Here is a 60,000-nt window from a genome sequence, read left to right as displayed (position 1 = left end):
CCTGCGACGTGATCTGTGATATCATCAAACATCCACATCTGCCTATCCCAGGTCCTTGGGAAGGACACGATAGGTAGACAAAAATGCCAAATTCAGTCTGAACATCTGGCTGACTGTGCCATGATCATTAATAACAACAACAACAACAATTGGAAGGGACCTTGGAGGTCATCTAGTCCAAGCCCCTGCTCAGGCAGGAAACCCTAGACCACTTCTGACAAATGGCTGTCCGGTCTCTTCTTAAAAACTTCCGGTGTTGGAGCATTCAGAGCTTCTGGAGGCAGGTTGTTCCACTGGTTAATTGTTCTAGCTGTCAGGAAGCTTCTGCTAGGTTGCTTCTCTCCTTTGTGTCTATCCCTTGCTTCTTGTCCAGGCTTCTGGTGCTTTGGAGAAGAGCTTGACTGCCTCTTCTTTGGGGCAGCCCCTGAGAGATTGGAAGACTGCTATCATGTCCCCCTCGTCCTTCTCTAATGGAAACTTTAAACAATACCAAGGTGGTTTCCCATTCTCACGGTGTCCTTGGCAAATGTGGAGGTTTGCAGAACAAAAGCTATAAGGCACGGGTGTCAAACTCGCTGCGTCATATACTGCGACATATTGTGACTTTTTTTGCATTGCCGGAGCTGGGGTGGGTGCGTCCTTCGTATGATGGAACCAGCCCGTGGGCCGGCAGTTTGACACCCCTGCTGTAAGGGAAAGGTCTCTTGGCTTCAAGCATTTTATAGTCTAAACCAGTGTTTTTCAACTTTAGCAACTCTAAGATGGGTGGACTACAGTTCCCAGAATTCCCTAGTCAGTCATACTTTTTAAGATTTGTGGACTGCAACTTCAACCATGCTGGCTGGGGAATTCTGGGAGTTGAAGTCCACCCATCTTAAGAGTTACCAAGGTTGAGAAACACCAGCCTTGACTATTCTTTATGAATGGACTTCAACTCCCAGTATCCTTTGCAATCACCATGCTGGGTGGGGAATTCTGGGAGTTGAAGTCCACCCATCTTAAGAGTTACCAAGGTTGAGAAACACCAGCCTTGACTATTCTTTATGAATGGACTTCAACTCCCAGTATCCTTTGCAATCACCATGCTGGGTGGGGAATTCTGGGAGTTGAAGTCCACCCATCTTAAGAGTTACCAAGGTTGAGAAACACCAGCCTTGACTATTCTTTATGAATGGACTTCAACTCCCAGTATCCTTTGCAATCACCATGCTGGGTGGGGAATTCTGGGAGTTGAAGTCCACCCATCTTAAGAGTTACCAAGGTTGAGAAACACCAGCCTTGACTATTCTTTATGAATGGACTTCAACTCCCAGTATCCTTTGCAATCACCATGCTGGGTGGGGAATTCTGGGAGTTGAAGTCCACCCATCTTAAGAGTTACCAAGGTTGAGAAACACCAGCCTTGACTATTCTTTATGAATGGACTTCAACTCCCAGTATCCTTTGCAATCACCATGCTGGGTGGGGAATTCTGGGAGTTGAAGTCCACCCATCTTAAGAGTTACCAAGGTTGAGAAACACCAGCCTTGACTATTCTTTATGAATGGACTTCAACTCCCAGTATCCTTTGCAATGACCATGCTGGGTGGGGAATTCTGGGAGTTGAAGTCCACCCATCCTCAGGTTGGCAAAGTTTGGAAACACTGAACTAAAGCAATTCTAATAGTCAGAGGTTTTCAAGAAATCAAACTTAAGTATTGTCTGCAATGTGATTTGTTTTTTTAAAAAAATATCAGAAAAGGCAAAAATGTTTCCTCTTTCTTGGGCTTCCTCACTGAACGCTCTCAGGCAGATCCTTCGGCCTGATATCCTCTGCAAAAAAAATAATAATTAAAATCTAAAAATGAGTGGTTTCTTTCGCTGTTCTGCTCTGCAGCAAGAAAAATCGACACTGGGTTTTTAAAATTCTCACAAAGTCACTTCTCCAATTAGCTTAACCCTTCGCCTTCTTTTAATTGGCCCTTTTTTAATTCTCACTTTTTTTTAATCTGCTACACATTGCAGCACCTCTGTAGACACCACAGGCTAAATGAAAAATAAATAAATACACAAATTAAATTTTCTACACTTTTCTTGCCCTTTAAGACCCGTGGTCATTTTCTTGGATTATGAGAGCAGGCAGAAACAGCTAGTCCTCAAACTATGACAATTCGTTTAGCGGCCATTTGAAGTGACAGCAACCCTGGAAAAAGTCACTCATAGCTGGTCCTCACACTTACGGCCGTTGCAGCATCCCCATGTGGCCACATGATCAAAATTCAGACCCTTGGCAACAGCCTCACATTTACAACAATCGCACTCTCCTGGAGTCACGGGGTCACCGTTTGTAACCTTCCCAGCCTGCTTCAGACAAACAAAGTCAGTGGGGGGAGGTGAGCTGGATTCGCTTAACGACCATGTGATTTATTTAGCGACTGCAGTGATTCACTTAACAACCGTAGCAAATAAAAGCTGTAAAATCAGGCGTGACTTACTTAGCAATCGCCTTGCTTGGCAATGAAAATTCTGGTCCCCGCTGTGGTCCAAAGTTGAGGACCTGTAATTGAAAATATTCATCCTATTTGAATAGAACAGAGCTGGAAGGGACCTTGGAGGTCTTCTAGTCCAGCCCCCTGCTTGAGCAGGAGAGCCTATGCCATCCCAGACAAGTGACTGTCTAGCCTCTTTTAAAAAATCTCCAATGATGGAGGATGGAGTGCCCACGATTTCTGGTGGCAGGCTGTTCCACTGGTTAATTGTCCTCCCTGTCAGGAAGTTTCTCCTTAATATCTTCTTCTTCTTCTTCTTCTTCTTCTTCTTCTTCTTCTTCTTCTTCTCCTTCTCCTTCTCCTTCTCCTTCTCCTCCTCCTCCTCCTCCTCCTCCTCCTCCTCCTCCTATTTATGCCACTGGGATCCAAAACCAAGTTTCCGCATGCCAAGCATAATATCATGGTCCTTCAAAATTCACACCTTGTTACTTGTATCTTACGATTAATATTGTTTTATTTAGTATCATAGTATGATTTATTTTGATTGCTTATTTAGTATCCTATGAACTATCCCTGAATGTTGTAACTTATGATTTATGTTGATTGGATTTTATGATTATAACCCTGATCGATCACTTGTTGCTCGTATGTACAATGACAGCTTATGCACCGGAGACAAATTCCTGGGGTGTCTAATCACGTTTGGCCAATAAAAGAATTCCATTCTTATTCCATTCCATTCTATTCCTATTCCTATTCCTAATTCTATTCCTATTCCATATTCTATTCTATTCTATTCTATTCTATTCTATTCTATTCTATTCTATTCTATTCTATTCTATTCTATTTTAATTCTATTCTATTCTATTTTAATTCTATTCTATTCTATTCTGTATTCTGTATTCTGTATTCTGTATTCTGTATTCTCTATTCTACTCTATTCTGTTCTGTTCCGTTCCATTCCATTCTGTATTCTACTCTATTCTGTATTGTATTGTATTGTATTGTATTGTATTCTAATTCTGTATTCTCTATTCTATTCTATTCTATTCTATTCTATTCTATTCTATTCTATTCTATTCTATTCTATTCTATTCTATTCTATTCTATTCTATTCTATTCTCTATTCTGTTCTGTTCTGTTTTGTTCCATTCTGTATTCTACTCTATTCTGTATTGTATTGTATTGCATTGCATTGCATTGCATTGCATTGCATTGCATTGCATTGCATTGCATTGCATTGCATTGTATTGCATTGCATTGTATTGTATTGTATTGTATTGTATTGTATTGTATTCCATTCCATTCCATTCCATTCCATTCCATTCCATTCCATTCCATTCTATTCTATTCTATTCTTCTACCCTGACTGTTCTTTAGAAGGCCAGATCCTGAAGTGGAAACTCAAATCCTTTGGCCACCTAATGAGAAGGAAGGACTCACTGGAGAAGAGCCTCATGCTGGGAAAGGTGGAGGGCAAGAGAAGAAGGGGACGACAGAGAAGGAGGTGGCTGGATGGAGTCACTGAAGCAGTAGGCGTGAGCTTAAATGGACTCCAGAAGATGGTGGAGGACAGGAAGGCCTGGAGGAACGTTGTCCATGGGGTCGCGATGGGTCGGACATGACTTCACAGCTAACAACAACATCCTATTTGCAATAAAGTTTCTATTCTATTCTATTCATTCTGTTCTGTTCCATTCCATTCCATCCCATTCCGTTCTAATTCTTATTCTAAATTTTCTATTCATTCTATCTTCTCTCTATCCATCCACCCATATCTATCCATATCTATCTATCTATCTATCTATCTATCTATCTATCTATCTATCTATCTATCTATCTATCTATCATCTATTTTTATCCATCCATCCATCCATGTCTGTTTGTCTATCTATCATCTATTTTTATCCATCCATCCATATCTATCCATGTCTGTCTGTCTGTCTGTCTATCTATCTATCTATCTATCTATCTATCTATCTATCTATCATCTATTTTTATCCATCCATCCATATCTATCCATGTCTCTCTGTCTATCTATCTATCTATCTGTTTATCATCTATTTTTATCCATCCATCCATATCTATCCATGTCTGTCTGTCTATCTATTTTTATCCATCCATCCATGTCTATCTATCATCTATTTTTATCCATCCATCCATATCTAGCCATATCTAGCCATGTCTAGCCATGTCTGTCTGTCTGTCTGTCTATCTATCTATCTATCTATCTATCTATCTATCTATCTATCTATCTATCTATCTATCTATCTATCTATCTATCTATCTAATCCATCCATCCATATCTATCCATGTCTGTCTGTCTGTCTGTCTATCTATCATCTATTTTTATCCATCCATCCATATCTATCCATGTCTGTCTGTCTGTCTGTCTGTCTGTCTAACTATCTATCTATCTATCTATCTATCTATCTATCTATCTATCTATCTATCTATCTATCTATCTATCTATCTATCTATCTATCTATAGGTTTCATCTCTTCCTGGGAGTGTCTTCTCCCATTGAAAAGCAACTGGGAGAGGTTTTGAGGGAGATGGGCAGTTTAGAACTAGGAAGTAAAAATAAAAATAAACAGCTAGCTCGCCATTCCGAATTGCCCACTCCACCTCTGCACCAGGGAACAGTTATTTCCCTAGATAGGAGGAGCTTGGCCAATGGTGCTGAACCGGTCTGGATCTCGTGAAACTGATCTCTGGGGGGGTGGGGTGTCCCTTTGATGGGGTGACGTTCCCCAACAGAGCCTCAACAGGGTTCCCACTTGTGGGGGGGGGGAAGGAGGTGGACTGGAGTTTTCAACCCCCTCCCTCCTTTTTTCCCCCTTGGTGATTGGAATCGCTGCTGTGCTGTTGTTTAAATTAAAGCAAAATAGCTCATTCATTTATTTCTGGAGACTTCAAACAGATGTGTGGCTGCATTATTAACACCCAAAGAGATGGAAAATGCTAGTGTCATTTCAGGTCACTGTTTAATTTTGCTATATATATATATAGCAGATAAAGGTTATGACTGACTGATGAGAACATAAAGAGTTCGAAATGATCATCTCAGCCTCCCAAAATTCTTTATTAGCAATTTGAATAATTTGCACAAATAATGAGCTGTCATAGTTGACTATATCCTGTGGATAAGCCTTGAGACAGGCCAAAGCAGGAATGAAAGAGTTAATTAGCAAGGTACATTCAAAAAGCCTTGACAAATACTTAACACACATTTGCCTTGCCTCCTAGCTAATAAAAAGAGAGAAAGATATATATATTATATATATATATATATATATATATATATATATATATATATATATAGTGTGTGTGTGTGTGTGTGTGTGTGTGTGTGTGTGTGTAAATTACTAACAAAGAATTAAAGGGAAACTGAGATGCATTTCTGACTCCTTAGTCGTCATCAGTCAGCTATACCCTTCTGAGATTCGAACCTGGGCAGAATGGTATAGCTGACTGATGACGACTAAGGAGTCAGAAATGCATCTCAGTTTCCCTTTAATTCTTTGTTAGTAATTTACACAAATATATGAATTGTCCGGTGTGACTACTGCCTGTTTGATAGCCTTCAAGATAGGCTGAAAACAGGAAATAAAGATTTGCCCCATGTTTGGGGCCTAGCAAGGTAATCTAAATAGTTAACATTTGAAACATATATATATATATATATATATATATATATATATATATATATATATATATATATATATATATATATATATATATATATATATATATATATATATATATATATATATATATATATATATATATATATATATATATATATATATATATATATATATATATATATATATATATATATATATATATATATATATATATATATATATATATATAATTGTGGTAAGCCAGAATCTGTCTTACTTTCATTGCCTGGGTTTGCAGCACACATACCTGTGGTTAATTAAACCTGGTTTACTCAACCTAATTTTCTGGGTTTGGATGACATGTTCTTTTTTTTTTCTTCTCACATTTCCTTGGAATGAAAAAGAAAATCAGCGAAGAACCAAAAATGACTTTAATGCTGCAATTTACCTTCAATTTTAAAAGAAGCAAATAAATAAAGCCAAGATAAAGTTATCTTGCTTAAAATTCAATCAGAACAGAGCAGGAAGGGACCTTGGAGGTCTTCTAGTCCAACCCCCACGCTCAAGCAGGAGACCCTATCCCAGGGGTAGGCAACCTCGGCTCTTTTATGACTCGTGGACTTCAACTCCCAGAATTCCTGAGCCAGCATGGCTCAGCTTGGAAACCTCTCCCTTTCTCCTCAGCAATGCTGGCTCAGGAATTCTGGGAGTTGAAGTCCACGAATCATCAAAGAGCCAAGGTTACCTACCCCTGCCCTATCCCATTTCAGACAAGTAACTGTCCAATCTCTGGTGGCAAGCTGTTCCGCTGGTTAATTGTCCTCACTGTTAGGAAGTTTTTCCTTAATTCCAGGTTGCTTCTCTCTTGGATCAGTTTCCCACCGTCGTTTCTTGTCCTGGTGTTTTGGAGAATAAGTTGATCGCTCTCTTCTTTGTGGCAGCCTCTCAAATATTGGAATGCTGCTATCATGTCCCCCCATTTCTGCTTTTCTCTTTTCTAACTCCTAAAGTTTATGTAAATCCTCTTCCTTCCCCCCTTGTACTTTTTAATAATGGCTGTCATTTTTATTGACTTAGGTGTTGACAACTTGCATATTGATTGATTGATTGATTATATTTATATGCCGCCCTTCCCCCTAAGGACTCAGGGTGGCTCACAACAATAAAAACTAAAAAAGAACATGAAAATGCAAAATTTTAAAAAGAATTAATCAATGGTAGTTTAACAGAAGCTTGTAAAATTGAAAAGGTTGTCCGCTGTTGCCATTATTGTTTGTTTTAACATTGGAAATATTGTGGATCAAGATACATGAATCAAAGAAAATAAAGGGAATTAAAATTAAAGATCAAGATTATAGATTGAAAGCGTTTGCGGATGACTTGGTTATTACATTAAGTCAACCAACTCAATCGGTTATAGATTTAATGGAAATAATTTAATAGTACAAACCAAGCACAGATTTGTCCTTCTCTTATATATACAGGGAGACTTTGACTTAAAACAATTCATTTAGTGACTGTTCAGAGTTACGATGACACTGGAAAAAGTGACTTACGACCATTTTTCACACTTAACGACTGTTGCAGCATCCCCCCCCGGTCACGTGATCAAAATTCAGACTTTGGAAACGGACTCATATTTATGACGGTTGGGGTGTCCCGCGGTCACGTGATCTCCTTTGGCGACCTTTTTTTTCTATCTGCCGTGCACAATTCTTGACATTTTTTCCCCAATACTTTTATTAAGGATTATTATTCCCTGCGGCTGGCTGGGGAATTCTGGGAGTTGAAGTCCACACATTTTAAAGCTGTAATTTACCTCAGGATGAGTTACAGTTCCCGTGTCTCCAGTTTCGTACAATTATCCAAGGTGGATAATACGAGAGAATAAAAGAATAAGTTGTTTTGTGGGGGGGGTTGGTACTGATTCCAATGCTTTTTACCGTTCTTATTGCGTTAATGTGGTTGTTAAAAGTTTTAATTGTAATATATGCTTTGAATTTTGAGCTGCCCAGACTCCTTTGCTTAGAAAGGTGGCTACAGAAATTAAATAAACACACATAAGTAAATAAATACACACAAAATTGACCTTTGTTGTCTTACCGGCCTCACTAGATGCCGAAAAGAAATTAATGTCCCATTCTTTAAGATAGCGTTTCAACCTTGGCCCTTTTAAGATGGGTGGAAGTCCACCCATCTTAAAAGAGATCAAGGTTGCAAAATGTTGTTTGAAGATGATCCTTCCCTAATCCATGAAAACAGAACACAGAAACTCATTATTCCGAAGTCTGAGTGAATGATTAATGTCAATTTGAGATTAACACCCGTTGGATTCTTCTAAATTGGATTACTGTCTTAGCAGCCTTAACTGATTCCTCCAAAGCCTCTAACAACGGAGGGTATTTCAATGCCAGCAATGGCATTTGTCCAATCTAGGGGGCTGCCTAGCTAGCTACTTGGTGGCTTGGTGTGGGTCGTGGCTTGGCCCCAGATGTAAATGTAGGCAGTATGCAGTGTCTTAAATTTTAATTATTCTTGTCTTATGGAAGTATATGAAGGGAAGGGAAGGGAAGGGAAGGGAAGGGAAGGGAAGGGAAGGGAAGAGAAGAGAAGAGAAGAGAAGAGAAGAGAAGAGAAGAGAAGAGAAGAGAAGAGAAGAGAAGAGAAGAGTAGCAGAATATCGGCACTTACCTAATCGAAGCCAAGAACTGAATTCCCCTCCCCTGGACACCTAGTATCAAAGCACAATTCCCTCCTGCAATTAACTGTCATAAATCACATTCCCCAATTAGCGTGAAGCGCTGGCTTCCTCTCCAGCTCTCCAGCCCGCCAATTCTTTTATCAGCTCTGGGCTCAGTAACCTTGATTCTCACGCTACGTTTAGTGTTGTTGTGTCTAGCTGGACTCTCATTCACATTCCCCCCCCTCCACCGTCCCAGCATCCTCTAACTCCAAAAGCGAAAGGGGAAAAAGATGGCTACATTTCCATCTGTTGTCAACGCAAAAAAACATCCGATCTTAGCAGCGTTGACAATGGATTTAAAAAGTCAAAACGGTGACCGTAACCATCGAATAAAAAAAACACCAGAGCCTATTTTATGTCTGTTGCATGTAAAAAGGCGCAGGGCTTCAATCTTGAGGCTTTTTTAGATTAGCTTTGCAGACAACCCTGGGGGAAACAGCTGAAACATCTGAATGGCCTCACTGAAGCTCAGACATCTTCCCCAGATGTAGTCTCCTAGTCTAAATACATTTCTAGAAATAACAGATCAGGAGATAAAGGCAATAAAAGAATAAATGGAGAGGTCAGGTTCAAAGGTCTGGAGAGACAGGCAGCGTAACACACTTGGGACAAGATACTCTGTGCCATTCTATAGGTAAAAAAAACAGTATTTAAGCTTTTCTGCAGAGAGTGCTCCGCCAAAAATTCATGCAGAAAGAAAAAAAAGAAAGAAAAGAAAAAGTGAAAAAAAGAAAAAGAAAGAAAAAGAGTCAAAGCAATGAGAAAGGAAAGAGAAAGGAAAGGAAGAAAATGTAAAAGAAAGAAGATTAAGAGGAAGGGAGAAAAGGGGGAGAGAGGAGAAAGAAAGAGAAAGAAGAAAAAGAATTGAAGAAAGACGAAAGAAAAAGTGAAAGTAAAAGAAAGAAAAGAGGAAAGAAAGTGAAAGAAAGAAAAAGAAAGAAAAGGAAAAAAGAAGGAAGGAAGGAAGGAAGGAAGGAAGGAAGGAAGGAAGGAAAGAAAAGAAAAGAAAAGAAAAGAAAGAAAGAAAGAAAGAAAGAAAGAAAGAAAGAAAGAAAGAAAGAAAGATTCAACTGCACTGATCAATGCAGAATGAGGCAACATTTCCTTTGTGCACTGACTTAAATCCTAACCCCCATGCCACATTCCCAAACGCCTTCATGCATCCATGTTAGGTTAAACAAACCAAGAGACGGTTTGCTTGTTTCTAGTTTCTCATGCCGGATCAGTAAAGCCACCTGGGGTTGAGTCTACAAACTGCAGTTAAGAAACTGGATGAACCCAACCAATGGCAGGATTCACACATGACGATTAAACCATAGTTTACAGAATAGAATACAGAATAACAGTTGGAAGGGACCTTGGAGGTCTTCTAGTCCAGCCCCCTGCTCAATCGTGGTTTGTTCAAAGAACGTTCCAAAGCACCAGAAGGCAGGACAAGAAGCAACGGATGGAAACTAACCAAGGAGAGAAGCAACCTGGAATTAAGGAGAGACATCCTGAAGTCAGAACAATTAACCAATGGAACTCCTTGCCACCAGAAGTTGTGGGTGCTCCATCACTGGAGGTTTTCAAGAAGAGACTGGACAGCCACTTGTCTGAAATGGTCTAGGCAGGGTCTCCTGTTTTGAACAGGGGGTTGGACTAGTCCAGGGCTTTTCAACCAGCGGTACGGGTGCCACCCATGGTACATTGGCACCTGGCACTGGTGGTACGCGACCATCCTAGGAAAGTGGTAGCGGGGGAGGGGAATGAGCTGAACCGGTGGCAGCACCGCACAAGGCTGAGCGAGAGACAGCTGGAGCTGCAGGGCTGTCGGGGCTCAGCGGAAGCACCAGGATCAGCGCCAGGATCCAGCTGGAGCTCAGCACTAATCCTGGTACTTCTGAGCCCAGAAGAAGCGCCGATCAGCTGGAGTGTTGCAGCATCTCCAGGGTCTTGTGATGTACATTCGGATGCTTGGCAACCGATTCATATTTATGACGGTCAGAGTGTCCCAAGGTCATGTGAAGGGACCAAAACCTGCTGCAACCACCCAGCAGAGGGGGGGGGAATAAAAAGCAAACACCTCCCACGCTGCCAATCCTCAACAGAAATGCTCACAACCATGAAAACCTCGGACAGGAGGAAGAGCGCTGCTGGGCGGGCAGGCAGGCGACTTGCTCGGCTGTGGCTTGGGGGCACTTTTTTCAGTGCCACTGTAACTTCGAATAGTCACTAAGCGAACTGTTGTAAGTCGAGGACTACCTGTACTTCATCATTTTTTTCTTTTCTTTTGTTTTTGGTCATCAAGTTTTTGACCCCTTGCTAAGCGACTGGTGGTCCTCGGATGTTGCCATATCCTAAAAGTGGCACAGTGGGTGAAAAGGTTGAAAAGAAACAGGCTCCGACTCAATCCCGCCAAGATTGAGTGGCTGTGCATACCGGCATCTCGGGAGAGCCAGTTTTGTCCATCTTTAACGATGGGGGGTGAGGTGTTACCCCCCCGTCGATAGGGCTCGCAACTTGGGCGTCCTCCTGGATTCACGACTCAATTTTCAAGACCAGATAGGAGCCGTGACCAGGGGGGCTTTTGCCCAGGTTCGCCTGGTGCGCCAGTTGCGACCCTATCTGGACCGAGATGCCCTACGCACAGTCACTCATGTGCTCGTGACCTCCCGGTTAGACTACTGCAATGCCCTCTACATGGGGCTGCCCTCGAGGACCACTCGGAGGCTTCAACTGGTGCAGAATGCGGCTGCGCGAGTTGTGATGGGGGTTTCCCGATACTCCCACGTAACACCTCTACTCCGCGAGCTGCATTGGCTTCCGGTTGCCTTCCGGGTGAGATTCAAGGTGCTGGTGGTGACCTATAAAGCCCTAAATGGCTTGGGTCCGGGATATCTGAGGGAACACCTGCTGCCGGCATCATCTTCCCATCGTCCTGTGTGCCCCCACAGGGAGGGCCTTCTCAGGGTGCCGCCGGTTAAGGAATGCCGGCGGGTTATTCCCAGGGGAAGAGCGTTCTCTGTGGGCGCGCCTGCCCTTTGGAATGATTTACCTGTGGAACTCCGGACCGCCCCTGATCTGCGTTCATTTCGCCGGGACCATGAAAACCTGGTGTTTTGATCTATCAGGCCTGGACTGAAGGGGTTTTAGCGTTTTAAATATTGTTTTAATTGTTGGGCTTAATTAATTTAATTTATTTTAATTTTATATTATCTTTTATATTGTATTTTATGCTGCCCTGTAAACCGCCCTGAGTCCTTCGGGAATAGGGCGGTATAGAAATATAAATAAATAAATAAATAAATAAATAAATAAATAAATAAATAAATAAATAAATAAATAAATAAATGCCCTGGACTAGATGACCTCCAAGGTCCCTTACATTTCTGCTATTCGCTGTTCTAACCTGTTCTAACCAGGTTTGACTAAACTACAGTGCTTCAGAAGGCTGCAACCCAAAAGCTACGACATGGAAGGTTTGGTTACTTTTTCTCCATTTCTGCCATCGGGAACCCACAAACCAGCTCACTCACGAGAAGGAAGTGAAACGTGGCACGCACAGATAACCACTGCCCACATCTGTTTTTCTAGAATTATATTTAGAGATCACATCCGGGAGAAGATTTCCGAGCTTCAGCAACACCAGGCTGTATTTGCACAAGGCCCGTCTTGATTAGAGGTAGTCCTCGGCTTACAACACCTTCGTTTAGTGACCAAAGTTACGACGGGTCGGGGACAAAAGTTATCACCCATCCTCGCACTTGCAGCATCCCCAGGGTCATGGGATCCAAATTCAAATGCTCTTTATGACGGCCCTAGGGACCAAGGGATTGCCACTTGTGACCTTCCCAGTCGGCATCCAGCAAAGTCAGTGGGGAAGCCTGATTCGCTTAACGACATGTGATTCGCTTAACGACTGTGTCAATTGTCTATGGATGTTCTCAGCCATCCAGGTCGTGCTTGTCCCAAAGCAGCTTTTTTAGGAGGCAACTGGACTTTCTTGTTTTTCTTTGAAGACATTTCCCTTCTCATCCCAGAAGCTTCTTCAGCTCTGACTGGACGGTGAGGAACGGGAGGATTTATACTCCTTGCAGAGAGCTGGTCATTTGCATCCTTTTAGAGGGTCCTTGAGGCCATTTGAAAAAGTCTCTTCCTTCTTCTTCTTCTTCTTCCTCTTTCTTTCCCTTTCCCTTATCCTTCACCTCCTCTTCCTTTTTTTCTCCTCCTCTTTCTTTTTTTTCTTTCTTCTTTCTTTCTTTCTTTTTCTTTCTCTCTGTCTCTCTCTCTCTCTCTGTTTCTTTTTCTCTCTTATCCTTCTCCTTCTTTCCTTCCCATCTTCCTTCTCCTCTTCCATCCTTTTCCCAAAAGTGCTTTTTTAGGAGGCAACTGGACTTCTTGTTTTTCTTTGAAGACATTTCCCTTCTCATCCCAGAAGCTTCTTCAGCTCTGACTGGATGGAGGGGAATGGGAGGATTTATACTCCTTGTAGAGAGCTGGTCATTTGCCTCCTTTTAGAGAGTCCTTGAGACCATTTGAAAAGGCCTCTTCCTTCTTCTTCTTCCTCTTTCCCTTGTCCTTCACCTCCTCTTCCTTTTTCTTTCCTCTTCCCCCTCTTCTTTCTGTTTCTTTCTTTCTCTGTCTCTCTCTTTCTCTCTTGTCCTTCTCCTTCTTTCCCTCCCATCTTCCTTCTCCTCTTCCTCTTCCATCCTTTTCCCAAAGTTGCTTTTTCAGGAGGCAACCGGGCTTTCTTGTTTTTCCTTTGAAGACATTTCACTTCTCATCCAAGAAGCTTCTTCGGCTCTGACTGGCTGGTGGGGAATGGGAGGATTTATACTCCTTGCAGAGAGCCGGTACTTTGCCTCCTTTTGGAGAACCACTGAGGCCGTTTGGAGGTTTGTCTCTGTCCTGAGTAGTGCAAATGGGTGTGGAGCCTACTTGGAACTTCTTGGAGCGGACTCTTCTAGTAACTACAACACAGTCCTTTCCGCAGTTCCAAGGAGGCTCCACCCCCATTTGCACCACTCAGGTGACCCCGAGGACAGAAGGTAAACCTCCAAGCAGCCTCAACGACTCTCTAAAAGGATGCAAATGACCAGCTCTCTGCAAGGAGTATAAATCCTCCCATTCCCCACCATCCAGTCAGAACTGAAGAAGCTTCTGGGATGAGAAGCGAAATGTCTTCAAAGGAAAAACAAGGAAGTCCGGTTGCTTCCTGAAAAAGCTCCTTTGGGACAACCGCATCAATGCATCTTTATCCTAATACAGATGCTACAGGTGTCTTGAGGATAGAACGGAAATGAAGTAGACACGTATGGGTGGCCCCTGACTTATGACAAGAAACGGAGCCCAAAATTTCCATCGCTAAGCAAGACAGTTGAGTTGTGCCCCGTTTTGTGACCATTTTTGCCACTTCGGTTGTTAAATGAATCACGCAGTCACTAAGCAAATCTAGCTTCCCCCATTGACTTTGCTCCTCTTGAAGCCAGCTGGGAAAGTGGCGAATGGGGAACACGGGATCCCAAGATGTTGCAACCCTCGTGAATACGAGTCAGTGGCCAAGCGCCCGAATTCTGATCACGTGACCAGGGGGACGCCGCGGAAAGTGTCACGGTACTTTTTTTAGTGCTCTTCTCACTTCGAACAGTCACTAAATGAACGGTCGTAAACCGAGGACTACCTGGGCCTGCTTATCTTTACAAAATTATGTGCCCTTTAAAATTTTTTTCCCTGTTTTCAATGCATATTTTTCTTAGTAGTAGAAATGCTACAATTGTCCCCAGGATGACATAGGAATAGAATAGAATAGAATAGAATAGAATAGAATAGAATAGAATAGAATAGAATAGAATAGAATAGAATAGAATAGAATAGAATAGAATAGAATAGAAATACAGAATAGGATAGAATAGAATTAGAAATGAATAGAATAGAATAGAATTTAGAATAGAATAGAATAGAACAGAACAGAGTAGAATAGAATAGAATAGGAGATTACAGAAAAGAAAATATACAATATATAATAAATAGAATATAGAAATAAGGAATAGAATATATAATAGAATAGAACAGAAAATAGAATAGAATAGAATAGAATAAAGAATAGAATAGAAAAGAAAATAGAATAGAATATATAATAGAATAGAATATAGAAATAAGTAATAGAATAGAATAGAATAGAATAGAAAATAGCATAGAATAGAAAATAGCATAGAATAGAATAGAATAGAATAGAGAATAGAATAGAATAGAATAGAATAGAATAGAATAGAATAGAATAGAATAGAAAAGAAAATAGAATAGAATATATAATAGAATAGAATATAGAAATAAGTAATAGAATAGAATAGAATAGAGAATAGAATAGAATAGAATAGAATAGAATAGAATAGAATAGAATAGAATAGAATATAGAATAGAAATTAAATGGAATAGAATAGAATAGAATAGAATAGAATAGAATAGAATAGAATAGAATAGGAATAAAATAGAATAGAATATAGAATAGAATAGAATAGAATAGAATAGAATAGAATAGAATAGAATAGAATAGGAATAAAATAGAATAGAATATAGAATAGAATAGAATAGAATAGAATAGAATAGAATAGAATAGGAATAAAATAGAATAGAATATAGAATAGAATAGAATAGAATAGAATAGAATAGAATAGAATAGAATAGAATAGAATAGAATAGAATAGGAATAAAATAGAATAGAATATAGAATAGAATAGAATAGAATAGAATAGAATAGAATAGAATAGAATAGGAATAAAATAGAATAGAATATAGAATAGAATAGAATAGAATAGAATAGAATAGAATAGAATAGAAGAATGGAATGGAATGGAATATAATTCAGACTAGAACAGAACAGAACAGAATTCAGACTAGACTAGACTAGACTAACAGTTGGAAGGGACCTTGTAGGTCATATAGTCCAACCCCCCCATTCCAAGCAGGAGACCCTACACTCCATCTCTGACAGATGGCAGTCCAATCTCTTCTTGAAAGCTTCCAGTGATGAAGTAAAAAGAGCAACTAATAAAACAACAACACTCCAATACCCTCCTTGCAGGGATGAATATCCCCCAGAAAAATGCCAGCGTGATACCCATCCTCCTGGTGTAGCAATTCCAAGCGGTCACTCCTGGTCACCGTGACCCCCACCCCCCCACAATCTCTTTTCGTCTTCTTCTTCTTCTTCTTCTTCGAGGACCCCCCAGCAGCTAGCCGAGCGCAGAAATTCCAGCCAGGCCTGAAGCAATTTCCCAGGTTTGGGGCAATGCCCCCCAAACCTCAGCTCACCTCACCCTGCAGTCATAAGTCTGCCATGCCACCCCAGCCAGTATCCACGGGGGGGGGGGGCAGCGGCGGCTGTGCTGGACCCAGCGGGCACCTCGCAAACCGCGTGGAAGCTTGCAGAGGCTTCCCTGCAAAGGGCGCGGGGGTGCAAGGCGAGTGGTACCCCTTTCCCGGGAGGCTTTGGGGATCCGGGCCAGAGATGCTGCCGCCCCCTCCCCCTGCACTGCCATGGCTCCAGCTCCACTTCCGGGCCTCTTCGCTTCGCCCCCCTCCAGGAGAACAGAGGGGGACCCCCGCAGACCTCGCACACACACCCCGAAAGGAGAGAGAGAGAGAGAGAGAGACGCAGCCACACAGGTGGGTCAGGGCGGGCCTTTTGCAACCTGGCGCCCGCGGGCGGCCCCGCCTGCCACAGCCCCTTCCCACGCGGCCGGCAAGCCGGGGCGGGCGGTGCCCGGCGTGGGGAGGGGGGGGAAGGCTCCCTCTCGCGGGAACGGGCGGGAGGGTGGTGCCTGCGGCGACTCCAAGTCCCATGGTTCCCCGCTGAAGCGGGAGAGCCCCCTGCGCTGCTCCGGGGGCTGCGGCGCGCGTGGAAGGAGACGGGGCGACCCGTCCACGCGCCCCCCCCCCACACACACACTTCGTGCACCGCGGCGGGGGCGCCTCCTCCACCTTCCTCCTCCTCCTCCTCCTCCTCCCTCCTCCCTCTCTTTCCTCTTCCTCTTCCTCCTCCTCCTCCTCCTTCTTCACTGCCGGCTTGCGAGCAGCTCCGGGGCTGGCGGCGGCTGTGGCTCGGCTCCCCCCCCCCCGGCCCGGCCCGGCCCCGCGGCGCCCATGCGGCTGCAGCCCCGGCCGGCCCTTCGTCCCGGTGCCGGGAGGATGCTGGCCGCCTCTCCCCGTGGCAAGAAGGGCGCCGAGAGCCGCTACCCGTTGCACGCGCTGGTTTGGCACGACCGGCCCGCCGAGCTGGACAGAGCGCTGAGCAGCGGCCAGCAGGTGGGTCGGGGGTCCGGGGTCGGGGAGGGGAGGGGAGGGGGGGTCTGCGTTGGAAGACCCCGGCCTCCGCACTCCCAAGACCGTGAGGCGGGGCCGAGGCGGGGCTGCGGAGGCATCTGGAGGGGGAGGCATCTGGAGGGCGAGGCTGGGCGACCCCCCCCCCACCTAAGGCGGAGGCGCCGCTTCCCTCCCCCCCTCCCCGCTCAGCCGGAGAAGGCGGGTTCTGGGGCATCTGCAGAGGGCCTTTTGTTCAGCAGCCCCCGCATCTTTAATGGGGGGGGTGCGGAGGACGGGAGGGGGCCAGCCTCACCCTTTCCCGGTTGCCCTCCAGCATCTCTGCCCCCCACCCCACACCCTCCAACATCCCTTGGCAGCCCCTCCCTCGCCCTCTCGTTTTCCCGGAGCTGCCTCTGTCCACGGTGCCTTCCTGGTCAAGGCTGCCCTCCCCTCCCCTTCTCTTCCCTTCCCTCCTGACTGCTCTGTTCCCCCCCCCTCAAGAAAACCCCAGGCCACATGGCGGCTGCCTGTCTTTAAGTGGCCAGAGCGGCAGCTGGAACTCCAGGTGTGGCCCCGGGCGTGGGGGTGGGGGTGGGGAAAAGGGATTTAAGAAGGCTGACCACCCCTCTTGGAACGTGGGGAAGGGGATCTGGGAGGGGGGGGAGAAGGAAAGCCCTCTGGAGCATCCAGAAAGATCTGCCTTGAATGGTCCAGTTGGTCACTTTCTTTCTGCTTCAGGTCAAGGGTCTAAACCGGTGTGGTGTTTTTTTTGGTGTGGGGGGGTATCTGGTTGCTGCCCCTGTTTTGGGCTTCAAAGACCCCTGTGCCATGAGCAGTCTACCTCTTGACCGAATAGCTGTTGGGTTGATCCCTGGAGGTTTGTCTGAAATGGTAAAGGGTCTCCTGCTTCAGCAGGAGGCTGGTCTAGAAGACCTCCAAGGTCCCTTCCAAAATTCTGCGATGCTTTAAGAGTGTCCTGCTTGAGTAGGGGGCTCGACTAGAAGACCTCCAAGGTCCCTTCCAGCTCTATTCTGATTGATTGATTGATTGTTAGCCTTCAGACACACACACACACGCACACACACACACACACACACACACATAGAGGTAAGGTTCTCTGTCACTTCTATCAGCAAAATTCTGGATTTAGCTTCACTAGTGGACCTAACCAAACCATTTTAGAGGTAGTCCTCATCTTACAACAGTTCATTTAGTGACCATTCGAAGTTACGACAACACTAAAAAAAAGTGACCGAGGATCGTTTTTCACACAACGATTGCAGCATCCCCATCTCATCTGATTCAGACGCTTGGCAACTGACTCACATTTATGACATCCTTGCAGCGTCCCTGGGGTAGGGTGGGTGGGTCCCATGATCCCCTTTTGCGACCTTCTGAGAAGCAAAGTCAAAGCGGGAAGCCAGATTCACTTAACAGCTGTGTTACTAACTTTAACAGCTGTGGTGATTCACTTAATGTCTGTGGCAAGAAAGGTCGTAAAATGGGGCAAAACTCAACTGTCTCACTTAGGAATAGAAAGTTTGGCCTCCTTTGTGATCATAGGTCGAGGACTACCTGTGTTTGGTAAAACTTTATATGATTTATTTGTTTATGATACATTTATGGACCGGGGGTTGGACTAGATGACCTCCAAAGTCCCTTCCAACTCTGTTATTCTATTCTATTCTATTCTATTCTATTCTATTCTATTCTATTCTATTCTATTCTATTCTATTCTATTCTATTCTAATTCTAATTCTAATTCTAATTCTAATTCTAATTCTAATTTTAATTTTAATTAATTTTAATTTTAATTTTAATTTTAATTTTAATTTTAATTTTAATTATTTTAATTCTATTCTAATTTTTATTCTATTCTATTCTATTCTATTCTATTCTATTCTATTCTATTCTATTCTATTCTATTCTATTCTATTCTATTCTAATTTTTATTCTACTGTTCTGTTCTATCCTGTAATTCTATTCTATTCTATTCTATTCTATTCTATTCTATTCTATTCTATTCTATTCTATTCTATTCTATTCTATTCTATTCTATTCTATTCTATTCTATTCTATTCTATTCTATTCTATTCCATATTTTATTTCTATGATGCCCATCTTGCCTAAAACTTTAATCTTGCTAGAGAATTGGGAAGAACGGTTGGCTGTAGACATCCAAGCCAAGGCCAGGCCAGCTAGCATTGGGCTGACTCGGTTGTCTAAAGATCGAGCCTCCATGTTTAACAGCAGTCTACCTGCGAGGAATGGAAGCTGGGAAGCCGCAAGCAGGCTATAAGCTCAGAATGGGGAAACAAGTCACATTTCAGCCGTGACGGATTTGCCCATCGTTGGCTTCATGCCTCGGGTGTAACTTCATGACCGTTTGGAAATCATGGCTTATTTGCAAGCCATGTTTCAGCAAACCACGATGTGGCATCACAGGTGAGCCACAGTAAGAGCCAAATCGTTAGATCTTTGGAGTATTGTTTGTGGAGCTCATCCATGCAAACCCACCCTTGAATTTATACGGTCCCGGTAGCGCTGACGACCAGTTTAGTAGCTGTTCAAATTTACAACGGCGCTAAAAAGGGACGTGCGACCGGTCCTCTCACTTACGACCGTTGCGGCGTCCCCATGGTTACGTGAACACAGCAACCGTCACGTATTTGTGATGTTTGCAGTATCCCGGCAATCATGTGATCACCCATTTGTGACCTTCCCAGATGGCCAGATTTGTTTAATGACCGTGTGATTCGCTTAACAACCGCAGGGGATTCACTTCCTAATCAGGGCAAAAAAAGGTCCTAAAATTGTGCAGGAAATAGAAATTCCCCGGTCCATTATAGTCGGAAGTCTAAGGATTACCTCTGCATGAATCACAAAATGCAGGTGTTAGATCAAGAGGACTAGCAGCAGCGTGATTCCTTGTTGACTGGAGCTGAGTTCCAGTCCTGGTAGCCGCCCCTATGACCTGCAGAGAGGCTGGGGCAGACTTCCCATAAGACAATTAACACAATCGTTTTGCTGCTGCTGGGAGGGGGAAACAGATTACCCAGCAATGCAGGCTTCCTGGTTGATCTCTTGGGATCCCTTTTCCCACAATGCCAGATTCAGGGCTTGGGGTCACCCGGGGAACGAAACCCCAGCCCTGTTGTTTGCAAGATGCCTGCCCGCTTCCTGCTCCTGTGTGTGTGTTTCCTTTATCCGTGTTGTATGAGGATACGCCACGCCCGCTTCGGCTTGGCTGGGCTGTTGTGGGTCAACACGGAAGATCCTGGGGTCACACGGGTCATATTTGCCATGGGGGGAAGTCCAGGCCATCTTGGTTGGTGGGTGGTGGGGTGGGTGGAGAGGCACCCCTCTTTGTTGGCGTTCTGGGAGAAAGTCACAATCACGACAAGGTGCCTGAAATGCAGAAATGGCGTCAAGAGCGTTGTGAGGCTGTGTGGAGCTGTTTTGTCACAATGATGTTAAAAAGGGCAGCAAGCACCACAACAACAAACGTTGAAAAAGAAGGGAGGGTGGCAGCAAAGGGGTTGAAGGTGTTGGCTGTAAATATTTAGAGTCTGACTGCCCTTTCTCTTTCTTTCTTTCTTTCTTTCTTTCTTTCTTTCTTTCTTTCTTTCTTTCTTTCTTTCTTTCTTTCTTTCTTTCTTTCTTTCTTTCTTTCTTTTCTTCCTCCTTTCTTTTTCCCCCTTCTCCTCCTCTCCCTTCCCCCTCTCTTCCACCCATCCTTCCCCACTTCCCTTTTCCTTCCTTCCTTCCTTCCTTCCTTCCTTCCTTCCTTCCTTCCTTCCTCCCCTTCCCCCTCCCTTCCCCCACCCTTTCCTACTTCCCTTTTCCTTCCTTCCTTCCTTCCTTCCTTCCTTCCTTCCTTCCTTCTTTTATCCCCTTCCCCCTCCCTTCCCCCACCCTTTCCTACTTCCCTTTTCCTTCCTTCCTTCCTTCCTTCCTTCCTTTATCCCCTTCCCCCTCCCTTCCCCCACCCTTTCCTACTTCCCTTTTCCTTCCTTCCTTCCTTCCTTCCTTCCTTCCTTTATCCCCTTCCCCCTCCCTTCCCCCACCCTTTCCTACTTCCCTTTTCCTTCCTTCCTTCCTTCCTTCCTTCCTTCCTTCTTTTATCCCCTTCCCCCTCCCTTCCCCCACCCTTTCCTACTTCCCTTTTCCTTCCTTCCTTCCTTCCTTCCTTTCTTCCTTCCTTTATCCCCTTCCCCCTCCCTTCCCCCACCCTTTCCTACTTCCCTTTTCCTTCCTTCCTTCCTTCCTTCCTTCCTTCCTTCCTTCCTTCCTTCCTTCTTTTATCCCCTTCCCCCTCCCTTCCCCCACCCTTTCCTACTTCCCTTTTCCTTCCTTCCTTCCTTCCTTCCTTCCTTCCTTTATCCCCTTCCCCCTCCCTTCCCCCACCCTTTCCTACTTCCCTTTTCCTTCCTTCCTTCCTTCCTTCCTTCTTTTATCCCCTTCCCCCTCCCTTCCCCCACCCTTTCCTACTTCCCTTTTCCTTCCTTCCTTCCTTCCTTCCTTTATCCCCTTCCCCCTCCCTTCCCCCACCCTTTCCTACTTCCCTTTTCCTTCCTTCCTTCCTTCCTTCCTTCCTTCCTTCTTTTATCCCCTTCCCCCTCCCTTCCCCCTCCCTTTCCTACTTCCCTTTTCTTTCCTTCCTTCCTTCCTTTCCCCTACCTTCTACCCATCCTTCCCTACTTCCCTTTTCCTTCCTTCATTCCCCCTCCATTCCCCACTTCCCTTTTCCTTCCTTCCTTCCTTCCTTCCTTCCTTCCTTCCTTCCTTCCTTCCACCACTCTTCCCCACTTCCCTTTTGCTTCCTTCCTTCCTTCCTTCCTTCCTTCGCAGACCCATGTTTCTGAGGGATATTTTTGTAGGCAATTATCCATTTCCTTTGCTGCTTTTGTATTTTGGGTTCACGTTCTCAGAATTGTGCAATCAGGAGGAGCCACATGGGACTTGGAGTCTAACAATGACCACTGCCAGATTACCAGGACATCTTGCTTTGATCATCCAATATGGAGATCTTGGCTAACCTCAAAAGACATTTGGATTGTTTTTTTTAATGCTTGGTGGTTGGGAGACCCTTCCCCCACCCTTTCCTACTTCCCTTTTCCTTCCTTCCTTCCTTCCTTCCTTCCTTCCTTCCTTCCTTCCTTCCTTCCTTCTTTTATCCCCTTCCCCCTCCCTTCCCCCACCCTTTCCTACTTCCCTTTTCCTTCCTTCCTTCCTTCCTTCCTTCCTTCCTTCCTTCCTTTATCCCCTTCCCCCTCCCTTCCCCCACCCTTTCCTACTTCCCTTTTCCTTCCTTCCTTCCTTCCTTCCTTTATCCCCTTCCCCCTCCCTTCCCCCACCCTTTCCTACTTCCCTTTTCCTTCCTTCCTTCCTTCCTTCCTTCCTTCCTTCCTTCCTTCCTTCCTTCCTTCCTTCCTTCTTTTATCCCCTTCCCCCTCCCTTCCCCCACCCTTTCCTACTTCCCTTTTCCTTCCTTCCTTCCTTTATCCCCTTCCCCCTCCCTTCCCCCACCCTTTCCTACTTCCCTTTTCCGACCTTCCTTCCTTCCTTCCTTCCTTCTTTTATCCCCTTCCCCTCCCTTCCCCCACCCTTTCCTACTTCCCTTTTCCTTCCTTCCTTCCTTCCTTCCTTCCTTCCTTCCTTTCCCCTACCTTCTACCCATCCTTCCCTACTTCCCTTTTCCTTCCTTCATTCCCCCTCCATTCCCCACTTCCCTTTTCCTTCCTTCCTTCCTTCCTTCCTTCCTTCCTTCCTTCCTTCCTTCCTTCCTTCCTTCCTTCCTTCCACCACTCTTCCCCACTTCCCTTTTGCTTCCTTCCTTCCTTCCTCCCTTCCACCACTCTTCCCCACTTCCCTTTTGCTTCCTTCCTTCCTTCCTTCCTTCCTTCCTAAGAGATCCCAGGTGCGTGATCTAGACTGGGAAATCAAGGAACCAGAATTCAATTCTGTATTGCTGTTATGAAAATATCACAACTGGAGTCCCTGGAGCTAAGCTAAGCTAACCTTTAAACTGTTTTTGGAGATAAATGTAAAGCATATCCCACTAGAAATTTCTAGGGTGTTCCAGTCTGGCAGAACAATAATTCAGTGTTTCTCAAACTTGCCCACCTTAAAATCTGTGGACTCCAATACCCAGAATTCTGAAGACAGCGTGGGGAATTCTGTCACTGCAAAGACACGTGTCTGCTGACTTTATTGGGGGTGTGGGTGGGAAGGCTGATTCTTACTGATTTTAGCATCAGGTACCCCCAGCTTGGAGAGAAAACATTAACCTAGAATGGCCCTAATAATCCCCAAATTGGGGACATGACTCCATGTATGCATTTTGCAAATTGCATACCGTAATTGGTTCCTTATCGTGGCTGGCTGGGGAATTCTGGGCGCTGAAGTCCCAACTTAAGTCCTATCTTCTTCAGCCCTCGTTCCGGCTTGATCTGAGGTGTGCGTTTCGCAAACCCCTCAATGGTGGTTTATGCTGCAGATCACAAAGCAAAGAGGAACTGATGGCAGATTTGACCATGGCAACTAGATTACCGATGGCCAAATAGTGGAGACGGAATTGGGTTATTCAAAGAAATGAGGGGTATAATGAAATGCGGAATAGGGCAATAAGTGGTAAATTAGCAGCAGAAATTAAATTTAAAAAAGGGATGGCTAAAGTAAATAATTGTAATGAAATATGGGAGGATTTCATAAAAAAACAGGGTTGGTGGAAGGCAAAGGGAATCAACCTAGGAATACATGCTGTTTTGGAGGGGATAAGGGCACAACTGAAATATATTGTATATTGGTAGTAGTAGTAGTAGTAGTAGTAGTAGTAGTAATAAAATAATAATAATAATAATAATAATAATAATAATAATAATAATAATAATAATAATAATAATAATAATAATTGGAAGGGACCTTGGAGGTCATCTAGTCCAACCCCCTGCTCAGGCAGGAAACCCTATATCATTTCAGACAAGTGGCGGTCCAGTCACTTCTTAAAAACTTCCAGTGTTGGAGCATTCACAGCTTCTGGAGGCAAGGAGTTCCACAGGTTAATTGTTCTAACTGTCAGGAAATTTCTCCTTAAGTCCAGGTTGCTTCTCTTCTTGATGAGTTTCCACCTGCCTTCAGGTGCTCTGCAGAATAGCTTGACTCCCTCTTCTTTGGGGCAGCCCCTGAGATACTGGAACACTGCTGTCATGTCCCCCCTCGTCCTTCTCTTCCTTAAAGTAGACACACCCAATTCCAGCAACCGTTAGATTTTAGCCTCCAGTCTAGTTGCTATATGAGAAGAAATATAGGTAATAAAAATGGTCTCCAGCGTAGTGGGTGCACTGTAATATTTGTATTTTTTATATTGTTTTTTTTATTTAGACTTATATGTATTATGTTTGTGTTATTTGCATTTGAGTAAAATTAAATTAAAAAAAGAGACGGTGCTATCGTATTTAGGAGCCTTTTACTCAAACCTGACTGTACTGCAAGGCCTTCAAATTATTCTGTGCATCCCCTCTTCCCTCCGAGAAGGATTATTTCATGGATGACCACTTTGGACAGCCCATCAATGTACCCCTTTTAATGAATTGAAAGAATAATTGAATATTAATCGTAATTAATTGTTTTAGCATGTTTATTCAAGTGGTCCTCCGCGTATGGGCTCAAAATTTCCGTCGCTAAGCGAGACGATTGCTAAAGTGAATTTTTGGCTGTATTTTGCCACCTTTCTGGCCGCAGTTGTTAAGTGAAGCGCTGCAGCGGTTGTGAAATGAATTTGGCTTCCCCGTTTTTCTTTGCTTGTCAGAAGGTCGCGAAAATTTGATCATCTGACCCCGGGACACAGGGACCGTCATAAATACGAGCCAGTAGCCAAGCAACTGAATTTTGATCTGACCCTGGGAATGCTGCAGAGGTCATAAGTGTGAAAAATGGTCATAAGTCCCTTTTTTCACCGCCATTGTAACTTCGAACAGTTACTAAACAAACTTGTCCCACAGATACGTGACTCTAGGCGATGTACAACATGACGGCAGTTAAGAACTCCATAGCAGTCTGAAAACAGTCAAAAAACCTAAACAAACAGACTAATGTAAACAGATTAAATAAACAATCAAACTCAAGGAATTGGGGAAAAACAGTCACGTAATCTCATCCAGCTACTTTGCAGATTCTCCCTGGAATAAACGAGCCTGGTGAATAGAATTAAGAATAAGACTAAGACTAAGAATAGAATAAAGAATAGAATAGAATAGAATAGAATAGAATAGAATAGAATAGAATAGAATAGAATAGAATAGAATAGAACATAGAATAAAATTAGAATAGCATAGAAAATGGAATGGAATAGGTGAATAGAATAAAATAATGAATAGAATAGAATAGAATAGAATAGAATAGAATAGAATAGAATAGAATAATGAATAGAATAGAATAGAATAGAATAGAATAGAATAGAATAGAATAGAATAGAATAATGAATAGAATAGAATAGAATAATGAATAAAAGAGAATAGAATAGAATAGAATAATGAATAGAATAGAATATAGAATAAAATTAGAATAGAAAATGGAATAGAATAGAATAGATTACAATAATGAATAGAATAGAATAAAATATAGAATAAAATTAGAATAAAATAGAGAATGGAATGGAATAGAATAGAATAGAATTGTGAATAGAATAGAATAGAATATAGAATAAAATTAGAATAGAATAGAAAATGGAATAGAATAGAATTAGAATAGAATAGAATACAATAGAATAGAACAGAGCTGGAAGGGACCATCTAGTCCAACCCCCCACCCACAATGGCAGGAGACCCTCTACCATTTCAGAGAAGTGACTGGCCTTTTCTTAAATACTTTTTTTTAAAAGCTACATTTTAAGGGACTTGCTGAAAATTGACAGAGATAGATCTTAGATGGAACGACGCACAGAAAGTGGGAACTCCCAAGAAAATAGCCAGGTGGTTGGGTCCCCCCCTGCCCCCCCCTCCCGACAGAGCTCCTTTGGACATAGGACCCACAGAGTCTCCCCTCCTGCCTGACCTGATGGAAGGAATAAATATAACCAGGGCCGTCACTCAAGTAACCGGGTTCCGTGCCAGGTAGGGATTCAAAGGTTTTTAAACCACCATCTTGAATTGCACCCGGAAGCAAATTGGCGCAGCAACGCAGCTTGCGAAACCGCGCCGTAATCGTCCCTTTCTTGTTAGATGGGGGGGGGGCTGTATGCTACGGAGGTGAGGAATAAAATGCAGGCAATCCTCGCCTTACAACCGTTCGCTTAGCGACCGTTCCACTGCACTAAAAAAAAGGACCCGTTTTTCACACTTAACGACCGTTGAAGGCTCGCCCTGGTCCTGTGATCAAAATCTGGACAGTTGGCAAGGGGCTCATGTTTATGACGGTGTGCCAGGGTCGTTGCATAACCTTTGTAGGAGCAAAGACAGATTCACACGACTGGTGTTGTGCAGGGTGTGTGTTTGTGTGTTTATTGATCTCTCTATAGATCTCTCTGCTGAGTCTCCCCCCCCAACACCCCCCCCCCCCAATTTGCTGCTTGTTTTCTGGCTGCCCTCAGAAATGTTAGTTCCTCTTATTTGCAAGTAACTCTCAGGTGCTGGAGGACTGTAAGAAAGCCCTGGGGAGGTTTGGCAGAGAAATAATTCTCACCTCTTGCAGGGACCCCCCCAAGAGAGTTCTTGCCACACCTGCCCAGGAAGCATCAGTCTCTGAGCCTCAGCAACATTACGATGGGTGGACTTCCACTCGCAGAATCCCCCAGCCAGCCTGCTTTAAGAGGGGTGGGCTTCCACTCGCAGAATCCCCCAGCCAGCCTGCTTTAATATGGGTGGGCTTCCACTCCCAGAATCCCCCAGCCAGCCTGTTTTAAGAGGGGTGGGCTTCCACTCCCAGAATCCCCCAGCCAGCCTGTTTTAAGATGGGTGGGCTTCCACTCCCAGAATCCCCCAGCCAACCTGCTTTAAGATGGGAGGACTTCCACTCGCAGAATCCCCCAGCCAGCCTGCTTTAAGAGGGGTGGGCTTCCACTCGCAGAATCCCCCAGCCAGCCTGCTTTAATATGGGTGGGCTTCCACTCCCAGAATCCCCCAGCCAGCCTGCTTTAAGAGGGGTGGGCTTCCACTCCCAGAATACCCCAGCCAGCCTGCTTTAAGAGGGGTGGGCTTCCACTCCCAGAATCCCCCAGCCAACCTGCTTTAAGAGGGGTGGGCCTCCACTCCCAGAATCCCCCAGCCAACCTGCTTTAAGAGGGGTGGGCTTCCACTCCCAGAATCCGCCAGCCAGCCTACTTTAAGAGGAGTGGGCTTCCACTCCCAGAATCCCCCAGCCAACCTGCTTTAAGAGGGGTGGGCTTCCACTCCCAGAATCCCCCAGCCAGCCTGTTTTAAGATGGGTGGGCTTCCACTCCCAGAATCCCCCAGCCAGCCTGCTTTAAGAGGGGTGGGCTTCCACTCCCAGAATCCCCCAGCCAGCCTGCTTTAAGAGGGGTGGGCTTCCACTCCCAGAATCCCCCAGCCAACCTGCTTTAAGAGGGGTGGGCCTCCACTCCCAGAATCCCCCAGCCAACCTGCTTTAAGAGGGGTGGGCTTCCACTCCCAGAATCCCCCAGCCAGCCTACTTTAAGAGGAGTGGGCTTCCACTCCCAGAATCCTCCAGCCAACCTGCTTTAAGAGGGGTGGGCTTTTCTTTGGCCACTGAACCAGAAGGACGGAAAGGGTGCTTGCTGTCATGGCCAGGTGTCAAGAGGACAACAGAACAACACAGTTGAAAGGGGTCTTGGAGGTCATCTAGTCCAACCTCTTGTTCAGACAGTGCACACTTTACAATTCAGACAAATGGCTGTCCAGTCTCTTCTTAAAAACCTCCAGGGATGGAGCAGCTACAGCTTCTGACGGCAAGTTGTTTCGTTGGTTAATTGTTCTCACTGTCAGGACGTTTCTTGTTATTTTGAGTAAGGATCTCAGAACAGAGTTGGAAGGGACCTTGGAGGTCATCTAGTCCAACCCCCTGCTCAGGCAGGAAACCCTATACCATTTCAGGCAAATGGCTGTCCAGTCTCTTCTTAAAGACTTCCAGTGTTGGAGCATTCACCGCTTCTGGAGGCAGGTCGTTCCACCGATTAATTGTTCTCACTGTCAGGAAGTTTCTCCTTAGTTCCAGGTTGCTTCTCTCCTGGATGAGTTTCCATCCGTTGCTTCTTCTCCTTCAGGCGCTTTGGGGAATAGCTTGACTGCCTCTTCTTTGGGGCAGCCCCTGAGATACTGGTAGACTGCTATCATGTCCCCCCTCGTCCTTCTCTTCATTAGACTAGACATCCCCAATTCCAGCAGCTGTTCCTTGTATGTTTTAGCCTCCAGTCCCCTGATCATCTCTGTTGCTCTTCTCTGCACTCTTTCCAGAGTCTCAAGATCTTTTTTGACATCCTGACGATATAAAACACCTGCTTTTTTCTCCTGACAGGTGGATGTCGAGCAGGTGGACCCCCGAGGCCGAACTCCTTTGCACCTGGCCACCACGCTGGGCCACTTGGAGTGTGCACGAGTTCTCTTGCGGCACGGCGCAGACGTGGCCAAAGAAAATCGGTCTGGCTGGACAGGTGTGTTGCTTGGCAGGTGGAAAGCACAGCTGAGCATCAGCGCATTTGGTTTAGCAGAACAAGGTTTTCAGAGCTCCAGAATATACACGTAGTCCTCAACATCAACAACCGTATCAAGTTATGTCAAACTTCCCTGTGGGAATTACGACCTGGTTCCGAAGTTGCAAATTCTCCAGCCAGCCTGCTTTAAGAGGGGTGGGCTTTCAATCCCAGAATCCTCCAGCTAGCTTGCTTTAAGAGGGGTGGGCTTCCAATCCCTGAATCCCCCAGCCAGCCTGCTTTAAGAGGGGTGGACTTCCACTCCCAGAATCCCCTGGCCAGCATGCTTTAAGAGGGGTGGACTTCCAGAATCCCCCAGCCAGCTTGCTTTAAGAGGGGTGGACTTCATCTCCCAGAATCCCCCAGCCAGCCATGCTTTAAGAGGGGTGGGCTTCCAATCCCAGAATCCCCCAGCTAGCCATGCTTTAAGAGGGGTGGGCTTCCAATCCCAGAATCGCCCAGCCAGCATGCTTTAAGAGGGGTGGACTTCATCTCCCAGAATCCCCTAGCCAGCATGCTGTAAGATTGGCTCAATCACCCATAGAGTCTTGAACTTTTTTTTTCTTCGAATGAAGGCCTGTTTTTTTTTTTATTTGATTGCAAAACTTCAAAGCAGAGTTTCTTAACTGGCAAACCAAAAGACGGGTGGACTTCCACTCCCAGAATTCCCCAGCCAGACTTCTTCAAGATGGCTGATCTTCATGCTGGCTGGGGAATTCTGGGAGTTGAAGTTGCAGAGGTTAAGAAACACCATCCTGACCGCCTGGCCTTCAGCAACGCATCACTGTGCCGAAAAGTGAAATGAAAGTCTTTTTTTTTAGGAAATGAAAATCTTTTCACGGCTGCGTTTAACCGTTTCGATCAAGGACCGTTGCTTTCCGGGTCTGAACATTTCCAGCTGGACCATTTCCAAAGTTATTTTCAAAGAACTTTTAATGAATTTTTTAAAAACAATTTTCAAAGCAATTTTAATAAATTCACACACACACACACACACACACAGAGCTGGGAATTTGACTTTGTATATTCAAGGGTGTGGAAGTGTGAAAAAGTGGAGGTTGTGACTCTAAAAGAGCCCCCCCCTTTCCCCCCCCACATGCGTTGCCCGTAGAACACAATGCAAAGAAGAGACGAGGATTTTATCCTGCAATGACACCCACTACCCAGTTTGTTCAGTCCTCGGCTTACGACTACACTGGGGACCAGAATTTCCATGGCTAAATAAGGCAGTTGTTAAGCGAGTTACACAATTGTTCAGCGAATCAGGCTTCCCCTCGTTGATTTTTGCTTGTCGGAGGTTGGCTGGGAAAGTCCCAGAGAGTGACCAGGGACTTTGCAACTGTTGTAAATACAGGGCAGTCCTCGACTTGCGACCACAATCGAACAAGCCCCCCCCCCCAAATTTATGTTGATAAGTGAGAAATTGGTGAAGTAGATTTTGCCCCATTTCACAACTTTCTTGTTAAACGAGTAACAAAGTCGTTAAGTGAATCCGGCTTGTCCCATCAATTTCACTGGTCAGAAGGTCTCAAGAGGGTGTCACCTGACCCTGGGGACGCTGCGACCGTCATAAATACGAGTCAGTCGGCAAGCATCTTGAGTTTTGATCACGTGACGATGGGTCGTAAGTAACATACAGACTGTACAGGTGGTTGTCAACGTAAGAACAGCTTGCTTAGTGACGGTTGGAAGTTACAACGGCGCTGAAAAAGCTGACTTGCGACCGTTTTTTCGTGCCGTGGTAACTTCAGACGGTCACTAAACGGACCACCATAAGTTGAGGACTGTCTGCATATTCGGGTGGCCAGGTGCCCAAATTTGGATCACGTAGCCGTGGGGAGGCTGTGATGGTCATAAGGGCGAGGACCCATTGTAAGTCACTTTTTTCCCCACTGCCGTCGTAACTTCGGTCATGAAACGAGGACCATTGCAGTTGGGGGATGGACGGGTCTCCTGATCGTCTTCTTGCGTTGCAGTGCTGCAGGAGGCGGTCACAACTCAGGAGCAGGAGCTGGTTCAACTGGTGCTGCGTTACCGGGACTACCAGCGGGCCATCAAGCGCTTGGCCGGGATCCCTGTCCTGTTGGAAAAACTGCGGAAGGTCAGGCCGCCCCTCGCCCCCTTCCTTGGTTTCCCTTTCCGTGTCCTTGTTGGGCATACGTAATAATGGTGGTTTATGGTGCAAATCATAAGGGACGCAGTGGCTCAGTGGGTTAGGATGCTGAGCCTGTCGATCAGAAGGTCGGCAGTTTGGCGGGTCGAATCCCGAGTGCCGTGTAGCAGAGTGAGCGCCTGTTACTCGTCCCAGCTTCTGCCAACCTAGCAGTTCGAAAGCATGTAAAAAAAATGTAAGTAGAAAACTAGGGACCGCTCCGGTGGGAAGGGAACAGCGTTCCGTGCGCCTTTGGCGTCTAGTCATGCCGGCCACATGACCACGGAGACGTCCTCGGACAAGCGCTGGCTCTTCGGCTTTGAAACGGAGATGAGCACCGGCCCCTAGAGTCGGAAACGACTAGCACGCACGTGCGGGGGAACCTTTACCTTTACCTTTACCTATGGTGCAAATCACAAAGCAAAGAAGAATTGATTGCAGATTTGATCACGGCAGCTAGATTAGCGATGGCTAAATATGGGAGAAGGGAACTGGGTTATTGAAAGAAACGAGGGCTGTAAAGAAACATGGAATGTGGCAATAAGTGGTAAATTAGCAACAGAAATTAAATTTTTGAAAAAGGGGTGGTTAAAGTAAATAACTGTAATGAAATACGGGAGGATTTTAGAAAAACAGGGTTGGTGGAACGCAAAGGAAATAAACCTACTCGGGAATATATGCTGTTTTGGAGGGGATAAGGGCACAATTGAAATATATTGTATATTTATTTATTTATTGGTAGTAGTAGTAGTAAATAATAATAATAACAAGAACAAGAAGAAGCTGGAAGGGACCTTGGAGGTCATCTAGTCCAACCCCCTACTCTGGCAGGGAACCCTGTACCGTTTCAGACAAATGGCTGTCCAGTCTCTTCTTAAAAACTTGGAGCATTTGTTGGAGACGGTAAACTTCTCTGGGGGCTTCTCCCCTCCTCCAATTCAGACACACAGGTATTCCTCAACGTACGACCGCGAGGGGCCCCAGAATTTCTGTTGCTAAGCGAGACATCGGTGAAGTGAATTTTGCCCGGTTTTGCGACCTTCCTTGTTACAAATGTCTGTGGAGGTTCTGAGTCATCCAGGTTCAGGGTTGTCCCAAAGGTGCTTTTTTTTCAGGAGGCAAATGGATTTTCTTTGTTTTTCCTTTGAAGAGCTTTCGCTTCTTATCCCAGAAGGTTCTTCAGGTTCTGACCGAACGGTGGGGAATGGGAGGATTTATACTCCTTGCAGAGAGCCGGTCCTTTGCCTTCTTTTGGAGCGTCGTTGAGACCACTTGGAGGTTGACCTGTGCCCTCAGGGTCCCCCGAATCAGAGTGCAAATGAGTGTGGAGCTTTCCTGGAACTGCTGAAATTATAATCCCTAAAAATTTAATTACTTCATTAGGTTGTATTCTATGGATGTTTTAGCACAATTGTGGATATTCCGCAACTTAACGACCGCAAAGGGGACTGAAATCTTGGTCGGTGAGTGAGGTGGTCATTAAACCGAGACGTTTTAAGATGGCTGGAAATGCTTTATGGGATGTAAAATTCCGTTTAAGGCAGCCTTGCCCCCAATCCTGAACCTGTGGACTTCAAATCCCAGAATTCCCCAGCCAGCATAGCTGGCTGGGGAATTCTGGGAGTTGAAGTCCACAGGTCTTAAAGTCTCCAAGCTTGGACACCCCCGGTGCGATAACACATCCTGTTGCAACTTTGAATGGTCATTAAACAGCCGGTCGTAAATCAAGGATTACCTGGTCGTATGAATTCACTTATTCAGCCATGATCAGTTTACTGGGGCCATTTTAATTGCACTTTAGGAGGTTTGAAGAGTATCTGAGATTCAGTGGGATAGATACGACCGATGAATAATTAAACAGAGGAGTAAATAAAGGAAAATTAAATGTGAAATGAGGTTTCGGGCAGCCCTTTTTCTCGCCTTAAATGTTTCCGAGCTGCCAATCCTTAATAAAAACTCCCCTTCCTATTTTTAAATAATTGTATTTCCTCCCTGTCCTTAACCGCAGCAGAGAGTGTTGTCTGAAGGGCTTGCACGGACCGTTCTCTGCTTACGACCACAATTTCTGTTGCTAAGTGAGACAGGAGTGAAGTGAGTTTTGCCCCATTCTACGACCTTGCCTGCCGTCGTCGTTAAGTGAATCATGCAGTTGCTAAATGAGTCACACGGCTGTTAAGTGAATCCGGCTTGTCGGAAGGTCACAGAAGGGGATCGCGTGGCCCCGGGACGCTGGGACCGTCGTAAATACGAGTCAGCTGCCGAGCGTCCGAATTTGGATCGCACGACCGCGGGGAGGCTGCGGCGGTGTGAAAAACGGGCAAGTCCCTTTTTCCTGTGCCGTCGTAATTTGAAGGGTTGCTAAGTCAATCGTCGTAAGTTGAGGACTATCTGTATTTCCTTTTGCCTCCCAACTCTGTTCTGTTCTCTTTGTTGCAGGCTCAAGATTTCTACGTAGAGATGAAGTGGGAATTCACGAGTTGGGGTACGTTTGCATGCCGAAAGAAAGCAGCCGATGCCCCAGTTGGGAAGGGGCTGCCACCTGTTTTCCCCCCAAGTGGGGGGGAAAAACCCACGCCCCCCCTTAAGAAAAAAAAAATCTCCTCCCAAGGGGCATTTGCCGGATTAGAAAAAGTCAAGATAGTGCCACGTGTGCAAAGTCTTCTCCTTTTTATGTTGTTGAGTGCATCACAACGCGTGGGGCTTCAGTGCCACAGGCAAGTCAGCCATCTTGACTTTTTTGACCCACCCCATTCCAAACGTCCCTACTTTCCCAGGGCAGAGAACATGGCTGCCCAGAGTAGGGGGAGGACCTAATTCCAGGGACAGGATAAATTTAATAAGCCACCCAGAGACTCTTTGACACTGGGATGGGCAGCACATAGAATCAATGAATTAATGAGGGAAGGAAGGAAGGAAGGAAGGAAGGAAGGAAGGAAGGAAGGAAGGAAGGAAGGAAGGAAGGAAGGAAGGAATTGCTCCCGTGGCACTCGCCCTCCTCTGCTTTTTCGCAGTTCCTTTGGTCTCCAAGATTTGCCCCAGTGACACATACAAGGTGTGGAAGTGCGGCCAGAACCTGCGGGTAGACACAACTTTGCTGGGCTTCGACCACATGACGTGGCAGCGTGGGAACCACAGCTTCATCTTCCGGGGTCAAGGTGGGTGGAAATTCTTGCAAGGCTATTTTCAAATTCACACCTGTCGGTGGCTCATTAAAGCAGCCACGTTTTCTTTTTCCGCTGGAGAAAATGTTTTCCTTCCATTCTGCCCAAAAGAAAAAAAGGGCGCGGTTGCTTTAAGAAGCTGATTAAACCGTCCTGCTTTCAGGGCTCAGCTCACTTAAAGCAGCCCCATCCTTTTTCCCTTCCCTGAAAAACCGGGGATTGAATAGTTTGCTTCAAGGAGGCCCGGAGTTGTGCTGTTTCCAACAGATCTCTCTACTTCCAAATACATGTTGACGGGTCCGCAACCTGTGTTAACAATGCTTTATGAATACATTTGTTTCTGGGCTTAGGATGTTAGATGTTTAGTGCCAGCCATTGGCAGTTACCCAAAAGGATCATCAGATGGAGACAAAGATGCTTCTTTGCTTCCACTGATGAGCCAGGGGTCTCAGACCCCTACAGTCCCATTGGCGAGAGAGTTTTATGGCTAGGGAGGGGCCGTGACTCCCCATAAATACCTCTGCTCAAGGGGCTGCTTCTTTGTCCTAGAGTTTCTGCTTCTAGTCTTTGTTCAGTTCTGTTCCAGTTATGCTATGCTAGCTTGCTTTCTTTCTATCTAATCTAACGATGAATAAAGCTTCATATGACTGCATCTCTGCGTGATGCCTTTTCACTTGGAAGCACCTTAACGATCCATCGACCTCAGTGAAACTATTTCACATAGGATACTCCAGTGTTTTTCCATCTTGGACACTCTAAGAGGGGTGGGCTTCCACTCCCAGAATCCCCCAGCCAGCCTGCTTTAAGAGGGGTGGATTCAACTCCCAGAATCCCCCAGCCAGCCTGCTTTAAGAGGGGTGCATTCAAGTCCCAGAATCCCCCAGCCAGCGTGCTTTAAAAAGGGTGGACTTCCACTCCCAGAATCCCCCAGCCAGCCTGCTTTAAGAGGGGTGGACTTCCACTCCCAGAATCCCCCAGCCAGCTTGCTTTAAGAGGGGTGGGCTTCCACTCCCAGAATCCCCCAGCCAGCCTGCTTTAAGAGGAGTGGGCTTCCACTCCCAGAATTCCCCAGCCACCATGCTTTAAGAGGGGTGGGTTTCCACTCCCAGAATCCCCCAGCCAGCTTGCTTTAAGGGGTGGGTTTCCACTCCCAGAATCCCCCAGCCAGCTTGCTTTAAGGGGTGGGCTTCCACTCCCAGAATCCCCCAGCCAACCTGCTTTAAGAGGGATGGGCTTCCACTCCCAGAATCCCCCAGCCAGCCTGCTTTAAGAGGGGTGGGCTTCCACTCCCAGAATCCCCCAGCCAGCCTGCTTGAAGAGGGGTGGACTTCCACTCCCAGAATCCCCCAGCCAGCCTGCTTTTAAGAGGGTTGGGCTTCCACTCCCAAAATCCCCCAGCCAGCCTGCTTTAAGAGGGGTGGGCTTCCACTCCCAAAATCCCCCAGCCAGCCTGCTTTAAGAGGGGTGGGCTTCCACTCCCAGAATTCGTCACACTGACTAGGGAATTTGGGGAGCTGAAGTCCACAAATCTTCAAGTTGCCAAGGTGGGAAATTTAACCCCTGGAACGATAAAAGTCAGATAATCAGAGTTTCTTCGCACTACAGCAATTCTTCGTCCAAAGACTTACGAGGCGAGGCTGCTTTTAGTAGTTGGACGAATTGGATGATGCTTTGGGGGAAGGGGCTTCGTTGAAAGAGGGGACCCCTCTGATTCTCCGTTCCCCCCCTAGATACCAGTGCGGTGTTCATGGAGGTGGATCACAACCGGCGGGTGGTCTACTCCGAAACGCTGGCGCTGGCTGCCCACGACCAGGAGACCATCCTCACAGCCATGCAGCCCACCGAGGAGCAGGTGACGGGGCGGCTGATGGCCCCCGTGGTCGCCACGCACCTGGACATGCGCAATATCGCTTTCGAGAGGTACGGGAAGGGAGCGCGGGAGGGTCCCACGGCTTGTCCCGGGTTCAAAACGGCGCGCATCCTGGCATTGACTGATGGACCAGGGGCATTGGGGTGGGGGTAGGGGGGGTCTCTGAAAAAAATCAAGAGGGCGGGGGTGCAATTCATACACGTTTGGCAGCCCCCCCAACTTTCCTGGGCTGAAGTGTTAGAAGACCTGGCTTTGCTGACTGACTTGAGCTTCACAGAGGGACACGTAACCTGGTTATTAAACGGATGATGTCTGCAAGGAAACCACTCAGACTCAGAGAGCCCCAAGGACCCCACAGTAGTCTTCCTCCCCCTCCCCCTCCCCCTGCCTTCTAGCACTGATGATGTTCCCTAGTTGGGTCATGAAACGTCTTCAAGAAAACAACCCAGACTCAGAGAGCACCAAGGACCCCACAGTCGTCATCCTTTTCCCTCCTCCTCTCTCCAACCCTCCTCCTCCTCCTCCTCCTCCTCCTCCTCCCGTCTAGCATTGATGATGTTCCCTAGTTGTGTCATGAAAGGTCTGCAAGGAAACCACCCAGCTTAGAGAGCAGCAAGGACCCCACAGTCCTCCTCTTCCTCCTCCTCCACCACCACCTCCTCCTCCTCCTCCTCCTCCTCCTCCACCACCACCTCCTCCTCCTCCTCCCCCTCCCCCTCCCCCTGCCTTCTAGCATTGATGATGTTCCCTAGTTGTGTCATGAAAGGTCTGCAAGGAAACCACCCAGCTCAGAGAGCAGCAAGGACCCCACAGTCCTCCTCTTCCTCCTCCACCACCTCCTCCTCCTCCTCCTCCTCCTCCTCCACCACCACCTCCTCCTCCTCCTCCTCCTCCTCCTCCTCCTCCTCCTCCTCCTCCTCCTCCTCCTCCTCCCGTCTAGCATTGATGATGTTCCCTAGTTGTGTCATGAAAGGTCTGCAAGAAAACCACCCAGCTCAGAAAGCACCAAGAACCCCACAGTCTTCCTCCTCCTCCTCCTCTTCCTCCTGTCACATGACCTTGCTTTGTAACTAGCAGTTATTTTGGGGTTCGGGGGAAAATGGCAGTCACAGCAAACCCTTGATTCATTTCATGAGCGTGACGGCTGCTTTACAACTGAGTTATGACTGTATTATGGTTATAAGCCGAGAATGACTTATAACACATTTGGATAAAAAAATAACTAAATTACAGGGAGTCCTTGACTTACAACAGCCTGTTTAGTGACCATTTGAAGTTACAATGGCATTGGGGGGGAAAAAGGGACCTATGACCATTTTCCACACTTACGACCGTTGCAGCATCCCTACGGTCACGGGATCCAAATTCAGACGCTCGGCGACTGACTCGTACTTACGACGGTCGTCGCGTCCTTGGGGTCACGTGATCCCCTTTTGCGGCCTTCTGACGGGCAGAGTCAATGGGGAAGCCAGATTCACTTAACAACCGCGTTACTAATTGAACAACTGCAGCAAGAAAAGTCGTAAAACGAGCCAAAACCCACTTTGTCAATGTCTCACTTAGCAACATAAATTCTGGCCACCATGGTCGTCGTAAGGCGAGGACTACCTATAATTCTCCCAATGATTCCTTCTTTCTCTCTCTCTCAGGAACAAGACGGGTATTTTAGGCTGGAGGAGCGAAAAGACCGAGGTGGTGAATGGGTACGAAGCCAAGGTGAGATTTCTGATACTGAGGACTAGAAGCTTGACATGTTGATGGGAAGAGGGGCAGGAAGGGGCAGAAACATACCGTGTGTTCCTTGGTCGACAGGTTTATGGGGCTTCCAACGTGGAACTCATCACCCGGACGCGGACCGAACACCTTTCGGAGCAGCACAAAGGAAAAACCAAAGGTGAGGATCGCTTTGCTTTCAGCCAAAAATCTGGATTATTATTTTTTTTTCCTTGCTGAATTGTGCTGCAATTTCGGTCTGCAATCGCTCCTCCTGTTTTTAACACGGGTGTCATTATTGCTGCCTCCTTAAAAGGTTTCGCAGGTAAAGTCCTCGACTTACGACCACAAGGGAGCCCGAAATTTCCATTGCTAAACTAGACATTTGTTAAGTGAGTTTCGCCCCATTTTACGACCAACCTTGCCACCGTCATTAAATGAGTAAGACGGTTGTAAAGTGAATCTGGCTTTCCCCCTCGACTTTGCCTGTTGGAAGGTGGCGCAGAAGGGGATCACGTCACACACACACACACACACACACACACACACACACACACACACACACACACACACACACACACACCGGGACACGGCAATCGTCATAAATACGAGTCGGTTGCCAAGTGTACAAATTTTGATCCGGGGGATGCTGAGATGGTCATAAGTGTGAAAAATGGCCAAAGATGACTATTTTTTCAGTGCGGTTGTAACTTTGATCGGTTGCTCAACAAACCGCTGTAAGTGAAGGATTCTCTGTAATTCATTTTGCTTTCTCATATTCTTTCTGCTCACCCTGTTTCCCTGGATTGTTTGGACATGTGTCTCATTAGAAATAACCCTAATTAAAAACAAAAAAAAGCAAAAATCCCTACCCCTGTCTGCCAACTTTGTGCTGTGCCCCAGATATGGCACAACTTTATATTATATTTCATCTCTAATTCATGTTCATTAGAATTAGAATAACAAGAGTTGGAAGGGACCTTGGAGGTCATCTAGTCCAACCCGCTGCTCAGGCAAGAAACCCTATACCACTTCAGACAAATGGCTGTCCAGTCTCTTCTTGAAAACTTCCAGTGTTGGAGCCTTCACAGCTTCTGGAGGCAGGTTGTTAATAATAATAATAATAAAGTTGGAAGGGACCTTGGAGGTCATCTAGTCCAACCCCCTGCTCAGGCAGGAAACCCTGTACCATTTCAGACAAAGGATTGTCCAGTCACCTCTTGAAAACCTCCAGTGTTGGAGCATTCACTGCTTCTGGAGGCAAGGAGTACCACTGATTACTTGTCTCCATTGTTAGGAAGTTTCTCCTTAATTCCAGATTGCTTCTCTCCTTGGTTAGAATAATAGAATAGAATAGAATAGAATTAAAATAGAATAGAATTGAATAGAATAGAATAGAACAGAATTAAAATAGAATAGAATAGAATAGAACAGAACAGAATAGAATAGAATTGAATAGAATAGAATAGAATAGAATAGAATAGAATAGAATAGAATAGAATAGAATAGAATAGAATAGAATAGAATAGAATAGAATAGAATAGAATAGAAGAGTTGGAAGGGACCTTGGAGGTCATCTAGTTCATCTTTTTGCTCAAGCAGGAGACCCTATACCATTTCAGACAAGTGACTGTCCTGTCTCTTCTTAAAAACCTCCAGTGATGGAGCACCCACAACGTCTAGACTCTAGAGGCAAGGAGTACCACTGGTTAATTGTCCCCACTGTTAGGAAGTTTTTCCTTAATTCCAGGTTGCTTCTCTCCTTTGATAAGTTTCCATCTGTCATTCCTTGTCCGGCCTTCAGATTTTTTGGGGAATAGGTTGACCCCCCCCTCTTCTTGGTGACAGCGCCCCAAATATTGGAAAGCTGCTATCATGTCACCCCTCACCCTTCTCTTCATTAAACTACACATACCCAATTCCAGCAACCGTTCCTTATATGTTTTAGCCTCCATCCTCCTAGTCATCTTCGTTGCTCTTCTCTGCACTCTTTCCAGAGTCTCAACATCTTTTTGACATCCTGGCGATCAAACACTGGATCGTCCCTCCACAAATTCCAAATCGAACCTGTTCCAAATTACACCCCTTTTTAACCGCTTTCATCTCTTGCAGGTGGTAAAACCCCATTGCAGTCGTTTCTGGGCATTGCCGAACAACACGTGGGTCCCAACAACGGGGTGAGTAACTGGAAGAATAGTGCATGTGAGGGTCCTGGAACGTGGGAAAACAACCATTCAGATATTTTTCGGGGTGGGGAGGCAGGGGTCACCCACGTTCTGCTTCTTGCTTGTAGTTTGAAAATAATAATGATGATGATGATGATGATGATGATGATGATGATGATGGAAGGGACCTTGGAGGTCTTCTAGTCCAACCCGCTACTCTAGCAGGAAACCCTATACCATTTCAGACAAGTGTCTGTCCAGTCTCTTCTTAAAAACTTCCAGTGTAGGAGCATCCACAGCTTCTAGAGGCAAGGAGTTCCAATGGTTAATTGTTCCATCAGGAAGTTTCTCCTTAGTTCCAGGTTGCTTCTCTCCTTGACTAGTTTCCATCCGTTGTTTCTTGTCCTGCCTTCAGGTGCTTTGGGGAATAGCTTGACTCCCTCTTCTTTGGGGCAGCCCCTGAGATACTGGAAGGCTGCTATCATGTCCCCCCTCATCCTTCTCTTCATTAAACTAGACAGACCCAATTCCAGCATCCGTTCCTTGTATGTTTTAGCCTCCAGTCCCCCGATCATCTTTGCTGCTCTTCTCTGCGCTCTTTCTAGAGTCTCAACATCTGTTTTACGTCGTGGTGACCAAAACTGGATGCCGTATTCCAAGCGTGGCCTTACCAAGGCCTTGTAAAGTGGTATTAACACTTCACGTGATCTTGATTCTCTCCCTCTGTTAATGCAGCCTAGAACTGTGTTGGCTTTTTTGGCAGCTGCAGCACACGGCTGGCTCATATATAAGGGATCGTCCACTCGGACTGCGAGATCCCTCTCACACTTGCTAATAGAAGTAGTTGTTCACTTATGGCTGTGTGTTTAACTGCCGTTTCAAATTACAACGTTGCTGAAAAAAAGTAACTTAACCTGTCCTCACCACTTGTGACCATTGCAGTGTGTCCTGGTCACATGATCAAGAATTAGGCACTGGCGTGTATGAGCCCGCAATTAATTTTGCTAAGTGAGACATTAATTAAGGGACTCTTGCCCCATTTTATGACTTTTCTTCCCACCTCTGTTAAGTGAATCACTGCAGTTCTTAAGTTAGTCACACGGTCGTTAAGCGAATCAGGCTTCCCCCATTGACTTTGCTTATTAGAAGGTCGCAAAAGAGGATCGCGTGATACCCTCCCCAGGGTCACTGTGACAGTCATAAATGTGAGTCAGCTGCCAAGCATCCGAATATAAATCGCATGAGATGCAACGGTCATAAGTGTGAAAAACGGTCCGAAATCCCTTTTTTCAGCCTCGTGGTAGCTTCAAACGGCCGCTAAATGAACTGTTGTAAGTTGAGTATTTACGGCGGTTGCATCTTCCTGGGGTCACGTGACCCCCCTTGTGACCTTCCCAGTGGGCTTCCAACAAGCAAAGTCAATGGGGGAAGCCAGATTCGCTTAACAACCGCATGATTCAGTTAACGACCGCAGTGATTCGCTTAACAGCCATTGCAAGGAAGGTCGTAAAATGGAGCAAAACTCACTTCACAGCTGCCTTACTTAGCAATGAAAATTTTAAGCTCGACGATGGTCGTAAGCAGTGGTGGGATTCAGCCGGTTCGCACTACTTCGGCAGAACCGGTAGCTAATTTTTTGTTGCCCAGGCCCAGAATGGACTTCCGGAGGTGGCATCCATGCAGAGAACCGGTTGTTCACATATTTGAATCCCACCGCTAGTCGTAAGTCGAGGATTACCTGCAGTGAATCCCGTAGCAAGGAGAGGGTGGACTAGATCAGAGGTCTCCAAACTTTAGGTTGGTGGACCGGAGGGAAAGGGAGAGGCAAGCATTTTACACACACAAGCTTGCGCACACACAAACAGGGTCGCGAGGATGCGTGATGCAAACGGGGCAGTGCTAGCGCCCACGTGACACTCGCTAGCACCACCCCGTTTTTGCCGCATAAGCGCTAGCACTGCCCTGTTCGCTGTGCGGTGCCCCTTTTCAGCCCCATTTTCGCCCTGCGGAGCCCCGTTTTTTCAGCCCTGTTTTCGCTGCGCAGCGCCCCGTTTGCTTAGCAGCAGAGGGGGTGAGCACGTGTACACAGGTGCGCGCACTGGCCAGCCTGCTCCACGGCCCCGCTGGCCAGCGCTCCACGGCCCATTAGTGGGCCACGGCTCACAGGTTGGGGACCCCTAGATTGGATGATCTCTTTGTTGTTGTTAGTTGCGAAGTCGTGTCCGACCCATCGCGACCCTATGGACAATGTTCCTCCAGGCTTTCCTGTCCTCTACCATCTTCTGGAGTCCATTTAGGCTCACGCCTACTGCTTCAGTGACTCCATCCAGCCACCTCATTCTCTGTCGTCCCCTTCTTCTATTGCCCTCAATCTTTCCCAGCATTAGGCTCTTCTCCAGCGAGTCCTTCCTCCTCATTAGGTGGCCAAAGTATTTGAGTTTTAGCTTCAGGATCTGGCCTTCTAAAGAGCAGTCAGGGTTGATCTCTTCTAGGACTGACCGGTTTGATCGCCTTGCAGTCCAAGGGACTCGCAGGAGTCTTCTCCAGCACCATAGTTCAAAGGCCTCAATTCTTTTGCGCTCAGCCTTTCTTATGGTCCAACTTTCACTGCCATACATTGCAACTGGGAAGACCATAGCCTTGACTATACGCACTTTTGTTGACAGGGTGATGTCTCTGCTTTTTAGTGTGCTGTCTAGATTTGCCATGGCTTTCCTCCCGAGGAGCAAGCGTCTTTTAATTTCTTGACTACAGTCCCCATCTGCAGTGATCTTGGAGCCCAGGAAAATAAAATCTGTCACTACCTCCATTTCTTCCCCATCTATTTGCCAGGAATTGAGAGGGCCGGATGCCATGATCTTGGTTTTCTTAATGTTTAGTTTCAACCCAACTTTTGCACTCTCCTTCTTCACTCGCAACAAGAGACTCTTCAGTTCCTCTTCACTTTCTGCCATTAGAGTGGTATCATCTGCATATCTTAGGTTGTTGATATTTCTTCCAGCAATCTTAATTCCAACTTTTGATTCATCTAGCCCTGCCTTTCTCATGATGTGCTCTGCATATAAGTTAAATAGGCAAGGCGACAGTATACAGCCTTGCCGGACACCTTTCCCAATTTGGAACCAATCAGTGGTTCCGTGTCCAGTTCTCACTGTTGCTTCTTGGCCTGCATATAGGTTTCTCAAGAGACAAATAAGATGTTCTGGTACTCCCATCTCTTTAAGAACTTGCCACAGTTTGTTGTGATCCACACAATCAAAGGCTTTAGCATAGTCAATGAAGCAGAAGTAGATGTTTTTCTGGAACTCTCTAGCTTTCTCCATGATCCAGCGTATGTTGGCTATTTGATCTCTAGTTCCTCTGCCTCTTCGAAATCCTGCCTGTACTTCTGGTAGTTCTCGATCCACATACTGCTGGAGTCTAGCTTGTAGGATTTTAAGCATAACTTTACTAGCATGAGAAATGAGTGCAATGGTGCGATAGTTTGAACATTCTTTGGCACTGCCTTTCTTTGGAATTGGAATGTAAACTGATCTTTTCCAATCCTGTGGCCACTGTTGAGTTTTCCAAATTTGCTGGCAAATTGAGTGTAGCACTTTTACTGCATCGTCTTTTAAGATTTTGAATAGCTCAGCTGGAATACTGTCACCTCCACTAGCTTTGTTGTTGCTCAGCTTTTCTAAGGCCCACTTCACTTCACATTCTAGGATGTCTGGCTCGAGGTCAGTGACCACCTCATTGTGATTATCAGGGACGTTAAGCTCATTCTTGTATAGTTCTTCTGTGTAATTTTGCCATCTCTTCTTAATCTCTTCTGCCTCTGTTAGGTCCCTGCCATTTTGGTCCTTTATCATGCCCATTTTTGCATTGAACGTTCCCTTCATCTCTCCAATTTTCTTGAAAAGATCTCTGGTCCTCCCTATTCTATTGTTTTCTTCTATTTTTTTGCACTGTTCATTTAAGAAGGCATTCTTATCTCTTCTAGCTATTCTCTGGAATTCTGCATTCAATTGGGTGTATCTTTCTTTTTCTCCCTTGCCTTTTGCTTCCCTCCTTTCCTCAGCTATTTGCAAAGCTTCCTCAGACAGCCATTTTGCTTTCTTGCATTTCTTTTTCTTTGGGATGGTTTTGGTTGCTACCTCTTGTACAATGTTGCGAACCTCTGTCCATAGTTCTTCAGGCACTCTGTCTATCAGATCTAATTCCTTAAATCTATTTGTCACCTCTACTGTATATTCAACGGGGATATGATTTAATTCATACCTGACTGGCCTGGTGCTTTTCCCTACTTTCTTCAGTTTAAGCCTAAACTTTGCAACAAGAAGCTCATGGTCTGAGCCACAGTCAGCTCCTGGTCTTGTTTTTATTGACTGTATAGAGCTTCTCCATCTTTGGCTGCAGAGCATATAGTCAATCTGATTTCTGTGTTGACCGTCTGGTGATGTCCATGTGTAGAGCCGTCTCTTGGGTTGTTGGAAAAGAGTGTTTGCTATGACCATCGTATTCTCTTGACAAAATTCTATCAGCCTGTGCCCTGCTTCATTTTGCACTCCAAGGCCAAACTTGCCTGTTATTCCGGTTATCTTTTGGCTTCCTACTTTAGCATTCCAATCCCCCATGATGATAAGGACATCATTTTTTGGTGTTAGTTCTATAAGGTGCTGTAGGGCTTCATAGAACCGGTCAATTTCATCCTCTTCAGCACCGGTGGTTGGGGCATAGACTTGGACTACTGTGATATTGAATGGTTTGCCTTGGATTCGAACTGAGATCATTCTGTCATTTTGAGGATTGTATCCCAGTATTGCTTTTCCTACTTTTTTATTGACTATGAAGGCTACTCCATTTCTTCTGAGGGATTCTTGCCCGCAGTAGTATACCTGATGGTCATCTGAATTAAATTCACCCATTCCTGTCCATTTTAGTTCGCTGATACCTAAGATGTCGATGTTCAGTCTTGTCATCTCTTGTTTGACCACGTCCAGCTTGCCTTGATTCATGGATCTTACATTCCAGGTTCCTATGGAGAAAAAATCTTTACAGCATCGGACTTTCCTTTCACCACCAGACACATCCACAGCTGAGCGTCCTTTCGGCTTTGGCCCAGTCGCTTCATTCTTTCTGGCGCTACTAGTACTAGCCCTCTGCTCTTCCCCAGTAGCATATTGGACGCCTTCCGACCTGAGGGGCTCATCTTCCAGCGTCATATCGTTTTGCCTTTTGGTACTGTCCATAGGGTTTTCATGGCAGAGATACTGGAGTGGGTTGCCATTTCCTTCTCCAGTGGATCACGTTTTGTCAGAACTCTCAGCTATGACCTGTCCGTCTTGGGTGGCCCTGCACGGCATAGCTCATAGCTTCATTGAATTACGCAAGCCCCTTCGCCACGACAAGGCAGTAATCCATGAAGGGGGGATGATCTCTTAGGAGCTTTCTAATGTGGATTCTATGATTCTTGGGAAAGCAGCCTATTAGCCTCAGTTTCCCCAAAGTGTTTCTCCTGGAAGGTGCTTCCACAGTGGTGGGACCCGCCTGTCACCCCCGTTTTTTCCCCTCTGACCTTCTGCAGGCTCTCATCACGCAGACCCTGAGCCACGCCAACCCCACGGCCATCACGCCCGAGGAATACTTCAACCCCAATTTTGAGCTGGGGACCCGGGATATGGGGCGACCCATCGAACTCACCACCAAGACACAAAAGTGAGAGCAGAGCCGGGGGGCTGTTGGACTGTTTTTGAAGGGGGGGGGAAACAAGCGGGGGGGAGGGGAAACCTTTCCTCCCTGTGTCCTCCCCTTCCTCCCACAGGTTCAAAGCCAAGTTGTGGCTGTGTGAAGACCACCCTTTGTCCCTGGCCGAGCAAGTGGCCCCCATCATTGACCTCATGGCGGTCAGCAACGCCCTCTTTGCCAAACTCCGGGATTTTATCACGTTGCGCCTGCCGCCTGGCTTTCCAGTCAAGATTGGTGAGGGTCAATGCAAGGAAAGGGGTCAGGCCAGAAGACACATTGCCTATGGGAACCGCATGCTTCTCTCCTGCGTCTCTCACAGAGCAGAGAGATTGGAGAGAAAGGGATTTGAAGAGAGTACTGCAATCTCTTTGCTCTTCAACATACCCAAAGCAATGAGATTGTGCAAGAATCCGGTTGTGCTTTGCGAACAGCTTACAGTACTCTCCTGTAGGTGAATTCTGGGACTTGAAGTCCACCCCTCTTAAAGCAGGCTGGCTGGGGAATTCTGGGAATTGAAGTCATTCCATCTAAAAGCAGGCCGGCTGGGGAATTCTGGGAGATGAAGTCCTCCCCTCTTAAAGCATGCCGGCTGGGGAATTCTGGGAGTGGAAGTTAACCCCTCTCGAAGCATGGCTGGCTGGGGAATTCTGGGAGTGGAAGTCCGCCCACCGTCAAGAATGCTGGCTGGGGAATTCTGGGAGTGGTAGTCCACCCTTCTTAAAGTTGCTGACGTTGAGGAACACTAGGCCGAATGCAGTGGGTTAAATCTTTGGTGGGTTTTTCTGAAGATGGCTGAACCAGTGCAAACCCCATTGTATGTTGGTGTCGGTGTGTTGGGGGGGAGGGGGAGAGAGAGCGAGAGCTGTTCTGCTTTACAGCGATGGTGGAAGATGGGAGTTGTAGTGCAAGACCCAGACCAGAGGCCGGTGAAGGAGACCACACGTGTGGGGGGGTCTTCCTTCTGCAAAAGAGGCCTGCCTCTCACCTGGCGCTGACGGAGGCAGCAGGGCCGCCCTGCTGAGACGCACCTACACAAACACAACCCCGCCCTGCGCTTCCTTCCCTCTCGCCTGCAGAAATCCCCATCTTCCACATCCTCAACGCCCGCATCACCTTTGGCAACTTGAACGGCTGCGACGAGCCGGTGGTCTCCCTCCGCAGTACCGGCAGCCCCGGCAGCGATGCCCCCTCGCCCGGGAGTGACCGGTCCAGCATCAGCAGCTCCAGCTCCCTTGGTAAGTGGGGGGGGGCGAGAAGGGGAGGGGAGGGGCACATGGGCTGGGGTGATAGTGTGGGGGGGCAGGAGGCGCCCCGCAAAGCCAGGCGGGGGGGTTTCGGAGGGGTCTGTCAAGCAAGTCAAGATGGCGTCACGAGCATTTGATTTATTGATTCAACTCGTGTGCTGTCTGTCTCACTGTCCAAACGGCACCTGCAACAGGTAGTCCTCGACTTACGACCACGACTGAGCCCAAAATTTCCCATCGCTAAGTGAGACAGCTATTAAGTTGAGTTTTGTCCCGTTTTTACGACCCCTCTTGCCGCAGTTCTTAACTGAACCCCTGCAGTTGTTAAGTTAGTACAGGTTATTCCTCGACTTATGACCAAAAAAAAAAAACCTGAGCCCCTGCAGTTGTCAAGTTAGTACAGGTTATTCCTCGACTTACGACCACGGTTGAGCCCAAAATTTCCATTGCTAGGTGAGACAGCTATTAAGTTGAGTTTTGTCCCATTCTTACGACCCCTCTTGCCACAGTTCTTAACTGAACCCCTGCAGTTGTTAAGTTAGTACAGGTTATTCCTCGACTTATGACCACGGTTGAGCCCAAAATTTCCGTCGCTAAGTGAGATGGCTATTAAGTTGAGTTTTGTCCCGTTTTTACAAACCCTCTTGCCACAGTTCTTAACTGAATCCCTGCAGTTGTTAAGTTAGTACAGGTTATTCCTCGACGTACGACCACAGTTGAGCCCAAAATTTCCGTCGCTAAGCGAGATGGCTATTAAGTGAGTTTTAGTCCCATTCTTACGACCTCTCTTTGCCACCGTCGTTAAGAGAATCGCTGCAGCTGTCAAGTTAGCATCACGGTTGTTAAGTGAATCTGGCTTCCCCATTGACTTGGCTTGCCGGAACGTCGCAAAAGGGGACTCTGCAGCCGTCATAAATGCGAGTCAGCTGCCAAGTGCCTGGATTTTGATCACGTGACCATGGGGAGTCTGCAACGGTTGTAAGTGTGGAAAAAAGGGTCATGAAGTCGCTTTTCTCGGTGCCGTGGTAATTTCGAACGGTCACTTAAACGAACTGTCATAAGTCGAGAACTACCTGCAACTTGTGGGTTGCACGGGTGTCTAAAAAGGGGGTGGCACCTCTGAAGGTTTTTTACACACACACACACACACACACACACACACACACTAATATTTCTGGGCTTACCCACCAGGTGGGGTGGAGCCATCTTGGAGAACATTCTGGATCATTTATTTTTATTTTTATTTTTTCAATCATGCAGGCGGGGTTCAGGGCCCCCCCTCCACCCATTTGCCCCAAAATGCAGCCCTGGGCAGAGCCAGTTTCGCACTGAGATCACATCCAGATGTTTTTAGTCTTTCTGTTTCCAAAATTGGAAAATAAATATTGATTCATGTTTTCAGAGGCCTTGAGAGTGGGCATCCCTGGGAGTTGGTAGCGATTTGAGAGAGGTTATAATGAAAAAGAAAAGTGCTCAGTTCCTTGGGAAGTGCATTAAGTGGAGAGAGTTCCAAGTTCCTAGCCCGTCTTACCTCCTGGGGCTCTCCTAGTGGCCTCCCATCCCTGATCAAAACACAGTTTCTCCCCGCAAGTTGGTTGGTTATTCTCTTTGTGCACGCATGTGTGGAATTAGAGGCCCATTTGGGCCGGCTTATCACGTACTAAACTCCTGTAAAATTGGCAACGTCATGTTGATCTGCAAAGAAAGGAAGAGGCCGAGGTGTGGTTAGTCCTCGACTTACGACTCGCAATTGGGACCGAGGTTTCTGTTGCTTAAGCGAGGCGTTTGTTTAAGTGGGTTGCGCCCGTTTTTGCGACCTCTTTGCCACGGTTGTGAAAGGAAAGGTTGCCGTTGTTTTAAGGGAATCGTGCGGTCGTTAAGCGAATCCCCTCTCGTTGGAAGCCAGCTGGGGGGAAGGTCGCAAAAGGGGAGGGCCGTGACACCCCCCCCAGGGCCCTGTGACCCTCCTGCCCAAATTTTGATCCTGTGACCGCGGGGAGGCTCCAACGCGTTGTGTGAAAAATGGCCGTATGTCACGTTTCTCAGCGCCACCGCAAAAATGTTAAACGGGCGTAAGGGCGAGGATTCTGAGTGATTTCAGACAGCCACGAACCGAACGATTCGTAAGTTGAGGACCCCTGGTATTCGTGCCTCCCGCCTGGCACCCGGCTCGTTTGTCAGAGGGGGCTGCTGCGTCCCTCTGATGGTGGCTGGACCCCCCCATTCCTGCAGGCTCCTGCCGCTGCTTTGAAGTGGACCCCTCCCTCTTCGAAGCCCCCCAAAGTTACAGCATCGTCGGGAGACACCCGGAGCCGTTGCGGGAAGATGAGGACGACCTGTTGCAGTTCGCCATCCAACAGAGCTTGCTAGAGGCGGGCAGCGAATATGACCAGGTAGGGGACCACCGGCTTCGTGAGATGGGGGGGGGTCTGGAGGGACCAGAAGCTGGGCATCCAGGGGCTGGCCCAAGAGGTCAAGATTGTAGCTGTCAAACCTACTGCAACTTAGACCTCTACATTGAAATGATCCCCGTCTCCATTCTTGAGAAAGGTGTAAGTTTTACCAAAGTTAGACTCAGCCCGATAGTAAGCCCTAGCTTGATTTTTGGGGGGTGGGCCATTTGTCTGAAATGATATAGGGTTCCCTGCCTGAGGAGGGGGCTGGACTAGATGGCCTCCGAGGTCCCTTCCAACTTTATTATTGTTTTTAGTATAAAAGCCATAGTCCAAAACGTAAGCCCTAGTTTTGGGGCGAGGTGCACCCCTAAAAATCAAGCGAGGGCAGGGCTGTGTGTGTGTGGGGGGGTGAAGCTGTCCCACGCGTACCGCACCCGCTTCCCTTACCGGTAGGACCACCACAGTCAGGTCTTCCACACCCCGACACCTGTCACACCGCTGCTCGACTTCTTCTGAGGCCGCTTGCCGCGCATTGTGCCGTTGCTGTTTCTCGCGGCAGGCGCTGCATGGTGCTTTGGGCTGTTTCGGGCTGTCGTGTCAGCCGGTCAGTTTCACTCACCAATATCCTTTATTGAACTCCACAGATTGACAGCCCCCTCCCCCCAAAACCTGGTTTGTCCCTGCTAGTGACACAGATCCCAAAGCCAGGGATGGAAAAGACTGTGAATCTGTGTTGGAAGACCACTCAAGGGATCTGATCTGAGCTGGATCCGGTCTGGGTCCAGCACTAAGACGCTCTCATGGACAAGCTTAAACCGAAGTTTGCCCTTCCATGCTTGTCACCATGATTGCTTCTCACCCGCTCTTCCCTACATGGGGTTCTTCCGGGGGGGGGGGGGTTAAAGGATGATCCAGGTGTCATGACAACATTTGCCCAGTGACCTCATTGTGGCTTCTGCCAAATAGCCCTTTAAGGTGGGAATTGCCAACAGAGAAACTGTGGGTATCGTGACCCCTTCTGTAGTGGCTGCTAAAAAATTAAATCCTTATTTTGTACTGAAAAGGGATCTGATTTCCATAAGGTCTCCTGAATTTTTGTAAGGTTTTCAGCATGTTGTGTTTTAATTGATCACTTTAATGTAGCGTTTCTCAAACTTGGTCTGCCATATGCTAAATAAATAGATAAATCAACCTTGGTCACTTTAAGACATCTGGACGTCAACTCCCAGAATCCCACAATCGGTATTTTTTTAAGACTTATGGACTTCAATTCCCAGAATTCTCTAACCGGCATGCTTTAAGCTGGTTGGACTTTCAGAATTCCATAATAGCATTTTTTTAAGACTTATGGACTTCAACTCCCAGAATTCCACAATCAGTATGCTTTAAGCTGGTTGGACTTCAACTCCCAGAATTCCACAGTCATGCTTTAAGCTGGTTGACCAGCTGGCTGGGGAATTCTGGGAGTTGATGTTCCCCCCCCCCATCTTAAAGTTGCCCAAGGGGAGAAACACTGCTTTTCTGGTGTCCATATTATTACATGACAATGGCCAGTTTGTTTAATCATGGCTTGAATGTGGCTTATGCCAGTAAACTGTGATTTAGGAAGGATCATGTGATGTGAAGTCCCAAGAAAGTAAACCATAGGCTGGTGTCCCATCTGAATCAATCTCTTAAGTATCCAAGTGACGGTGTTTGAGGGGGGTCAAAAATATCTGTTCTCTTCCCACAGGTGACAATTTGGGAAGCTTTGACCAACAGCAAACCAGGTACTCTGCCAGTGTCCCAGGAAGGGCGCAGAGTCTGCAGGTGAGTTTCTCTGCCAGTCTCACTTCCTCTTCCGGATATGTCAATTTTACTTCCTCATTTCCTGCCTGAGCAGGGGGTTGGACTAGATGACCTCCAGGGTCCCTTCCAACTACTACTACTACTACTACTACTACTACTTCTTCTTCTTCTTCTTCTTCTTCTTCTTCTTCTTCTTCTTCTTCTTCTTCTTATTATTATTATTATTATTATTATTATTATTATTATTATTATTATTATTATTATTATTATTATTATTATTATTATTATATCATCGCACAGTCAGCCAGATGTCCAGACTGGATTTGGCATTTTTGTCTACCTGTCAAGTCCTTCCCAAGGACCTGGGATAGGCAGATGTGGATGTTTGATGGTATTACAGATATCGTCACAGGATGCAAGCAGTTCCTAGTAAGGCCGCCTTTTGCAATTGACTAATGGCGAATTTGTCAATGCCGATGACGGTGTCCAAGTGGTGCTCCCGTTGTTTTGGGGTTGCACCCAAGGCGCCTATGACTATTGGTGCCACCCTTGCTTGCCTTTGCCACACTCTTTCTATTTCTATTTGTAGGTCTTTGTATTTTGTTATCTTCTCTGGCTCTTTCTCGTCTATTCTGCTGTCTCCAGGCACTGCCACGTCCACTATCCAGACTTTTTTGTCTTTCTTAATCGACAGTTGTCAAGTCCGGGGTGTTATGTTGTGCAGGTGCATGTCTGTTTGAATTCTGAAGTCCCAGAGCAGTTTAACTTTATCCTTTTCTATGACTTTCTCTGTTTTATGATCCCACCAGCTCTCGCTTGCAGGCAAATGATATTCCTTGCAGATTTTCCAATGTTGTTGTTGTTGTTATAAAACTTTTATTCATAAAACATGAAACTCAGTCAACTGAACACTCAAATTGACTGCCACTAATGATTGACACAGGTTGCTGGCAGCATCCTAGGTATCAACCAGGTATTTATTATTATTATTATTATTATTATTATTATTATTATTATTATTATTATTAGAATCTCAGTCGACTGAACACTCAAATTGACTGGCACTAATGGTTGACACGGGTTGCTGCCAGCATCCTAGGTATCAAATAATAATAATAATAATAATAATAATAATAATAATAATAATAATAATAATAATAATAAAACTTTTATTCATAAAACATGAAACTCAGTCAAGTGAACACTCAAAATTGACTGGCGCTAATGATTGACACGGGTTGCTGCCAGCATCCTAGGTATCAACCAGGTGTCTCCTTAAAATGGAAGATGTTCCGAGTAGCGCAGTTTTTTTGTAGCTTTGCTGGAGTTATGGCAGGAAGCTGCAGCTTCTTGATGTATTTTGCAAAGTTTTTGGACCTAGTTCCCAGTGCCCCAAGGACAATGGGTATCACTGTTACACGTTTCATCCATAATTGCGCAGTTTCAATGGCCAGGTTGCGGTATTTCGTAATTTTTTCCAGTTCTTTTTCTTCAATTCTTGCATCTGGTTTATTATTATTATTATTATTATTATTATTATTATTATTATTATGAACATCTGCCAACATCTGTCCTCTGTTTGCCCTCCCCAGGACACCCCAGCACATGCCACCCCCGCGGCCCGCCGTCTCCCAGCAGCCACCCCCCAGAGCAGGCCAGGGTCCCGGGCTGCCCACGTACGCCGAGCAGCTGCGTCTGGCCATGGAGCTCTCTGCCAAGGAGCAGGAAGAAGCCGAGCGGCGTTCGCGCCAGGAGCAGGAAGAACTGGAACGGATCCTCCGCCTCTCCCTCACCGAACAATAGGGCCCCCCCCCTCACCCAGGGGGTCTTGGGGAGGGCCACGCACACACAGCTCCGGCCAGCCCCTGGGGGCCACCAGCCAGCACTAACAGACTGTGCCTTCCCCCGTTCTGGGTCTTGCTCATGCACAAACCTGGGCACCCCCAGGATCAGAGTGGGTCGGGGCGTGGGGGGCACAGCCGGGAAGGGGGGGCTGGCAGGGGGTACAGACACGTTTCCCCTCTCACAGCTGAGCCACTTAATTTCACCCTTTTTGGATGGTGGGTGTGGGGGGGGTTAATCAATCCGACGTCGGCCGCTGTCCGGCTTTCCTCTCTGTTGCCCATTGTGGCAAAGAGGGGAGGGGGGTCTCCCTCCCCCTCTTCCTTTTTCCGGGTTGGGGGCTGCAAGGCTCTGAGTTCTATCCGTTGGGCAGCATCTCAGCCAAGTCTCCCCCTTCAGGGTGCAAAAGCCCAGAGGGCCACCAGAGGGCGCAAGCACACACCCTCTCGTCCGGGGGCTGCCCTCTAGTGGCCAGCTTGATTTTTGCAACCCTAATTCGGGACCCCAATTCTTAACCTGGGTGCAATTGGAGAACGGCGGGAAGCCGCTCGTGAGGAGCTGTTTTGGAGTGGGGTGGGGGGGTGGGGAGCAAATTTGCAGCCTTAACACCTAATTGCCGGAAGGGAAGATGTTGGGTTTCTTGCTTGAGCAAGGGGTTGGACTAGATGACCTCTGGGGTCCCTTTCAATCCTGTTACTGGTGGTTCTCGACTTAGCAACAGCTCGTTTAGTGACCGTTTGGCATTACCGCAGCACTGAAAAAAGTGACGTACGACTGGTTTTTTTTCACACTTACGACCGTTGCAGGATCCCCATTTTTTGCCCACTTTTGGCAAAAATTACCTAAAATGGGGTCACGTGACTGGGAAGCTGCAAAGGGCCTGACATACGGTCCTGTGATCACTTGAGGAGGGGGGGGGGTCAGCCTTGTGAACTTCGGAACTGCTTCGTAAGTAGTTCACCCTAACCGGTCATAAGTTGAGGAATTCCTATACAGGTAGTTTAAAATTACGACAGTGCTGGAAAAAAATAACTTACAGCCTGTCCTCCCACTTACGACCACTGCAGTGTCCCCTGGCCACGTGATCCAGGTTTAGGCACTTGCCAACCGGCCTGTACAGTTAGTCCTCAACTTATGACCACAATCGAGACCAAAGTTTCCGTTGTTAAGCAAGACAGTTATTGAGTTTTGCCCTGTGTTGCCCCCTTCCTTGACACCATTGTTAAGTGAGTCACTGCAATGGTTAAGGTAGGCACACGGTCGTTAAGTGAATCCGGCTTCCCCCGTGGACTTTGCTGGTCAGAAGGTCTCAAAAGGGGATCTCGTGATTTCAGGACGCTGAAACCGTCATAAATACCGGTCAGTTGCCAAGCGTCTTGAGTTTTGGTCACGTGACCGGGGGGGAAACGCTGCAACAGTTGTGTGAAAAGTGGTCCTAAGCCACTTTTTTCCAGCACCGTCGTAACTTGGAACGGTCCCTAAATGAACGGCTGAGGACCGCCTGTCTTGAATTCAGGAAACGCAAAGGGCCAAAAAAAAACAAAAAGAGGAAACAGGAGATTATAGTTAGTTAATCCTGGTTTAACTGAGCACAGAGCCCGAAGGGTGGATCTAGAAGCCTTGTTAATTTCGGGACGAGCACATTTTAAAAAGCGGGCGGGGCTCGGTGCCCTCTTGGCCGCCATCTTGACTTTTTTGACCCCCCCCAATTAAGACCTTCCTAGAAGCCAACGAGAACTTCTATCTTGGCCGAGCACAAAAAACGGAGTGGCGAAAAGCCACCCCAAGATGTTTGGGGGGACCCCCCCCATGGCAGCGTGTCTCCCCCACCCGTCCCGCACACCCCCAGTTCTTCACCAGTTGCACCAAGTGCACTTAACCCCACCCCCTGCCTGCCAATCAGGTCTCCACCCGCCTTCTGGGGCTTCCTTTCCTGGCTGCCCCCCCCCCAGCTGATCCCCAATAGGTGCAGGGCCATTTGTGGGGTACCCAGGCTGGCCTTGGGGTGGGGGGCAAGAGCAGGCAGGGCGTGGCCTCTCCAGGGCCAGCAGTGGGGAGGGAGGTGGGAGGCACAGCGTGGGGGGAGGGCAGCCCTGCACCCCCTTTTCTCCCGTCGCCTCCTCCAAAGCCTGGGAGGTGGGCTGCTAAGGATCGCCTCTCTTCCCATCTGGGGCCCCCTCCCCAATTGCCGGTGCCCCCTGCAAGGTCGTTACTATCCTGTTGTTCCATGGTGCTAACCTCTTGGGGGTGGGGGGGGTGGGACCCCTCTGCCAGGGTAGGGGGGAGGATGGTGGGGGAGGAGAGGAACAGCCCGCTCTCTCTTCCATTCCTCCCCAGGGAAGCCAGTGGGGGCCCTGCGTTTTTCGAGGGGGGGTGGGAGGGCCAGATGGGCTAAGGTGAAGCTACTACAGCGATTACAAAAAGGGGGAGGGGGCTTCCGGGCACCCCACACATCCGGGGCAAAGGCGATGGAGACGCACCTCCCGTGGGCCAGGTGTGTTTACCTGTACAGAATCACCAATAAAATACCTTAAGAACCCTCGCTTGTTTATGCCTATTTGGGGTAGGGGGTGGGGGGGGTCAGCAGGCTGCACCTGGGACGGGGAGGGGGGGGTAAGGCTCCTTAAATTTGGAAGCTGGCAGCGTTTGCAAATGGGACCTCCCACTTCTTCCGGTATAGAGGTAGAACTCCCCCCCCCCAAAAAAAACCCAATTGTTTGAAATGGTATAGTGTCTCCTGCCTGAGCAGGGGGCTGGACTAGAAGATCTCTAGGGTCCCTTCCATCTCCTATTCTATTTTATTCTAGTCTAGTCTATTCTTCATTCTTCTATATTCTATATTCTATTCTATATTCTATTCTATTCTATTCTATTATTAATTTCTATCCTATCCTATCTTATCCTATCCTTTGGAGAATAGCTTGACTCCCTCTTCTTTGGGGCAGCCCCTGAGATACTGGAAGGCTGCTATCCTGTCCCCCCTCACCCTTCTCTTCGTTAAACTACACATCCCCAATTCCAGCAACCGTGCCCTATATGTTTTAGCCTCCAGTCCCCCAATCACCTTTGTTGCTCTTCTCTGTACCCTTTCTAGAGTCTCAACATCTTTTTTACATCGTGGTGACCAAAACTGGATGTAGTATTCCAGGTGTGGCCTTACCAAAGCATTGTAAAGTGGTATTAGTACTTCACTTGATCTTGATTCTATCCCTCTGTTAATGCAGCCTAGCACTGTGTTGGCTTTTTTGGCAGCTGCAGCACACTGCTGGCTCATATTGAAGGGATCGTCCACTAGGAGTCTCAAGATCCCTTATTATATTTTGTTATTAATGTATGGAGTAGCCCTTAACATATCACCACAACGGAGCCCAACATTTTCATTGCTGGATGAAACATTTGTTAAGCGAATTTTGCCTCATAATACAACCGTTTGTGCCACAGTTGCTAAGCGAAACACTGCACTGGATAAGTTAGTGACACGGTCGTTAAGCGAACCCCCCCCCCCGTGGACTTGGCTTGTAAAGAGGTCGCAAAAGGGGATCACGTGGCACCCCTGCCCCCAGGGACACTGCCACCGTCATATATACGAATCAATTGCCAAGCGTCTGTTGATTCCCTGAGCACGGGAGATGCCGCGACGGTCATAAAAGTGACAAACGGTCCTTTTTCAGTGCCGTTGTAACTTTGAACGGTCAGTAAATGAACTGTTGTAACTTGAGGACTGCCTGCGTTGCCCTTTTGGAACAAGGGCGTCTGGTAGCTTTGCAGAAATAACCTCTTCTGATTTAACACGTTCGATTCAAAGGCAAAAGACTTTGTGAGTCCTCGGCTTTCGACAGTTCGTTAGCGACGGTTTGAAGTTACAACGGCGCTGGAAAAAAGTGACCTATCACCGTTTTCCACACAACTATTGCAGCGCACACATGCGCACGCACACACAGTCACGTAATTAAAATTCGGCCGCTCGGCAACTGACTCGTATTTACGACGGTCAAAGCGTCCCGGGGGTCACACGATCCCCTTCTGCGACCTCCCGACAAGCAGGATTCACTTGACAACCATGTGACTCAATTAACAACAGCCCGATTCACTTAACAACGACGGCAGGAAAGGTCGTACAATGGGGCAAAGCTCACTTCACTCCTGTCTCACTTAGCAACAGAAATTGTGGTCGTAAGCTGAGAACGGTCCGTGCAAGCCCTTCAGACAACACTCTCTGCTGCGGTTAAGGAGGGGGAGGAAATACAATTATTTAAAAATAGGAAGGGGAGTTTTTATTAAGGATTGGCAGCTCGGAAACATTTAAGGCGAGAAAAAGGGCTGCCTGAAACCTCATTTCCCATTTAATTTTCCTTTATTTACTCCTCTGTTTAATTATTCATTGGTCGTATCTATCCCACTGAATCTCAGATACTCTTCAAACCTCCTAAAGTGCAATTAAAATGGCCCCAGTAAACTGATCATGGCTGAATAAGTGAATTCATACGACCAGGTAATCCTTGATTTACGACCGGCTGTTTAATGACCATTCAAAGTTGCAACAGGATGTGTTGTCGCACCGGGGGTGTCCAAGCTTGGAGACTTTAAGACCCGTGGACTCCAACTCCCAGAATTCCCCAGCCAGCTATGCTATGCTGGCTGGGGAATTCTGGGATTTGAAGTCCACAGGTTCAAGATTGGGCAAGGCTGCCTTAAGCGGAATTTTACATCCCGTAAAGCATTTCCAGCCATCTTAAAACGTCTCAGTTAATGACCAACTGACTCAACGACCGAGATTTCAGTCCCCTTGGCGGTCGTTACGTTGAGGAATACCCATAACCGAGCTAAAACATCCATGGAATAGAACCTAATGAAGTAATTAAATTTTTAGGGATTATAATTCAGACCCACATTGATGGGAGAACGGGGGGTCCCTTTGAGTAATGTCTTCAGTGCAAAAAGTCCCCGACTTACAACCATTCGTTTAGTGACTGTTCGAAGTGACAACGGACCTTAGGATCTGTTGTCCACACTTGGTTCAGACGCTTGGCCACGGACTCGTGTTTATTACGGCTGCAGTGTCTCGGGTTGACGCGATCCCCTTTTGCGACCAAAGTCAAGTGGTGGGGGGAGTCAACGAGATTCGCTTAACGACCGGTTGATTAATTTAACCACAGTGATTTAACAACTTGAGAAGTAGGGCAAGAAAGATCGTAAAACGGGGCAAAACCCATTGAACACCCGGTCATATGTTGAGGATTACCTGTATTGCATATTTCATTCGATGCAGTGTAGAGTTTAAAGCCGGGCTATTTCAAGTTTGGCCCTTTTTAAGAGGAGTGGACTTGAACTCCCAGAATTCCCCAGCCAGCATGGCTGTGCACAGAGGGAGAATGCGGCTGTCCTCTGAGGTTGCTTGTGGGTTCCCTCGAGAGCATCCAGCTGAGCCCCACGCTTGCTTCGGGTGCCCGTTTCCTCCCCCTCCCCCGCAAAGAAAACAACTCAGAGCCAAGAAGTCTGATCAGCCATTCAATATATATATATATCTATATATATATTTATCAGCATATGTAAATGAGCAATGGCCCTATTTTTCTCTCCCCCCACCCCACCAGGGAGGCGGTCACTTTGCACTACAAGCTGGGGGGGGGGTGCGGGTGGACGGGGGGGGGGAGGCGTTGCCGTAATCCAGCATCCTTGTTCCTCTACCTCCGGCTGCACATCTGGGCCTGGCCCAGCTGCACAACATCTGTACAACATTCAGCAATTGAGATGGAAAACTCCAAAGCTCTCTTCTCGCGACAGACAGCAGGCAACCCCCGCCTCAATACCTGCAGACGCGCCCCCCCCCCCCCCGTCCTCGGACCAGTGTTGCTGGGCCACAGGGCCCCCTCCCACTTCCAGCAGAGGCTGGAGACTCTTCTTGGCCCCCCCCTCATTCCTCCGGTGAAACCAATCCCCCGCCAGCAGGGTCCGGCTACCCACTTCTCTCTCCCTCCCTCTCCAGAGACCCAGACCCATTTCTAATCCTGCAAATCTTAAGGGTCCACCTTTCCCTCGGCAAAACTCAACAACAAACCTGTGGCTCACAGCAACCCCACCCCCTTCGGCCCATTCCTGGGGGCTGAAAGGTGAGTTGGCATCGCAGCAACCCTACCCCGCCACCCCCACCCCCACCACCCCCACCCCCGAGCGTCCAGCAATCCACGGAAGACCTTTTCTCTGAACCCTGCTTCAAAATCAAGGTTAGGCCGGAGTCGGGTTGGAGAGAAAGGGACGAGAGGAGAGCAGGGCCGTTTCCTGCAGCGGGCAGCAGCAGCAGCCCCTACAAAATGCCCACTGAGCTGAGAAGAAGCAGATGGATGGGGGAGATGCTCGGTCTGTCTCCGGGATGGCAAAGTTCTGGGTGCGGAAGAGGCTAGTCCGTCACATCTGCGAGTTCGCAGAGAGTGTTTTCCAGGTCGGTGATGCGCTTCTCGTGATCTTGGATGGTCTGGCGCAGAGTGCGGATTTCTTGCAAGAGGTCCTCGAGGGTGGAGGTCTGGGGGGTGAGCAAGAGAGGAGGAGGAGGAGGAGGAGGAGGAGGAGGAGGAGGGGAAGGGGAAGGGGGAGAAGGAGACAAAGAGGAGAGGAGAAGAAAAGAGAAGAGAAAGAGGAGGAAGGGGAGAAGGAGGAGAAAAATGAAAAGGAGAGAAGGAAAAAAGAAGAAGAAAGGAAAAAGAGAAGGAGGAAGAAGAATGAAAAGGAGGAGAGTAGAAAAAACAAAGGAGAAGGAGAGAAGAAAGAGGAAAAATGAAGAGAAGGAGGAGGAAGAAGAGAATGAAAAGGAGAGAAAGAGAATGAAAGGAGGAGAAAAAAAGAAAATAGAGGAGAAAAGGGAGAAAGAAAAAAGAGGAGGAGGAGGAGGGTGGAGGAGGAGGAGAAAAAAGAAAAAGGAGGAGGAAGATGGTGAGGAGGCGAATGAAAAGGAGAAGCAGAAAAGAAGAAAGAAAGAGGAGAAGAAAGAGGAAAAATGAAGGGGAGGAGGAAGAATGAAAAGGAGAGAAGGAGAAAGAAAGGAGAAGAGAAAGGAAAAATGAGGAAGAAGGAGGAGGAGAAGGAGAAGAAAGAAAGGAGAAGGAGAGAAGAGGAAAAAAGAAGAGAAGGAGGAGGAGAAGGAGGCGTGGTCAGTT

The 60,000-nt window shown here is 46.9% G+C and overlaps 2 protein-coding genes across 2 annotated transcripts in view; one reads left to right on the top strand and one right to left on the bottom strand.

Annotated features, from left to right (window-relative positions):
• Positions 1 to 16,941: 16,941 nt before the first annotated feature.
• Positions 16,942 to 52,960, top strand: ANKRD13B (ankyrin repeat domain 13B). Its single transcript, XM_081338018.1, has 15 exons — positions 16,942 to 17,126; positions 28,614 to 28,749; positions 30,765 to 30,889; positions 33,377 to 33,422; positions 33,952 to 34,095; positions 35,832 to 36,021; positions 37,621 to 37,687; positions 37,784 to 37,865; positions 39,797 to 39,861; positions 45,419 to 45,549; positions 45,656 to 45,813; positions 46,656 to 46,814; positions 49,056 to 49,216; positions 50,952 to 51,028; positions 52,600 to 52,960. The coding sequence occupies exons 1-15, from the start codon at positions 16,965 to 16,967 to the stop codon at positions 52,808 to 52,810; spliced, it is 1,914 nt and encodes a 637-aa protein (XP_081194144.1). The 5' UTR covers positions 16,942 to 16,964; the 3' UTR covers positions 52,811 to 52,960.
• A 6,101-nt stretch (positions 52,961 to 59,061) lies between these two features.
• The window catches only part of CORO6 (coronin 6), a 37,765-nt gene continuing 36,826 nt past the window's right edge, over positions 59,062 to 60,000 (bottom strand). Inside the window, 1 exon segment of the mRNA XM_081338224.1 lies at positions 59,062 to 59,369. Coding sequence (XP_081194350.1) covers positions 59,247 to 59,369 — 123 coding nt within the window. The 3' untranslated portion in view covers positions 59,062 to 59,246.

This window comes from Vipera berus (genome assembly GCF_964194415.1).
Source record: "Vipera berus genome assembly, chromosome: 1".
NCBI lineage: Eukaryota > Metazoa > Chordata > Lepidosauria > Squamata > Viperidae > Vipera > Vipera berus.
The sequence above is the reverse complement of the archived record's forward strand: the minus strand, read 5'-3'. Positions and strand labels throughout refer to the sequence as shown.

What these genes read in the sequence shown, in the direction of transcription:
- ANKRD13B (XM_081338018.1), top strand. Translation starts at nt 16,965, where the DNA reads ATGCGGCTGCAGCCCCGGCCGGCCCTTCGTCCCGGTGCCGGGAGGATG. An exon ending in CGCAATATCGCTTTCGAGAG is followed by an intron (nt 36,022 to 37,620) that starts GTACGGGAAGGG and finishes TCTCTCTCTCAG; the next exon opens with GAACAAGACGGGTATTTTAG. An exon ending in CGGGCAGCGAATATGACCAG is followed by an intron (nt 49,217 to 50,951) that starts GTAGGGGACCAC and finishes CTCTTCCCACAG; the next exon opens with GTGACAATTTGGGAAGCTTT.